This window comes from Sander lucioperca, chromosome 12 (assembly GCF_008315115.2).
Source record: "Sander lucioperca isolate FBNREF2018 chromosome 12, SLUC_FBN_1.2, whole genome shotgun sequence".
Classification (NCBI taxonomy): Eukaryota; Metazoa; Chordata; class Actinopteri; order Perciformes; family Percidae; genus Sander; species Sander lucioperca.
This window is the reverse complement of record NC_050184.1, coordinates 445,147-517,235: the sequence shown is the minus strand read 5'-3', so window position 1 is coordinate 517,235 and position 72,089 is coordinate 445,147. Positions and strand designations below refer to the sequence as shown.

Here is a 72,089-nt window from a genome sequence, read left to right as displayed (position 1 = left end):
ACGGACCTGCTGAGATGTCAGTTATTGGTGATTGCTAGCTAGCTCTTAACAGCATTTATGAACAGCAAACATTGTTTTAGTTGATTGATTTTTTTTTTGTTGATTGATTTTTGACCTCAAATAAGACATTTAGTAACGTTAACGTTATAACAGTTTTTTTGAACACGTCGTTAATATTACCCCTACATTGACTGCTGCGGCTGATTTCACTCAATCTGTGTTAAGTTTTCAATTAAATTAAAGTTAACGACAAGTACTCTTCTCTACTCCTAAATCTCATTTTATAATATCTCAAGGCAAATCCGGCAAATGTAACGTTACACATAGAGTAACGTTACGTTACACAAATCAACATTAGCCACATCCAGCAACACGGAGCCCTAACCGACCAGCCGCACTTAACGTTACATTTTCACCAGCTAACGTTAGCTCCCCAAACATTAGCCATGTTGAATCCTGCTGTCACTCATCATATATTAACATCTATTGTTGTCAGCTTACCTCATGCCTTTACACGATTTTCCTTTCAGTAAAGCAAATTAAAACTTAATAATCCATGTCTTGATGAGGTAAAGTAACTTCAATCCAGAAAGGATTCCTACTTCAGCAGCAAAGTCTCCGCATTACTATCGTAAATGTAATTTCCATAACGTTAGCGCAATGAAAATTGCGACAAGTCCATCAGCAGTTCTGCTGAAGTCATATAGTCTTTATCAACAAAAACTCATTGAAGCTAGCGAGGCTCTTCAACTACTCCGCTCATCGTCACAACCATAGACTGTATATAAGAATGGACCAACAGATCCCGTTGCTCTGGACGGAGACCAGTGAAGGCCTTTAGAAGCACTTTTCTGGTGAGCGCTGAGTGTTACTGCGCAGCCTCCAACTGAGAGAGACGACGTAAATGTGACGTGAGCAAACTGTCTGAAAGTTGTAAGTCTTCTGGTAGCTGTGCCAAGAGAAATCTCAATCATTCCGAATCTTGCAGAGACGGAGAGCGTAGGTATATGTAAGGAGATAACATGGACACAGGCTAATTATTGCTAACTAAAATGCTAGTTAACATTAGTAATTACACTTAAACAGCTAATGTGAGACGAAACTGCCTGCAAGCTTCTCCTGTACTATACGGTAATTCCTCTACTGTGCGACAGTAAGTCGCGTGGTTATGACACAATCGTTAGCCTATTTTTACAAAAACGCCTGCTACAGAGCCATAACGTGAGGTACAAGGTAATGGAGCCTTTTATACATTGTCGTGTTTCTTTAGAACTAAACAATGGACAAATAAAGTCTTTAAACGCTTCAGATGTAAAGTTATTCGCGGTCAAAGTGACGTCAAAATGAATGGCAGTCAATGGAATGCTAACGTCGGGTGATCGCTTTGTAGCATCAAAATGGCGCCATAGGAGATTCGAGCTCTGAGGCGAAGCTTACCCCCTTGGTCACAACAAACTCCATGCCGGCCGGTTGACAGGAAGAAAACAAACGCTAAACAGGAAGTAGCGGGGTTGATGGGAAACGTGGTCTTATAGTTGAGAAAAATCTACACACATAAATAAATGTATTAATAAATTACAGTTGGATGTTTCTCTCATGTGTCTTATCGTAACTACCGCTCTATAGACCATAATACTGAATCTGTTTAGGAATTCTACGTTAAAAAATATTGTTTAATGTATATTAGCCATTCAGAATACCAAAGACAGTTTTTACATATTATGTTCAGGCAACATTGAAAAAATAAAATTATTATCTGCAGTATAAATGCAAAATTATGAGATTATCTTTATAATTGAACAAATTACTTGTTCTCTTGGAGCTATATCAATCAAAATTCCACCCAAATCTCTATTTTTTGTTTCTTTCTAGAAAGGCACAGAATTAAAACCACTATTGATGTATTGGTAGAAAAATATAAGGATTATAAAGGCAACATGAGCCTCTTTCCCCATTGGTTCCAATTGAAGAAATTCTAAAACTTAACCCTGGTAAGATGGCCGCCAAGTGGTTCCATCCTGGAATGGCAAATATGAATTACATGTCATATCTATTGTTCTATATCTATGGGTACAAGACTGTGTACATAAATGACATAAATGTACTGCTGTACTGTAGGTTTACGTATCAGGCTTGCATTTGTCTGTAAAATCTTCAATTTAACTTTTTCACACCCCTGAGAGTTAAGGCATATTCACTGTAAGTGTATTATGTTGCCCTTTTAAAACCAGAATCAGCCCATATTCTGAAGCATTGCAGGTAACCAAATGTTAGTTTGTTAACGGCTCTCTAATCGCCACCACAGCAGTGACTCTGGCAGGTCTCCTCTCTGGTTGGATGCAGCTACTTTGCCCACTGAGTCACCACATACGCTTCAGCCCAACTCCATTAGTGCTGCTTGCCTCCACCCACTCCTTTCATCTCTTCCAGACTAGTCTGAAATTTCTTCCTGTACCATTTACTTCCATCCCTCCTCCTACTTCTCTTTTTGCATCACCCTGGCTTCCAGATGGAGGAAGATGACTAGAAAGATGACAAGAAAGCAGCAGGGACAGTCTGAGTGGCCAAATGGGAACGCCTCGGCATCTCTCTGTCTGTCTGTCTTTCAACTCCATCCTTTTTAACTCATATGATTAATTTTGATGTCAAGAGCAACCACACCTCTGTTTCCTTACTTTGTGTATCCCACTCACACACATACATTTTACATTGCAAAGAAAAGAGAAAAACAATTAGGAATAAATCACACATGTAAAACATTGCCTTAAGAGTGTGTGGCTTGAGATGATTTTACGCTTGACATTTTACTTTGTCCTCCAAAGGGGCAATAATTTAGCCTGGTCCTACCAGACTCGTACATTTCATTTGTACAGAGAGTCTGGCCTCTCTCCATTGACAAGTGTTAACTTCCTTGAAGGCGGGTACTCTGTTAAAGTTTAAAACTATTGGATCTGCCCAGAGCCACTCTGGATCTACCATAACCAATCGCTAACGTTTGGTCGTGACGTATGTCATGCGCATGTGCAACAAAAGGGGAGACTGACAACAACTATCGGCTTATATTTAGCATTAGCATCGCTAGCGTTAGCCTTAGCCAACTCATTCACCACTAACGGAGCAAGCTGGAAAATCAAACTCTTCCCGAACCCCGTGGGGAGGAGGGCCACAACATCATGGCCAGCAACAAAACTCAGCAAAGATTGTTCTTGCTCGGGCTTTAACTTCTGGATATTCGGCAGCGTTGCTGCCACAACGGACCGAATGGCTTCATTCGCATCTTTCCAGTGCACGTCCTCAACGTCATCGTTCTCAGCCACTCCCTCTGTTCACTGATTGGACCTAAACATATTTGACTGGAGAAAACCTAAGAATATACTGCAAACCCAGACGGAGTACTGAAGGGAAATGAAAATTGAGCAGAAGTAAGTAGGAGGGCGGAGCCAGGCTAGCAATAATTGCCTCCACGAGAGAAAAAGCACTTCCATGTTTTTGACTTCTGATCCCACCACATTGACATATTATTGGCAGTGACAGGTATCTTGACATTGCTAGGCAACCACATAACAAGCTGACAATCATTTGTGAAGCTTCTTTAGCGATAAATGAAGAGCTACAGTGATGTGGCCATCCAAAGTATTATTTAAAGAGGTTGACAATTCATGCTTGATGTTGGAAATCGGTCGCTTGTTTCAAAACGTTTTAACCGTGCTCTCATCAGCAGATTGAGTTTGTCTTTTGTCATGGAACTGTTGGACTGGAAGTCCACTACTTTGGTCCGGACTGAAATATCTCAACAAATATTGGATGGACATTTTGTAAAGGCTTTCATGATCTCCAGGAGATGAATTCTAATTACCTTGATGGACCTCTGACTTTTTGGCTTTGAGTGTAATGCATGGACAACTGTCAGATAAATTGCTGTGAAATGATGAAAAATCTGTCTCCTCTGGCACCACCTACAGCCTGTAGTGCGATTTGCAAAAATCCACAGCTCCTTGTTCAGATGCACCAATCAGGGCCAGGGGGGGGGTGTCTAACTGTGTGTCAATCACTGCTCATGCACATGCATTCATTCTCCCTTGTGGGGGCTTAGGAGACAGTTTTGGGCTTTAGTGGAATGGGGGGAGGGACTGAGAAGTTGTTGATGTAAAATATTTTTGGCTAAGTCCTGGATCTTCACAATCCTACCTACAGCACCTTTAACTGATCTTGTGAGCCCTATGAAGTCTTGTCTCCAGCCCCCTGGACATTTTACCAATGTCTATGCTGAAACTTTTCATCAGTTCAGTAGGCCCTGTTTGGTCTCCGTTGTCAATTGCTCACTGGAATCTGGTCGTGTTCCCTCTTATTTTAAGCAGGCTGTTGTCTCCTTAAAAAAACTGAACCAAGAGCCATCCCTACTCAACAATTACAGACCTATGTCAAAGCTCCCCTTTATATCCAAACTTTTAGAAAAGGTTGTTTCAAATTAGCTTACCCAAGCTCTCAACAACCACAATATACTTGATAAATTCCAGTCAGGTTTTCGTCAGAAGCACTACACAGAGACCGCTCTCCTCAAAATTTCAAATGACATCATTATGTCCTCTGATGCTCAAAATGATTCTGTCCTGGTGCTGCTTGATCTCACCATCAGCATTCAGATACTGTTGATCATCGCATCATGATAGACAGGCTCAGAGACTGGGTGGGCATCTCTGGGAGAGCCCTTGATTGGTTTTCTTCGTATTTGTTAGGTAGGAGTTTTTCAATGGCTGCTGGCCCTTATATGTCTGAGTTCGCTGTCTTATCATGTGGGGTGCCCCAGGGTTTGGTTCTGGGACCAATTTTATTGTCCCTTTATATGTTTCCTCTTGGGCACATTATCAGTCAATTTAAAGGTACATGACCAGATTGATAATTTAAATGTTTTACAAGTATGCTTCCTCTTGGGCACATTATCAGTCAATTTATAGGTACATGACCAGATTGATAATTTAAATGTTTTACAAGTGTCTGTCTGCTATAAAGGACTGGATGGCCAGTAACTCTCTTCAGTTAAATGCTGATAAAACTGAGGTTCTGATTGTTGCTGCGGACAGCATTGTTTCTAAGGCCGGCTACACACTGGCTGCGTGGCCTGAGCGTGTCAGCTGCGTGGCGTGTCCGTTTTTATTTCGGCTCCCATGTTAACAGGTTAGAGCTTGCACACTGCCTGTGTGACACGCACGTCTCAAAAAAAACCGCGAAAACGCGTGCATGCTAGAAATAGGACCGACGCCTATTTCTCACACGACACGTTGGAAGCGTTTCCAGGCAAAATGAATACGAAAAGATGTTTATATGTCATTTTGACACAAATACATTTAATAAATGACATTTTGATGTTTGAAAGTCTCTAGGTTTTGACATAAATGCAGATATAAATGTAATTTCAAAAAATAATAATAAATAATTATCGATTTTCAAATATTGCACCTGTCAATACAGAACGAAATATTCTGTAGCCTATTTTGCCGTCAATACTGCTATCGTTGTCTTCGCTGTAATCAAATCAGCATACAGTATATTTATGTTTAACATGAATTATACTACTGCTTGGGTGCATTTTATCAATGGGAAACATACATGTGTACAGACAAGGCTAGCAGCAGCAGTCAGACATGTTTCTGGTGTGCAAAGACAGAAAACGCCACGCAGCCGCCACACAACTGACACGCAACAGAAACGCCACGCTCACGCCACGCAGCCAGTGTAGCCAGCCTAAGGTGGCTAGCTGCGTTCGAGCCTGAGAAATTTTGGTGTGACTTTAGATCAGACTATGAGCCTTGACAAACATGTTGACAAACATGTCAAGTCCCTAACCCACACTTGTTTTTTCCATCTTAGAATGGATTACTGTAATTCTCTTTTTATTTGCCTCAGTAAATCATCTGTAGATCGTTTACAATTGGTCCAGAATGCTGCTGCTAGGCTGCTGACAAGATCAGGGAGGTCATGTCATATTACCCCTATGTTGGCCATATTGCACTGGCTGCCTGCTCAATTCAGGATCCAGTTTAAGATTCTTGTAATTACACACCGAGCCATCAATGGTCAGGCACCGGCCTACATTAGTGATCTGTTGCACCCTTATGTTGTCGTTGAGGTCCTCAGATCAGGGCTCACTGGCTGTTCCCTGTACTAAGCTGAAAACTAAAGGTGATAGAGCTTTTGAAACAGTTGCTCCTAGACTGTGGAACACTTTGCCTAATGGAGCTCAGCGAAAATTCTGACAGGAAGACTTCTAACTAATCATGTTCTCTCTCTTCTAAACTGAACAGATGTTAGAGACGCCCACTTTAGCTAACCAATCAGAAGAGGCCCTGAAATTCTCAAGCTAATCACAGCACAACACCACTGTTTTAAACCTGTCTCTCTCTCCGCTGTTCAGTTGTCATTTCAGGCTAAGAACAACCCTCCTCCTCCCCTTGCTCCTCCGGCCTTCATCCCTCACGGCTCCTGGTTCCTCCTCCGACCAGACGGCATCGGCTCATTGGTTCAACATTAGGGTTCCTCACACCGCCATCAGTGTCTAGACTCCATTGGGGGATCAGCTTTTGGCCTTCTAACCCCCTAATTATTATCATTTAATAATGATGGAGTCTAATCTCCAAAGACTGTACACGTCATATCATGTTTGCGTACAATAAATATTTGCATATCTGCAACGAAGTCTCTCCTGATTGAAATTTTTTAAGAGTGACTGCCTCTGCCGACATTTTTTAAAAGCAGCTAAAGACGCATCTTTTTAGTCAGGTGTTCGTTTAACCACATTGTTGACTGTATTCCTAAGTATTTTATGCCTTTGTGTTTTACTATGATTTACTGTGATGTATTGTGCTTTTTATGATTATCTATTTGTTATGATGTATTTCTTTATTTGGCCTGTGAAGCACTTTGTGTCTCTGTCTGTGATAAGTGCTATATAAATAAACGTCACTTACTTATTTACTTACTTACAAGTCCTGCAAATGAAAAATGATTAATTCATTCAAACCCTTACACTTAAGGTTTGGTTTGGATTATGCACAAATAACTTGTTTAAGGTGAGGGAATCATCCTGGTTTGGATTGAAATGACTGCGGTAAGGTTAGGCAGATGTTAAATTACGGGCACAAACCACCGATAAGGCGCATTACTGCCACCTAGACTGAGGTCACTGATCTGCTAGGTAGCTTTTACAGAAAGCCATTGACCGAAAAAAGGAAACCCTTTGAAAGTTCTGATGTTCGCAAGTTCTTACTCATTTAGGACTATGTTCTCTATAGCTACGAAGAAAACGTGTGAGAAAAGTGTAAAAAATATATACATTGTTGATAGGGCTGGCACCAAACTGTTTTGCTGCCGACCAAATTGCCTCCTTAGTTTTGAGTATCGAAAAAAGTCTCGTCATTTAACAAATTTAATACCTAAGGAGTAAATCTCATCGATATCCAGCCCTAATTGTGGAAGAATTGCTGAGTTAAGAAGAGCCTAGGTCCCAAAACCTTAATGTAACCATGATAAATGAATACTCAACAACTACATGGTTATGTAATAACTCCTCTCATGCATGATAATCTGGTAAGACACACAAGAGCAAAAACCCCAGGACATAATTCACGCAACCCTCTGTATTCACATAAAAAAATTAGGGCTGTCAAAATAACGCGTTAATTTCGATAAAATTAATCTGAGAAAAAATAACGCGTTAAAAAAAATAACGCAGATTAATCCATTCCATATTGACGTTTGGTGGTTGTTTTGTCGTTCAACAGCAATTTACTAGTGAAATAAGTTATTGTTATACTAATGTATAACAATAACTTATTTCACTAGTAAATTGCTGTTGAACTTTATTTAATAATAATTTATTAAATCATTTAATTTTGACCATATGGCCTTAGCAATAAACAAGCCGTTCTTTAATGTCACCAACTGTTGTTTAGTACACTTTTTTTTTTCTTTTCTTTTTTTACTTTCTTAAAAAGTATTGGTTCAGGCACCATTAATTATGTATGCAATTAATTTCGATTAATTAATCACAGAGTATGTAATTAATTAGATTACATTTTTTAATCGATTGACAGCCCTAAAAGAAATACATGTGTTTTTGTTTTGGCCGGCTTCACTACACAGTTTTCCTTCAATTTCTGTACTTCAGGGGCCGAGAACACTCATCCAAGAACACCAATCTCACACTCAGTCAGCACTCAAATGAGTGTGTCAATATCAACCTGACAAAAGAGCTGAGTGTCTCATTTACACTCTGTGCTCTTCTGTCTGTACAAACCAACTTGCTTTTCCGAAGCATAAAATTGACTTGTGACTATTTATATTTGCCTGTATTTATTCACAATGTACACCTATTATTTAGGAAAGCTCCACCATGTATATGTATTGTATTGTATACTGTATTTTTTTTAACTAAACCCCTGTAGTCTTCTGCTGAGGAGAGCAGCTATTCATCGTGGATTCACTGCAGTTACAGCAGATCCAGTGACAACAGAAAACAGCAAAGACACAATACCATATAACTAAAGGGGGCTTTCACACCTGCCTCATTTTAATCAGGAGAGACTTCGTTGCAGATATGCAAAGATTTATTGTACGAATGCATGGCACTAGAGTTGGTTGTCCCCCTTGGTGTGGTTCGTTTGGGCAGGTGTGAACGCAGCAATCAAACTCAGATGCACATCAAAAGCGGCCCAAACAAGCGTACTGAGACCTGCTTGATGATGTCGTCTCGGTACGTTTTCAATCCAACACTGGAGCGCTTCGTTTGTGGTGAGAACCTGATCCGACTATATATAATCCTTCAGTCTGAGCTAATGTCTCCTGTAGTCAGGTGTGCTTAGCAATATGCGATGCAGCAGAGCAGCGAATTGTAGCAGCTTGCAATGTTTCTCTCCCAGAAACAGACTGCAGTCAAGCTCGCCGTCCGTCACTCGCATCTCAGTGGTCAAACCAGCCGGCGCTAAAGTTGGAGACAGACACCGGCACAGTAGAGGGAAGTCTCAGTGACAATGTCTGATTATTTAAATGAAATGAGCTGGTTTGACCATGGAGATGGAAGAAATATGCACTAGTAGACACAGGACCTTCTTCCTGTATTTACTTTCTTGCTCCAGCCCCAGACACAGCCGACCAATAAGAGGAGTGGACGTTGTTGCATGGTTTGTAATGACGCATTTTGGTACACATGGAGGCGTACTGTCAGGAGCAGTGTGCAGCACATTGCAGATGCTAACTGGGTCAATAAACAAATGGCAATACACATTTTGTTTTGCTGTAAGAAGTGTCTCACTATGAAGGTTTACCTTGGAATGTGTTCCCTTATAAAAATACAAATTTGCCACTGCTGTTGCCACTTGAGCAAATTATAGATATGTTTTGTCTAAATGCTTTTTTGAAAATCCTATTACCCTCTTCATTATATCCAATAATAGTACTTGCATTTGGCATTAATTAAGACCATATGCCTGCTTATGATCTTATTAGCGGCAAAGCAGCTTACAGACACTCATATATCTCTCCTGGCATTCACTTCACATCTTTGGAATATATAAGTGACTCTCACTGTCATCTTTTTTCTTGTTCTGTAATTCTTTCTATTTATTAACCAACCATACACACACACACACACACACACACACTCACTGTGTAATGCCAGTTGACATCCGAAATAATGTCACTACAAACAGGTTGTTCTCCCTCCTGATTAAAACTAATTAACTTGTTCTCAGAAGCCAAACAATGTTGATGAGTGTGTGGTTTGTTAAGTGCATGTGTGCGCACACCATCAGAAGTGGAGAATGACAAAGAATGGGTCCATTCGAAAAGCTTTAAAAGTAATTCATTTTATTTAGGCCAACCAAAAGGTTCACATGACTGCTGAAATTAATTGTACTCTGACATTTCATATGTGTTGTCAGCTGTTTCTGTCCTGGTGGTATTTGAAAAGAAAGCAACTGCTCAGGCTTGGATAATTACAATAATTTGTTTCCCTCCTTGTTATTTATCTCTGAAATCCTAGTGGAGATCCCAACGTTTCCAAAGACAGCAAAGATGTTGGACTGAAATGTAAAAGAAATGTGTAAAACATTATGTCATAATGCAGGCAAAAAAGACATCTTTGAATACCGTATTTCACTGAAGTTTGAATCAACTAATGGAACTAACATGTTATAAAGATGTACATGTGTGCCATTCTGTGTATTTCCTAACATTGAATGGATTTGTAGAAATGAAAAATAATTAAATTAAATTAAATTTGTCAAATCATTTGAATTTTGATTTTTATTGCTGAGATCTGGTGATATGGAACATCACTACACACAATTTTAAGAGTCTAGCGATAGATAGATAGATAGATAGATAGATAGACAGATGGGTACACACAATTTTAAGAGTCTAGCGATAGATAGATAGATAGATAGATGGATAGATGGACGGACGGACGGACGGACGTATGGATGGATGGATGGATGGATGGACTGACGGATGAACAGACAGATGTTTGCTTTATTGTAACTGGAGAATGTCATCTTGACATTCTCCAGTGTTACAATAAAACAAATCCCAAAAGGGACGATGACCAAAACTCTTAGTTCACTCGTACAATGCAATATATGTGTTGCATCAGATATGGCTTTGTGTCTGTGGTCTCTTGACTGGGAGTTACCACTGCTGCTGTAGAAAAACTCTAGCCATAAACTCAACATAGCACAGCAATTATCAGCCACACATCTGCAACAACAACAACAACAAAAAACATTTGAAAGAAACATTATGATACCAAGATGACTAAAGCCTAAGAAATCTCAGCTCAATGATTCTTCTTTAAGACCTTTTCCTTTTAGAAACAAATCTAAGTTATTGGACTAATCCTCAGAAAACATTACAGAGCTGACCTCCATCCTCACCATGGCAACCTTTTTTCATTCTTTGTGTGTTCCTCAGCTGTATGTCGTCTTAATTGCACTCTATTCAATTGCAGAAATCGACCCTCTGAGTTATTTTTTTCTCCCCTAATAGCCATGATTCATGTGAAAGACAGAAGGCCTATTATCCGCTCCTGATTTATTTGTGACCCTGTTATGTTTTTTAAATTTATTATAACTTTTGTCACAAAAATAATTCATCTGATAAAACGGCCTTTCATGAAAAAGAAGCACTCTGTATTAATCATTCCAACACATATTGATCAAGAATTTTTTTTAAATCTGCAGCGCATCTTTGTTTTCTCGCTCCCTGTTATTTAGTGTTCACAGAGCTGGCGGTACTTTGCAGACAACTTACACCTATTCAAATGAAATGAATGAAGCACAAAATGAATATTAGATGGTGTTATGTGCTAGGTTGGCAGCATTAATCTTTGGCTGCAAACTTTAAAGAAGGATCCTTAGAGAAAGAAAACGTGTTTCAACATTTGAGTAAGTAAGAAAAAATAAATTGAACTGCCTTCTTCCATCTCTTTCAGTCTGACATTGATGTCAGGAATAAAACAACATTGCTGCAATCAAAGTCTAGTGCTTCAGCTCACCTTTTTGACATTTACATGCTTGTGTAAATTCTTCAATCGTTGTTTCCCACTGAGCTGTGAAAAATAAGTTAACATTCTTTTATATTCTACTACATTTTCAATTTCTATAGAACATTCAAGGTCGTTTACTTCAATATTTCAGCAGTGAGATGACTCCTATTCAGAGTGAGTCATTGTGAGTGAGCTTTACTTATTTGATCAGTAACATGGCAGCCAAAGGGAGAAGCTGCTCACTGCAGTGCCATTTGGCTGGTCCAGCTCGACCTCTAGGTCCAGCTAACATCCCTGCTAAGGTCCAGCTCATAGGTGTAGATCTTTAGAAGAGGTAGATCTGTCCCCCTCAAAAACATGACAGACAACTCACTCCCCAAAAGAGGTATAAATAACTTTGGATCGCCTGATACTGGTTTTTAAAGGCTTTTTAAAGGCCGATACCGATTATTAGTAGTTAATGAAACCGATAACCGATATTTGGAACCGATATGCATTTACAGTGAAAATGAAAATGAAAATTAAAAAAACAATTAAGATTTTGGAATGTTACAAACTCCAACACAAAACTTTGTTTAAATGATTTAAGCAATTATTTAATAAATTAGAAACTTTCAACATAATACCCAATAACAGAGAGTCAGATAGTGTTGTGGGCGGGACATTAAGGGACCCCCTGCAGTAGCACCATGGACCCCCGGTTGAAGATCACTGTAGTAGAATAATAATTTCCTTTATATTAAGACATTTAAGCAATAAATTAATGCAGAAAAATGCACCAGAATGCAGGAAATGAAGTGTTTGACACTCAAATGTTTCTGTGTGTCCCCCCCAATAGAGAGCTGAAGTCACGCCCTTCTACTTCCGGTCCATGGGACCTATCTTTCGAAAAAATATGAACGGGAGTGAATGGGGAAAGACAAATTATTTTTTTATCCTGTTTGAATTGAGCCATGAATTACACATATGATGTTCATCAGTTTAATAGATAATTTCACAAGTCAAGAAAGTCTCAGTTTATTGTTAAACTGTTGAAGTATAAGACTGTGAAAATATGTAATTAGAAAGACTACACACTTCAAAGTGTGAAGAAGTGACGTCTTATTCAAATGAGCAGCGGATCTTGCTTGTTCTTTTGCTTATCTGCTGAAAACACTTCACTGGATAAAACACATCAGGTAAGATAACGTTACATGTGTTGTAGAACAGAGCTAAGCTAGCTAGCTAGTGAGCAAGTTGAGCATCAAGCTAACGTAAATTGTGTGAGTTGTGTAGTTCACTGAGCGGTTTCACACAAAACTAAGTGGTCATATGACAAACCTACGGCTAACTGAGACTTTCTTCGGTTGAAAAATTATCTTTTAAATTGACGAACATCATATTTGAAATCCATGGCTCAATTCAGACGGGATCAAAAAATAATTTGACTCTTCCCGTTCACTACCATTCATATTTTTTTCTGAATTAAGGTCCCATGAGGTCCACCGGAAGGGGAGGGACTTTACCTCTCTATGTGGAAACAAAATCTATGCCCTTGGTCCAGTCCTACCCCCCTCTAAGGCACAAGCGCAAGTTCAGAGTGAAAGATCATGGGAGAGACCAGACACAAACCATGCATGGATAATGGAATTTTTTTTCTTCTTCGTAAAGAAAGTAAGGAACCAGTTACTTATAAACCGAAATTTTGACGTGTAGGCTATAACAAGTTTTTATAGCCATGTCTCCCCGACATGAACGTTAGCTAACGTTAAAGTATGCTAAGGGACTTTTGTGAGTCCGGAGTGTTACTCCAGGATAATGTTAGCATTAATGAAATGAGACACAACATGAATATGGATACTTTATGTTACCGTGAAGCATTAAAGTCTAGTCTCAGCCAATGTTAACTCTTTCTATGTAAACCAGTTCATACAACAATTTGTAACTTTGTGCAGTATCTAGAAGTGGCAACACTACGATGCTACCGTTAAATAGCTATTGCAGCATCGTAACGTTAGCGTTACCACTTTTACATACTGTCCTCTAAAAAAACAAAAAATGTTTGGGAGGGAAAGTTTGCTTTCTCTGCTGCTTTATCTAAAAAAAGAAAAATGACTATGAACTACACTGACAGAAGCCGACAGCCAAAAGTGACAGGGGTGGTACATATTTACAGGGTAACAGCGGGCTCCACCAATTAGACGTCGCTGCAACACTCTAGGATTGTGGGTAGTGTTTCAATAAGCCTTTGTTTATGCTTATAATGATGACAAACACTGTTGTGAACTCAAGTACTTTACTTGCCAATCTTCATGCAATCACATACATGTACTCAGTGCCAACCATAGACTGTATATAAGAATGGACCAACAGATCCCGCTGCTCTGGACGGAGACCAGTGAAGGCCATTTTCCTTTCAGTAAAGCAAATTAAAACTTAATAATCCATGTCTTGATGAGGTAAAGTAACTTCAATCCAGAAAGGATTCCTACTTCAGCAGCAAAGTCTCCGCATTACTATCGTAAATGTAATTTCCATAACGTTAGCGCAATGAAAATTGCGAAAAGTCCATCAGCAGTTCTGCTGAAGTCATACAATATCAACAAAAACTCATTGAAGCTAGCGAGGCTCTTCAACTACTCCGCTCATCGTCACAACCATAGACTGTATATAAGAATGGACCAACAGATCCAGTTGCTCTGGACGGAGACCAGTGAAGGCCTTTAGAAGCACTTTTCTGGTGAGCGCTGAGCGTTACTGCGCAGCCTCCAACTGAGAGAGACGACGTAAATGTGACGTGAGCAAACTGTCTGAAAGTTGTAAGTCTTCTGGTAGCTGTGCCAAGAGAAATCTCAATCATTCCGAATCTTGCAGAGACGGAGAGCGTAGGTATATGTAAGGAGATAACATGGACACAGGCTAATTATTGCTAACTAAAATGCTAGTTAACATTAGTAATTACACTTAAACAGCTAATGTGAGACGAAACTGCCTGCAAGCTTCTCCTGTACTATACGGTAATTCCTCTACTGTGCGACAGTAAGTCGCACAGTAGGTTATGACACAATCGTTAGCCTATTTTTACAAAAACGCCTGCTACAGAGCCATAACGTGAGGTACAAGGTAATGGAGCCTTTTATACATTGCCGTGTTTCTTTAGAACTAAACAATGGACAAATAGAGTCTTTAAACGCTTCAGATGTAAAGTTATTCGCTGTCAAAGTGGCGCCAAAATGAATGGCAGTCAATGGAATGCTAACGGGAGGTGATGGCTTGGTAGCATCAAAATGGCGCCATAGGAGGTTTGCGGTCCGAGGAGAAGCTTACCCCCTTGATAAAACCTTCGGACACACCATTTTCTATTGTCTTCCACTGGTGGCTCACGCTGCTGAAGGAAGCACACAAGCGCTTGTGCTAAAAACTTCCATTTCTGAACAAAGTGGATTTAATTAAGGGGATCCTGGAAACACACGTCGTGTTTCAATGCTGCAGAGAGAACAATGACGTTCTCTAGAAGAAAATCGGACACGGACACTGTTGTTTCTTCAAAGTCGACTCTGGCTTGTTCCCCGCTGCCCTGGGGACCAGAAAGTTTCTCCGTTGCTGCTGACGAGCAACACTTTCGGCCATTCTGTTTTTGCTTGAATTCACCGTTCCCTTTGTTCCTTTAGAATGTACCAGATAAATTAATCAAATTCATTCAGATCGGTATTTTAAAGGGAACACCCCGAAATGAGACTGTTTCACAGTTTGATTATTGGTCCCTGAGTTCCAGGGTGGTGCCCCGTTTTGATTGTTTGTTGATTTGATAAAGTTATTAACCATATTCATACATTTATTAATATTGATAAAACATCTTTGATAATTTGCCAATAATTGGATCTGTACACCTACGAATTCCCAACAAACTTACAAACTACTATGAAAAACTACATTGTAAAATCGAAGTTCATAAGAACTACTCAGCATGCCGACACTGGTCGGAACAACTAAAGTTATGCTTTTTACTCTTAACCCAAACACCTCAAAATCAGTTCACAACATCACACGATTTCTATAACTGCTGATACAAGCGTATGAGAATACAATATACAATACAATATGAAAAAGTGAGTTTTTCAGTACCTGTGAATCAATAGATAGAGAGCACAATGTTAGCGTGTTGCTCACGGCAAAGCTAGTTTATTTCTGAGCTGCGCATGAGCAGAGCTAAGAGCTACGGTCGGAAGTTCAAATATTGGGGGGTGTCTGTTTAAACAAAAACTAAACATATAGCCTTTTCGACCTACTACAGACGCACCCGGGGGAAAATAGCGGTGAGAGCCTACTTCTGTTGACTCTCTGTTGGCTTTAACAGTGTCTCACTCATAAGCAGAAGTGTTTTGGTTCGCCTCCCCATTAGCATCATTGCTTGGCTGCTGTCAGTAAACTGCATTGTAGTGTTCCTGTGGCATGGCTAAACCCGGGTCAGTGCCTGCTCGTTAACAGCCACCGGACTTAGTGATCACTAAATTTGTAGTTAAGAAAATCCAAGATCAATGTTAATTTTGTTGTTCTCTTTGGCAAGGCATTTTACCCAAAACCTTCACAGGGGTGCTATATAAAAAATGCTGTGCACAAGTAAATTAATCAATTGTGCTCTTTCCACATTTCAGATTTTGTCATAATCAAGTGTGGTCAAAGCTGCAGAACGACCCCTCATTTCCATTGCTGCTACTACACTGAAACCATTATCAGAAGGGATGGTCTTGTTAAACATTCAACATTCTGTCAATTTTTTTTTAAATAGACCTCCATCCCTAGCAAAAAGTAATCTGCAAAATGGATGAATGCAACACAAATGTCCCACATCAACCTTCATCCTTAGCAACCCCACTTCCGAACCCAGCAACACCAAATCCCCTTCCATCTACAGCAGGAGGACCTTCATCCACACTAAAATTATGTGTCCATAAGCAAGTCAGGGTAATTTGTAGACACTGTGATATTCAGCGAAACAAAAGGAACTTGTTTGTTCACATAAAAAGAAAACAGACAAAGAGCAAGTGATATTTCAGCAAAACGGCACCTGCCATCTCAATGCATTGATGCAAAAATGGCATTAATCAATCTTCAAGCTATGCTCTCCTTTATATGTTGTGAAAAAACATAGGGTGTATGGAGGATATTTTTTATTTATAATTCAAATTTGAAAGTCCAAAGAGAATACGAAAAGAGATCAAATTAAAAGTATTATTATTTTACTACGCTACTAGGAATAATGATGCCATAATTCAATTTAAAAAAGAAAAAGGAAACTCAAAAGTTTAAGTTTAAATGTAAAATGATAATTTGAAAATGCAAAGTGAAATTATCATTTTACATTTCAACTTTGCTTTTTCAGTTTCCATCACTAAATTCACTTCTGAGATTTTTTATGCGAGAAATCAACTGTGTAGTGTTCGAATATGGGCAGTTTTACAAAAATTGATGGCTAATTGCAAATTTGCTCTGATGTTGTCAGAGTTTAGAAGCTCCACAGTCTGATGTGACAGCCAGCTGGTTGGAGCTCTCTCAGGAGACTAGCGGACAAGATGTGTTTATTTCCCCGATCGTTTGTTTGAATAACACAACACAAATATCCATTATAAGATTAACGTGAACCTGTGGTTATCTGCCTTTTTAGAGTTAAAAAGCTCCACAAGTGATTGTGGGCGTAACGTTAACAAGCTCGCTGACCGGGCTGTCACTCACACACATAGGCCACAGAGCAGGCAGAGGTGAGGGTAGTGTCTGACAGGACAGAGAAATACCTGTCTCTCTTTTACAGACTTGTAATTAAATTTTAATGTGATAACCATTAACTTTTAATATTTCAGTTCATAGTTATTGGTTGTTGTATTTGCTTATTTCACATAACTATGTAGACTTAACTGTTTTTTTTATGTAACTGAAAAGGTTTGAGCAAATGTTAGTAGTTTAAGTGGGAGAGCTAAACCATGCAGCATCTTATAAAGTAAACAAACATTGGTCGTAGACAAATTCAAAGCTCAATAAGTGGTGTGAGTTCATTTTTTTGTCCAGAGCTTTAAGAGCTTCTTCTAAAGGCTCAGCCTGACCTAGTATACTGCAGAATAAATCATTTAACCGTTTCATACTGCATACTACTCACAGGCGGCAGGTGAGGTGGAGGTTTTGGTAGACTAATGTGGGAGGGAGGTAGTTTCGGATAGCCTATTAACCGCATAACATTACACATGATAGGGGTAAAACTGCTCTGAGGAAGCGCTAACTAGCTAGGATATGATCCGTAACGTTGCATGACGGCCTTATGTTTTGATCCGACAGCTGTTTAGAGATCTCAGGATTATAATCACCATCTTAAAAAAAACACGTATTTCAACTTCCTATCTAAGACGGCACTGAACTTACTAGTGATGGTCAAATGAAGCTTCGCGAACCACTGTCTTTATTTTCTATGCTCACTAGATGGTAGTGATGGTCAAATGAAGCTTCGCGAACCACTGTCTTTATTTTCTGAGCTCACTAGATGGCGCTCTCTGTTCAAAGAAAAAGGTTAAAGGAATGGCAATTCAGTGTGTTTTCAACCCTTTGTTGAACAGAGAGGGCCATCTGGTGAGCTCAGAAAATAAAGACAGTGGTTCTCGAAGCTTCATTTGACCATCACTAGCACTTACTACAATACACAGTCAATGGCAATACAAGTCAGAATTCAACACTTCTGCTTTACCCTTCACAATAAAAAGCTCTATGACCTATGAGTATTTCACTGAGAGGTTACACAATAAAATACCTTACAATATTAATTATATTTTTCACACATGGCACTGTCATTTTAAAAACTTACCAAGTCTTGCCTTAAAGGGTAACTACCGTTTTTTTCAACCTGGACCCTATTTTCCTATATGTTTTTGTGTCTAATGACTGATGGGAACAACAATCTTTGAAATTGGTCCAGTATTAAGCAAGATCGCTGCAGTCGGCAGCGGCGAAACAAGCTACAAAGTAAGTTAATAGGGCAATTGTCCAGCTTGTATTTACCTTCACAAAAGTGCCTGAAAACATTATGGAAAGGATCCCTACAGAGATAGACATTTAAAACCTCTTTGAGACCTTTTTTGTTTAACCAGAAACAGCTCTGAGGTCGCTAGCGCTAAACCCACCAGACTCCATTTAAAAAAGCAATACTTTTAGCGTGTAAAGAGCCAACATATTTTCACATGTAAATCAGTACACTATGTGTAACCAAAACTGGAGTTGTGATGGTTGGAAGAGTGGAAAGACGACACAAAACGGCTTTTAATAGTTTTATTTTGTTTCTGTTGACTTTGATTGATTGTATTTTACGATCCTAAAATTACTGTTTATTTACATGGAGTCTGGTGGCTTTAGCGAACGCGATTTCGCGGATGTTTTTATGTTTAAAAAAAGGATCTTACTCTTTAACAGAAAGCTCGACCTCCTTAGAAATCCTTTACATAATGTTGTCAGACACTTTGAATATTAATCTGATGTGTAGCAGGCTTAGTGTTGACAAATATAATTTACGTCATTGTAATCAAAATATTTTTTGTATCTGATTATTTTTTAGTCCACTCCCGAAGCACCAATTCCCCTTTTCCCGACACTGCTTTGATTGCCATGACAACCAAACCAAACAGACGCCACACTGCTCAGAGGCACATTCAAAAAAACTTAAATTAGCACAAAAGCAGTAGGCTAATATGGGGAATACACGGAAGACATAGGGGTTTGTATTCTTTAACTTTAGCATAGTTGTGTGCACCGTAACGGCCGACAGGACGCCATTGTGCTCTGCGCTAAAGCACTGCAAAGGCTCATGGGACTGTGTTCTGAACAGTTCCTTTCTTCGTCCAGGTATGTTTTAATGATTCTCCGTTAATGTTTTGGGTGTGCATTTATGTAACCTGGGTTTTGGTGTTGTGTGGTTAATTTTGTGTTCAGGTTTATCTACATGTATTGGTGTAACCATGACCAAGATTCCGAGTGGGGATTGATGGCTTCTGGGCAGTATTTAATGGCTATTAGGTAATTTGGGAATTTTCCCGCTGATTGTCACAATGCAATACTAAGGATAGCTGTCTGTCCGCATCTTTAGGAAGGAATTTGGGTAGGCTTAAGCCTACCCGAGCCTATATTACCCGCCACCCCTATTACTACTAATGAACACAGTATGCAGGTAGGTACTGCATACTGCATTCGTCTAGTAGGCGATTTCAAAAACGGCGTCTAGCTAGCTGTCTGGATCTACCCTGCAGAGATCTGAGGAGCAGTTAACCATAATCCTCATAAATCCACCGGAGTTCCAACACAAAGAAAAAGGAACCTTCCTTTGGGAACGGACATTGTAATAATAATAATAAATTGAATTTGTATAGCACTTTTCATGGACTCAAAGTCGCTTTACAGGGCAGGGTACAAAAACAAAACAAAACGAAGCAAAACAAAACAAAACAAAATAAGATTCAGGCACAGATGAAAAGGGAGGGGGGCGTGGGGCTACAGATGCAAAGGTGAAGAGATGGGTCTTAAGGCGGGACTGGAAGATGGTGAGGGTCTCAGAGGTGTAGGTCTCTTGGGGAAGGGAGTTCCAGAGCCTGGGAGCTGCCCTGGAGAAGGCTCTATCCCCATAACTGCAGAGGTTGGACTTGTGGATGGAGAGGTGCCCGGCTGAGGTGGATCTGAGGCTTCCGTGAGGGTTGGTAGGGGGAAAGAAGGTCGATTGTGCTGAAAAGAATGACAGGCGGAATTTCAGGCGGCACCCGAGCAGTCCCGGAAGTGGAAGGTCGTGGATGTAGACTAGGGTGAGAGTGATGCAGTTCAGCTGTACTACAATGTCCTCAGTGACCATGTATACAGACAATGATGCTTTTATTCTTCTGGTTATTTTCTGTTTGCTTGTTCCCATCTTTCCTGTTGTCTGCCTTCATTCATCAATGCACAGCTTCTGTCAGCAGGGTGGATGTCAAATGTCAGGGTGGATGTCAGATGTTGGAAGAGAGACAGGAGTAATCACATCGGCCAGCATTTAAAGCCCTAGGGCACAGGCAAGCTTAATCAGCTGACGAGCCTCCACTGTCAACCTTATTGCTAATTAATGCGCAGCAGAACAGCTAACGTGCATATGTGAAATGTGTCCAATAGAAAATCTATATTTATCCAACTCTGACTTGGGTTTAAAATGAGCTTTCCTTTTAGGGACATACCAATGAATTTGTATAGCGCTTTTCATGGACTCAAAATCGCTTTACAGGGCAGGGTACAAAAACAAAACGAAGCAGAACAAAACAAAACAAGATTCAGGCACAGATGAAAAGGGAGGGGTACTATAATTAGTACCTAATTACAGCTCTATACGGTGAGTAATTAGGCAATTAGGGAGCATCTGTATGGAATGCAGTTTTATTCAATATTAAATAAATGAATAAATACATAAATAAATGAATAAATACATGAATAAATAAATAAATATGCCTTTGAAATACATGAAATAAATAAATGAATGGCAATAAATACATACATAATTAAATAAATGTAAATATTCATATAACAATGAATCAATTAGTTAAATAAATATATTATAAATATATATATAAGTATTTCAAGTCTACATTTATTTATTTCAAGAGACTTCTATTTCATAAGTCCACATTTATTTATTTCAAGAAACTTTTATTTCATGAGTCCACATTTATTTATTTCCGTGGACTTTTATTTCCTAATGCCACATTTATTTATTTCCATTTCTTATATGCAAATCCTGTGAATGAATGAACATCACGCAGTACAGCAAAGCAAACAATCCCTTTTTTCCTTTTGAGTCTGACCATCTCAGCGCAACCTTTCCCTTTTATCTTTTGGCTTTTCATCATTAGACCCTCACTGATTCCCTAGACATGGATGTGACCTGCACTTCCTTAGTGCTTTCTGATTAGCCTGTGTTTGTATTGAAATAAGAGGTTGCTGCGGCCCGCCGTACAAGTTGAGCAGAGGCTGCACAGTTTGACCAGCGGACAGCGGCCGCACACCAGGCTGCCAGATGGTGTTGCTAAGAACTTGCAATGTATAACTATTAGCCGCTTTCTGACCAAGTAGTTACAGGAATGTAGTGGCCATAGGGACTGGTAGGAGGGGTAAGGGAGTGATGCAAGCACGGCAACGGTCTTTATAGTGTTAAAATCATAATTTAAACAAGTCTCCCGAAGAGAAACGGGTATCTCTCTCTCTCCCCCGCCTCTGCTGCGCTCTGTGTGTGTGTGTGTGTGTGTGTGTGTGACTGTGTGTGTGTGTGTGTGTGTGACGGCCGGCCAGCGAGGTTGTCAAGCCCGCAGGACATGCTTGTGGAGTTTAACTCCAAAAAGACAGTTAACCACAGGTTCCCATTAATCTTATGATGGACATGTGTTGTGATATTTAAACAAACGAAACGTCAACGGCAAAATAAAAGCCTCGGTAACACTTTATAATAACCATCATTAATAGATGGTAAATTGATAGTTAATTAATCGTTAATTAATTGTCATTTAACTGTTAGCAAACAGTCTTTTTACTGTTAACAAACAATGAAATTATAATAAATAATGTTTACTAATTATTAGTAGTGCTGTAAATTAATAGTTTATTGTAAAACACATTATATCCGTCATATAATATATTAGGTATCGGGTAATGATTAAAAAATGTTTGTAAACCTTTAAGAAACCATTTTTAAAACAGATATTCCTAACACTTTGTTAAGAGTTACTAGTTGGTTTGTAAACTGTCTATAAACATTATCTGGATGGTTATTATAAAGTTGCGACAGATGACTATAATACCTTGTTAAATAGTTAATAAATACTTTGTAAACCATCTACAAACATTATCTGGATGCTATTATAAAGTTGTGACTTATGTTTTTCATAGTTATTGGTTAGTAAGTGCTTGGTAAAGCAATGAGAAATGTTTTGCCCTTCATTAAATTATATACAAAAAAAAGGAGAGATAGATAAGTTCAAACACATTCATGAAAAATGCACCTGCAAGTCAGGGTGGGATATAAAAAAAGATTGGATATTAAAAAACACAACAGATTACTAATAAAACCTTTATTACAAAATGACATGCAGAATTTTACAAACAAGTACAAGTACCAGCATTGGTTATCAGCCCAGTACCAGTAAAAAATGTGGGCTGTCCTGATACTGTACTTCAAAATGTAACAGTGTAAAAATTGCCACACAGAATAAAGTAACTGTTCAAGATCCATTGGGTAACTTATAAAAATAATATCATATTTGCATAAACTGTCACTACCGTATATCCCGACACTAGCACATTAGACAGATGAGCTATGAAAAAAATCATGTTCCTCTGCCTCCTGGTGCTCCTAATGGCATAAAAAAAACAACCAATCAGAGCTGAGGTGTCTAACAGTGTCAATGAGAGCTTGTGATTCTCAAACTGTCAAACTAGGCATCACTAATCAATTATGAATCAAGATCCTGTTACTGTATTGCCTATTGCTTGCCTCAAATGTTTTCAGAAACATATTTGTCATAGAAGTACTGTTTAGCTTTAAAATGAGAGTCACCACTACAGTATGTTTCTGAAAAAATAAGAGACAAGAAATAGGCAATACACTAATGGAAACCATTGATTCAAATTTGATCAGCACTGCCTAGTTTGACAGTTTGATCGCAGTTCATGAGCTCTCATTGACACTGCGTTGAGACTCAGCTACAATTGGTTCTTTTCTTCGGGCCCGGTGGAAACTTGCTATGCCATTAGGAGCACTAGGGGGAGAATGTGAAATAGGATTTCTTCACAGATTATCGGTCTCATTTTCTGCTGTCAGGATAAAGTGACTAGGGTAAGTTTCAGCAAATATATAAAAAAATATAATCAAAGTTACTTACTGAAACTTTAAATTTTTTAAACATCAAGTAAAGTGCGATTCGTAAGTTTTCCATGCTTGTGTTGATAAAAAGTGGTATTGGTGCACCTCTAATTCTACGGTGTGGTCTAAAATTTAAAAAGAACAATGACCATACATGAACAATAAATGGACATGCTCAAACCTTTACATTGCACAGTCCTTTCTGAACATTACAATTTCAACATCACTCCAGTCAGCTGCCCAACTGATTACTTCTGCTCCCTCTTATTGTAGGGTATGAGCTTACCCACCGCTTTATTTTTAGCTATATTGGCCCTTACTTGTGGATCGTTGTTAATGATGTCTTCACATCTGCTGAGGAAGTCAGCTATCTTATGTCTTTTGTTGTATCCTGCCTTTAGTTCTTCAAACTTATGTGGGCAAGATATGGCAAGCTCTGGAATCGCCGCTTTAGACTTCACTGTCAGCTCTGTCACTCCAGCAATTTCATGCCATGGTTGTATGCCCTCAACACCCTCTTGTATCTGTTGATGATCTCTATTGGGCTACTGGCTGCAAAAGTAGAGAAAAGTTCATAAAGATAAACTTGTCAATCATTTGACAACTACTTAAAATACGCATACAGCATAAATAGGGGTATGTATCCCTATGAGACTAAACAAAAAACAAACAGTTAACCCTGTAGAAATTTGATAGGATTAAACTATAAAACCTAAATAATGGCACAAACTATAAAACATAAATAATGGCACAACTAATAATTTGCCATATCCAATTCTCCTTCCACAGATGTGACTGATGTCTTTAACCATCTTAAGTATTTGTAGTTCACTTTTAAAATAAAATAAAACTATATATATATATATATATATATATATATATATATATCTCCTGGTTAGGCTTCTTTGGGTGTAGTTTAGGTAAAAGTGATGTGCTTCAAGGGGAAGCTTACTCAAAATATAAAAAAAAATAAAGCTCCTTTTATCCAGAGTGCTATATATCCATCCAGATAATTTTGGTGTACTCTCGCATTGCCAGACCTATCTCCACAGCGCAGTTTCAGCACTCTAGTAAGGTCTGGCTATACTGTTTTATCCTGGATGTAGCAGTGGTGGGGGAGGGACATCTTCATCGTGAGAGACATGCCGGATGTCAGGCTTTAACCTAGCAAGGTACATCTGTTGAGCCAGCATAGTTTCGGTGTGATTTGCAGAGGTTTGGAGATATCGGCTTTAATACAATGTTGCTCAATGCACCAAGAATAACATTTGAAATTTCCACACCTTTTTCAGAAAGCATGACATAATAACTAACAATCCATAGACCTCGTTGTGAACAGTTTAATGGAAAACTATTATGGCAGGGTACTTTGTTGGAAAATAGTTCCCAATAAAACTGCTCACAACCAGATCTGAAGATTATCCTGTGTAACCATGTCATGATTTCTGGAAAGAAACATTGCTGTTGAGTTTTTCCAATATATTTTTTGACGCAACAAACCCAATGTCATTCCTCTACGGTTTATATCTCCAAACCTCACCAAATCACACTGATACAATCTGGATGGATTAATAGCACTCCGGGAAAGAGTAAAAACATGTTATTGTTTTTTTGCTTTTGGTGAACTTTCCTTTAAATTTTATATTTGTGATGAGTAAAACCACTTTGGTCATGAAATGGTTTGCATTCCAATCTAAAATTCAAACCTAAGTAGAAATGTTTCAGATTTCTAATTTTAACTACAATAAAAAAAAAAAAAATTAATAGGACTTTAATTCACCTCTCCTTTTACCACCTTCTTCTTTTGTCTTCTTTTCTTTTTGTCCTTTTGGATGTATCTCTTTTTTGTGTGCTTTTTGAGATGCTTCTTTTTGTGCCGTTTTTTCTTCTTCTCGTCCTCTGAAGATGAGGAGGAGGAGTCAGATGAAGAGGAGGTGGTGGAGGATGAGAAGGATGCAGATGACGATGTAGTTTGGTTAGACTCCGTCCCTACAGCAGTGTTCTTGGCTAAAACAATAGGAAATAGTATCAATAAAATAATAGTGTTAATATTAACATCAAATAGCGTACCCACACTTTAAAAAAAATTTCAATCACGGCTTAACTAGGGTTAACTACAAAATACCCATTCTAGTAGTGCAAATTTCATTATAAATTTGAAGGAAAGTGAAAATGCTATTGTGAGATCACGTGTATTTTAATTTAGTCTGCCAAATGCTTCCAAAGTTTAATACTTCAAAAAATATAATCTAGTTAGCGTGCAATTACTCACAACAGCAAAATATAATATGCAGCATAGGAAGAAAAACACCTGCTAATTGTTGGTGAAGGGAGTCCACGTCCTTTTTCAACTGCTTGACTTGTCTTTTCAGCAAGCCTTCTTTTATCCTTGCCTTTTGGAGCAGCACTGACGCTGTTGGAGACATATCGATGGCTGGAAATAAAAGAAATAAACTTAAGTGCATCTAAAATCATAAACATTAAATATACTTACTATATGTGAACTGCTGGTTAATAGCGAACCTGGTGATTTTAAACCAGCTCTGTGTGATTACGAATGTTCCAACAAGATTTCCACTGAAAAATTCCTAAATTTTAAACTTCTGAGTAGATTATTTTAGACCATATTTGACATCTGAGTATACTAGTCTGCCCTCAGAAAAATAGCATTGACTTATTGTGACCAGTCTACACGATTACGCAGATATAAATTTATGCTTTCCTTACAGAAAACGGTCTGTTTAATTGTAAAACTACATCACTGCATAACTCAGACAATATCAATATTTGGTATTTGGTTATTTGTGATTCAATTCAATTCAATTCAATTTTATTTATAGTATCAAATCATAACAGGAGTTATCTCAGGACACTTTACAGATAGAGTATGTCTAGACTCTAGACAACACTCTACAATTGCTATGATGTTATGTATATAGAAAACTAACAATATTTGCCACATTTCTTTCACACTTATTTAGTTTTGGATGTCTGGATTTGGTACAGGTATAAGTTATTGGAGCAGAACTGTGACAAACAGGCATGGAGCCAGCTCTGCGTAGGAGTGTGTGTTAGGTCGCAATCGCTTCTTGCCTTGCCCTACGCACTCTCTAAGTAGTAACTTTACCAATGGAAATTTAGCAGAACTATCTAACTTGCCATGAACTGTGCTTAACGTTAGCTATATGATCCCAGAATATGGGAAATAGCCTGGAAGCACAAATATTGTTAGATGCTATCCAGACCTGTAAATTACTAAAATCAAATTCTAAACTTTTCCATAACGTTACTGTTTAGAAATCTTAGTGAGCAGCCAGGGCTATCTAAAATTAAAGTAGCTAACCTACGTAGGCTACATGCCAACAGGTTAACGTTACCAAACTTACCTGTACTCAAAGATTGCTCATCACAGTCTGTGTCATCGCTGGTATCAAATAAAATACAGAATTTATCCCTCTCAAAACCTTGACGCTTCTTGTTTGCGGGGTAATCATCGTCGCTGGTAACTTTGGCATTAATGTTTTTGGTAACGGCGGTGTTCTCCAGGTTTTGCTGTCCACGTGCACCTTCACCAATATTAGCATCATCCATGCTGCTAATGGTAACGTCAGGTGCTACCGTTTCTTTCGTCGATGCTGATGGCGTTAGTGTCCCTAATTTCTTATCCATTTTGAATCCTTTGGCAGATCTTGTAAAATGTCTTTTCTTTCCCAACATGGTGAAGTTAAAAATATTAGCTAGCACAGATACTCTGTAGGTAGCCAGGTTCGAAAACTTCTGTGATTTCAGCAATATTGCTAACGCTCCCTGGTTATGTTTAGACCCGCCCTACTCTGCCTCTGATTGGCTAGTAGTCGTTACCTTAGGTTGGGTATGTCGGTACACGATCCGTTCTGCCTGCACGATCCGTTCTGCACATGCGCAAGATAATACTGTTTTACGTATCCATACGACCTGCACGATCTGTTCCACGCTAGCCTATGGCTAGCCTCCACCGGGAAGCTAACGTTAGTTTAGCTAACAGCTAATTCGGCTAACCGCTAGCTGACAGCTAGATTCAGTCTAAAATAACGTTAACTCAAACGTAATGGGAAAAGCAGGCTACAGCTAAATTAAGACTTCACAGTAATAACAATAAAGACAAGTATTGAGTGATTGTATTTTAAATGAGCACAAGTAAAGTAGAACTGACGTAACAGCTGTTATATATGTCAACGTTTATTTTCAAGTTTTATTTTGAGGGTCTTTTAAAGTTATTACATGCTGTCTCAGCTAGCAGTTAGCCGAATTAGCTGTTAGCTAAACTAACGTTAGCTTGGCTGTCGACCGGAAGCGTCGAACAGATCGTGCAGTGTCGTAAATCCTCGTACAACCGCGCATGCGCGAACATTTTGCGCATGTGCAGAACGGATCGTGCAGGCAGAACGGATCGTGTACCGACAGGGTATGTTCAGAGTCGGATATGCATGAGGAAGGAATGGTTGGGTAGGGTTAGAGCCAATCAGAAGCAGAGTAGGGGCGGGTTCCAGCTTAGGGAACAAACTCGCGGACCAGTGGCGGGCGGGCCGTGGGCATTTAGGCGTACTTTTGGCTCCAACAGGTCTGGTTTGAATAACTTCTCTGTGTGTAGCCCATTTAATGGAAAATGCCTGGTTTAGCAAGTGAACTAAGGGAGTTAATTGAAGGTAGCCGATTGAAAAGAAAACACCACAAGGAACTAATAAAATGGCTAAAGAAAAGAAAACTTCTGAAACAGAAGATGGAATGCGACATTTGCCACAACAAAATGAAGATGAAGCACTGCAGTCGTGGAGACCTCTATGAATGGTAGGTAACTAATATGGGGATATATGGCCTAAATGTCTATATTACTTAAGAATTAATATATCTCTTTTTAGTAGTTTAGTAGTTTTCTTCTTTTTAGGCTATAGGCCTACTATATATATAGCTTGTTTTACTGTTTACTTAGCTAGGTATCTATTACATTTCTTTACTGATGCTGACCGGCCACTTTTCTAAACAGCTCCGTAAGTGATTTTTCCTATTTAATTTACTCCATTAAGGTTTCAGTAAATCCTTAGCCTATCCACCTGTTTCCGGGGGGCACTAATGTAAAAAAGAATGTGGGTGAAACTTCCGGTGAGACAGCGGAAGTAGCATTCCAACGGTTGTGAGTCAGCTAATTAGCAAAGAGGCTAAGTATATTTTAGGTGTTTTCGGATCGTTTTCTATTATTGTAAAGCGGTTGAGATGTCGTTAAGGAGCTCAGGGACAACATGTGCTGTTCGGGGTTGTACAAATAACCGCACAAAATTAAGTCAGTGGCTTAAACGTGAGTGTTATGAACACAAGCCAAAACTAAAGCCGAGTGTCCATGCCAACGGTGGTACAGTTTTCATCGCCTCCCACAAGAAGATGAACCAAAACGAACATGGCTTAAGAACTTAAACCTAAAAGAGCCCCCCAAACATCTGTTTGTGTGCTCGTTTCACTTCATTGACAAGAAGCCAACACAGGATAACCCGTACCCAACGCTTTTTCTCGGTTACGAGAAGCCACCGGAGAAGAGACGCCGACCCAGGACTCGACATGTCACAGGTAGGTCCACTAACGTTAGCTTGTTAGTTTTCCGTATACAGTTTTTTTAAATACCTTAACTGTTCTTGAAATGCTTAAAATTAATATAAGAAAAACTGTCTGCCATGGTGGTAGACAGATGGCCTGATATTTTAACCTAGCACAAAGTTTTATCCTGCACTTGGCACACTGTGGCAGGTGTTAATTTCGTTCCCTCTTTTAGTTAACATTTACAGAATATCTGTTTTGAGATTATTAAACGCACTCTATGTGTCTAGATGTCACTAAGCCAGAGTGCTTATTTTGCAGTGGAAAAAAGTCTGAGAACAGCAACAAATAAGGCACAGACACGTTAATGTTTTTAAAAGTAGTAACGTTAGTAGTACTTCACAAAGAATATCACAATCTAAACATGAATATCAATTTATTTAAATACTGTGGTTCAAATTTGTACATTTAATTTAAGTCAATCCTTATGTACTTTCCATATACCTGAACTGATACTACTGCAGTTATAAATCTCATGTTGTAACATAAATATGTAATTAATGTATTCCCTGCAGATGAGCCTGATGTGATGGAGGTTTCTGGGGAGCCAGGCCCTACTTCACAGACCTTCCATGATGCCCAAACACAGTGGTCAGACCCAGCAATGGAGGACCACATCTACTCCAAAGGACCTATGTGGTGTGACAACTGCCCCGTCTTCTGATTTGCTGCCTGTTGCAGAGTTAACATTGAAAGATGATGCAGACTGTTTGCTGTACACAGGGATTCCGCTACTTGAATTTAAAACACTTGTGTCTTGCTTGCAACATTTTGCCCCCAAATCATCAACATTGCCAGCAGAGGACCAAATCCTGTTGACATTGATGAAGCTTAGACAGAACTTTGTTATTGCGGATTTAGCAAAACGCTTCAAAATGTCACCTGGTCAAGTCAGTAAAACACTGAAATTCTGGATAGATGTGATTGCTGAGCACACCCAGGATCTCATTCCATGGCTGCCTCGTGAAACATGGACAGTTTTCCAAACACAACCTGCATAATTGACTGCACAGAAAGTGTCCTTCAGAAGGCTAAAAATCTAGAATCACGAACTGATTCTTACAGTCACTACTATGCTAGCAATACTGTCAAGTACCTAGTAGCAACTGCTCCATCTGGAATTGTTATGTACATTTCAGAAGCTTATGGTGGCAAATGTAGCGATAGATTCATCACACAGAACTCTGGGTTTCTCGACCATCTGCGTGCTGGAGATGAGGTGATGGGGGACCGTGGCTTCACCATCAGGGATTTGCTGGAGGAACGGAATGTTCGTTTGATCACACCAGCCTTTACGCGTAAGAAAAGCCAGCTGACAAATGAGCAGGTCACTCGCACAAGGCGCATTGCTAATGTCCGCATACACATTGAGCGAGCTATCAGGCGTCTTAAGGTGTACAAGATCCTCTCACAAACTGTGCCTATTCATTTTGTCACTAAAATTGACAAAATACTAAAGATCTGTGCAGCACTTGTAAATCTGCGAGGGGAGCTTATTTCAAGCAAATAGACACAATAACAATAATTTTGCGGAGCATACTGAATGTTCATATTCTTTTTGAATGCAGGAATTTTTATGGGTGGCATGTTTGAGCCACCCAAATTATAATCGGTGAATCTAGCTGCTACTATGAGATATGAGTGTTTTATGGTTTGTTTGTTGGAAAAACACTTTTTTCGTCAGTACACTGCTAATGTGTAATAACCACTTACTGAAAACGGTCTCGTATTTTATGAAGATAGTTCACCAAAACATGTTTCTGACAACATTTTAAGAGAGAAATAGGCCATGCAGTTGCTGAATCTGTCTGTTTTTTGATCGACAAAGGTCAGTTTAAAAGATTTTGAGAGCTGCCGAGCCGACTGCTCCTCAAGTGGAGTGCATGGCTGTATTAAGAGAACGGTGGAGTGTGGAGTGCTTAATATTAACAGTCTGTGGGAGTGCTGCAGGTCACGTCATGTGTAGAAACGCTAAGTGGAAGAGAAAAATTCAAATGACACATTAATGTATTCTTATAATTAACTAACATGTACAAGTTATTTCATATAATTGAGTTAATTTACAAAAATGTATTTACAATGTTTATACAGGTAACTATTTGTTAACTTTAATATATTTAATTGTTTTGTCAGCTCAAACAACTGGCTTTCACCTTAAAACTTTCAATAAAAGTGGAACTGTCAATGAACTGAAAAATTCTTTTGTTTTCTATTTAAACTAGTGAAACAGCATTACACTGTCTTTGTGTAGGTATATTTCTTCAGCATATACAACCAATAAAACTGATTATACAGTGTAAACCCTGCCTCAACTACTCATTAAAGATCTGCAGGTATGTTGGGCAGAGATTTATCTTCTTGTCAGCAAAATCATCAGCCAATCTAGGTAGCATGTGTGAAATGTAGAAATTCTGCAGTTGTTGAACTTGTGCATCTGTGTAGTTTTTGTCAAATGGAATGTCCATTTCAATGTCCTCACTTGGTGTCCAGATGACCAGCTTGCAGCTCTGTAGGCCCAGACACATCATGGTCAATTGTGTCTGAAATAAGGATTGTTAGTGCATGTTGGTGAAAAAAACAAACATTGAAATAGATATAAAAAAAACATTGTTTGGCTAATAATAGAGCTAATCTACTTGAAAACTTTTTATTTACCTGCAGGTAGTATCCATCCTTTCCTTTGGGAAGGATCAGGTACTGTTCATCACCTAATCTTTTGATGTCACCATTTGGCCGTCCCAGAAATTCTGTCAGTGACATGCAACTCTTGAAGGGGCACTTGATCTCAAGGAGCTGTGTTGAATCAAGGATCCCATCTGGACTAGCTCCCAACCAAGGATAGTCAGGGTGCACAACCAGGCCTCTCTTCTCCACAGTATGCCCTCTGCTCTCCATGAGTGTGATGACCTTGATCTCATTTTCTTTGCCATGCTGCGTTGCTGTATTGCCGGTGAAAGTTGGGTACAGATGCTCATTTAGAAATTTTCTGGGATCAGTGGTGCTCCTTTTTGGGACTTTTTTTGCTGTGCTGGCTGTTATACGCAGCTTTCTAGCATCATGCCATAACTGTGAAGAACTTTGCATCCTGGTTTCTTCCATCAGTGTATCTGCTTGTACATGGGACACTTTGATGCAGTCCTCATAAAACTTGGTGCACTTTGGACAGGTGAGGGTTGTGCTGTGTTCAGTATGACAGAGTGTGTTATTGTGGGCTGGATCATGTTTGCTGAGGCCTGCCTTGCTGCTGTCTACATCTGCTCTGTAACTCAACTGAAGAAGACCATTTGTCTGGAGCTTAAACAGTGGGGCCATCACGGATGAATTGCTGTGGGCTATGAACTCTCTATGGTTCTTAAAAAGTTGTGGGGAGGTTGTTAATTCTTGCATTGAACGTAGTGATGGGCCTGGATATATGTGGCTAGGTCTGTGATGGTTAAAATTAATGTGCTTAACCTTCTTCAGACCTACATTCTTCTTTACACCAGAATTCCACTTTCTTTGCACATCAGTGCTTGCCATCCCTGTCTTGCCCTGCCTCACTGCATTTTCGACCTAAATCCAATGAAATTAAATCTCATCATCCTACAATCTTAGACTCAAGAATTTGACTGAAGGCTACAGTGAAACAACATGCAGAACATGAATGACACAGTAAACATTTCAGTTTAGTAACGTAACATTTATTATTAATATCACAATACAATAAACAATGTCTGTGCCCCTAATAGTCCATACTTTACTGACCTTCCACAAAAGTGCTGCTGCATGACTACAAGATCGTCCTGGCCCTGCAATACATGAGCAACCTGCTGTCTGTACTTCACCTGTCACTGATGTTAGCACCCAAGCCTTATGATGTGCTACGTGTAGGCTCTGGCTCGGTTCAATGTCCGCTTTAAGATAAACCAGGTCGTTTCCGACATCTTTAAACAACACCCGACCGACTTTATCACTGTGAAGATATTGATACGCCTCTGAGCTTTTCAAATTGCTCATCGCTGTACCATCACAGGCTACTGAAGCAACAAAATAGCTAAAAATGCTACCGTGAGTGATACGAGGCCACTTCTTCACGTCATCCTCCCAACCATCTACCGCGGAGGGTAAAGGTACTGATGTTTCACCCTTTTTAAGCTCGTTATGGTTGTGTTCCCACATCATTAGCAAGTTTCATCGGTATTTCTTAAATGAATGAATGAGTAACACTTCCCGCTTGTTTACTTCCGTCTATCGAAGCGGAAGTCGCGCCCACTTTTGACGCAAAGCATCATGGGACGTTGGAAACTTGTGGATATAAATAGTTTTAAGCCTGGAACCAAGTCAACCAACTACAAGATGAATAGTAACCATAAGACATTTGATTTGGCGCAAAAATGTTGTAAATCGAAAAATGGCAAAGATAACGTTACAAGACTGTATCCTAACTCTGGCAGACTTCAGTGGTAGCATTTGGGTGAATATAATAATAATAAAAGCATTCTTCATTTTACTTGTTACCCCCATGAAGGACCCCGAGGGTCCCAGTCCATGCTTTAGGAAGCACTGACTTTTTAAAAAAACAATGAAAATACAAATGTTGTTTGCCATTTCTGCAATCTCAAGTCTCCTACTTAAACATTTTTTATTCTTAAAAAAATGGTCTTGCATTGAAGCAAAACAATTTAAACAGAGATTATAACAATTATGGTATATCTTTGAATTGCATTGGATCTCAAGTTGTGGCGTGTTCCATAGGGTATGTCAACAGAGGGCCAAACACAGAGCTATTGTCAGAAAATCCATCCGACAAGAGTCAATATTTAGCCAATCCAAGATGTCCCTTTTCAACTGGATGCAATTTGTGCACAGGTATGGAAATCAAACTTAAGTTCAAGAATAACATGCTATACACCTACATGAATAGAAATAATCAAAGTGCCTGTAATTTAGATAATCTATTACACTAAAACCAGTGGTGGGCTACAGTATACAGAAAGTCAATATCAATAATGTTACTGATGCAATATTCTAAAGGCAAGTGAAATCTCCTTGACAATCACAGTGAATTGCTGCACCCAAAGAGATACTGGCACTGTTCATATTCATTGAATACATTTAACACACCTTCTGGGTCCCATTAATGTAAGCTACTTTAGTTTATAGTACATATGGTAACAGCTTTCACTTTTTAAAGTGAAAAGTAGTGGCAAATGGCAAAGCACATGTTAATTGTTTTTTTAGGCAGTGGATGGACAATACGTCTAATTTTTACTAGTATTACTCCCATTATATATATCTTGAATCATGCCCAAAAGAATGCTCTGCCAGGTGTAATTACTGAAGTATTGTTTGCATAAGGCCACAACATTTTCACCATTAATGTTGTGTATTTCCAGGTTTGCACAAGGCCTACGATTAAGACAAATCGACATGATGACAGATGACATTGCTGCAAGCACAACTACACTGTCAAAGATGGCAAAAAAGCTGCGAGATGTCTGTGTTGAGGCAATGGAGAGAAGAAAAAGAAGAAAAGAACAGAGGCTGGGAGGGCAGAACGAGTTTGTGGTTATTGATGAAAGCCACTTCAGACACAAAAGAAAGGTTAGTGCAAACACCATACAGCTAAAAATTCTCTGGGAATTCCCACAACAAGCCCAATGCTTTTCGGCCATTCTATTTAAGTGACAGAAAATAATGCACAAGTAAATCCACAATGAAAATAATCGTTAGTCGCAACTCTAGCGGTTTCAAGGTATGTCAGAGTATTTGTTTTTTCTTTTGCTTGACTTGGCTTTGATATAGGTTTAAATAGTGACTTAACAGTATTCTACTATCAGGAGGAGGATTTTTCGGGAGGACTATGTCCTCTGGTATATACTGAAGGCTTTGATTACTATAGGGTTTGCTTTGACCCACAAAGTTATAACAATATGTTGAAACAGTTGCAGAACATAAACAATTACATGCTAGCTAGCAGCTGTAAGGTTACTCAGCATTCCGTCTGGCGTTATAAATGTACTACATGTAAATGTAAATTATTAGTTTTATACTTTTTTCATTAGTCACAAATTGTGTGCCATGGTGTTATAACTGTATAATTACCAACATTTTGATTTTATAGTAACTCATTTAATTACATTTTTTTTTCTGTAACTGTAATGGATTAGAGATAGACAGTTAACAGTCTACAGTAAAAGGAGAAATGGACAACATTTAAAAAAAAAATTGAAATACCAGAAAATTCTAAATTTCCAGACTAGGTCATTATGACAAATGTATTGTCCATATATAGATTTATTTTTAGGTTTCGTCACTGCATGGCTGTAAGGAGATGCAGTAATTGCCACCACAATGAAAAATTATTCCTCAAGGGGTCACATCAAATTATAAAAGATTGTATTGAAATCTGTTCAATACGGTAAGCATCTGTGGACGCAGTGGTGGGGGTGAATGTTTCTTATGGGGATATAATCATTTTATAACTCAGGAAAGTTAATCAATTGGCAGCATTCTATGTTTTAATGGTCAACTAATTACAGTAAATATTAGTTATACATCACCATGTGAATAATTACCATTTCTAATATGTGTCCAATTCTAATATTTTGACAGTACGGACGTGGAAGAATGGCTGGTGGGTGGAAAAGGAAGAAGTGGGTGTTTGGGATGCTTGGCGTGAAGCATAGAGGACAGAGGACCATGCCTGTTCTCCGCCTGGTGGAAAGACAGACCAGACGAGAGCTGGTCCCACTGATTATCCACCACGTTCGTACTGGATCCACAATATTAAGTGATGAGTGGCGGGCTTACCGTCAGGCTCTGCCTGCATTTGGATACAGGCATTACACAGTTAACCACAGTGTGACATATGTCAATGCTGAAACGGGCTGCCACACTCAACACATTGAGAGGGCCTGGAGGAGCTACAAGGAGACAATCAGTAGACTCAGAGAGAATCGCACAGAGGATCTGCTCAGAGACCATCTGATTGTGATCGAGTGGAATGAATGGTTGGGTAAAAAACACCATAATGGTCCACTAGGACGCCTGCTCCACGATATTGCTAAGCAATATAAATAGAAATAAATGTAAAGTTTCTGGAGCTTGTGATGTTAATCACTTTGGGTCTTTTGGTGTTTATTGGGGCCTCTAAAGTACCCCTACCCCTGTATTTAGATTATTGTATTTGTATCATTAATTTAATTTAAAAATTAAGGTGACATTGTTAGTTTTTGTAGGGCTGCCACCTCTTAGTCAATTAGTCGACTAATCGGTCGTTTTGGTCTTAGTCGACTAAGATTTCTTTAGTTGATGATGCATTTTTTATGCTTATTCATACTTAATCTCTCATTTCCAAGAAACTTATGAGCACATTTCTGGTAAACACAAGATTTAAAGTGGTGCTTTTGCAGGATTAATTGTGGAGAAACTCAGTTTTACAGATGGTTAATTAACTACATTTATATTGTGCTTTTCTAGTCTTAACCACCCCTCAAAGAGCACAGCTCTGTCGATTACATCAACTAATCGATTAATCGACAAAATCATATAAGTGTTAGTCGACTAAGAATTCCTTTAGTCGAGGACAGCCCTAAGTTTTTGTATTAACTTTGTTTTAGTAATCCCTTTGTTCTCGTCTCCCACTGTGCTCATTGTTGCATGACAATGACTTTCTTCACAAATGGATTCAATTTACTGATCGAACTATATTATCAGTGCACAAATAATCACTGTTTTATGGACCACTAATAAAAGATTTAAGTGTACCAAATACAGTAACTTGATTCTTTATAGACCACTTATTTATAATTATCCATCCATCTTCTTCCGCTTACCCGGTAACGGGTCGCGGGGGTAGCAGCTCCAGCAGGGGACCCCAAACTTCCCTTTCCCGAGCCACATTAACCAGCTCCGACTGGGGGATCCCGAGGCGTTCCCAGGCCAGGTTGGAGATATAATCCCTCCACCTAGTCCTGGGTCTTCCCCGAGGCCTCCTCCCAGCTGGACGTGCCTGGAACACCTCCCTAGGGAGGCGCCCAGGGGGCATCCTTACCAGATGCCCGAACCACCTCAACTGGCTCCTTTCCGAGCTCCTCACGGATGACTGAGCTTCTCACCCTATCTCTAAGGGAGACGCCAGCCACCCTCCTGAGGAAACCCATTTCGGCCGCTTGTACCCTGGATCTCGTTCTTTCGGTCATGACCCAGCCTTCATGACCATAGGTGAGGGTAGGAACGAAAACTGACCGGTAGATTGAGAGCTTTGCCTTCTGGCTCAGCTCTCTTTTCGTCACAACGGTGTGATAAATTGAGTGTAATACCGCACCCGCTGCGCCGATTCTCCGACCAATCTCCCGCTCCATTGTCCCCTCACTCGCGAACAATACCCTAAGGTACTTGAACTCCTTCACTTGGGGTAAAGACTCATTCCCTACCTGGAGAAGGCACTCCATCGGTTTCCTGCTGAGAACCATGGCCTCAGATTTAGAGGTGCTGATCCTCATCCCAGCCGCTTCACACTCGGCTGCGAACCGATCCAGTGAGTGCTGAAGGTCACAGGCCGACGATGCCATCAGGACCACATCATCCGCAAAAAGCAGCGATGAGATCCCCAGCTCACCAAACTGCAACCCCTCTCCACCCCGACTACGCCTCGATATCCTGTCCATAAATACTACAAACAGGATTGGTGACAAAGCGCAGCCCTGGCGGAGGCCAACTCTCACCTGAAACGAGTCCGACTTACTGCCGAGAACCCGGACACAGCTCTCGCTTTGGTCGTGCAGAGATTGGATGGCCCTGAGAAGGGACCCCCTCACCCCATACTCCCGCAGCACCTCCCACAGTATCTCCCGGGGGACCCGGTCATACGCCTTCTCCAGATCCACAAAGCACATGTAGACCGGTTGGGCATACTCCCAGGCTCCCTCCAGGATCCTTGCGAGAGTAAAGATCTGGTCCGTTGTTCCACGACCAAGACGGAATCTGCATTGTTCCTCTTCAACCTGAGGTTCGACTATCGACCGAACCCTCCTTTCCAGCACCTTGGAGTAGACTTTACCGGGGAGGCTGAGAAGTGTGATACCCCTGTAATTGGCACACACCCTCTGGTCCCCCTTTTTGAAAAGGGGAACCACCACCCCGGTCTGCCACTCCTTAGGCACCGTCCCCGACTTCCACGCAATGTTGAAGAGGCGTGTCAACCAAGACAACCCCTCGACACCCAGAGCTTTAAGCATTTCTGGACGGATCTCATCAATCCCTGGGGCTTTGCCACTGTGGAGTTGTTTAACTACCTCAGCAACTTCCACCAGGGAAATTGACGACAATCCCCCATCATCCTCCAGCTCTGCCTCTACCATAGAGGGCGTAGTCGGATTTAGGAGTTCCTCAAAGTGCTCCTTCCACCGCCCTATTACCTCCTCAGTTGAGGTCAACAGCGTCCCATCCTTACTGTACACAGCTTGGATGGTTCCCCGCTTCCCCCTCCTGAGGTGGCGAACGGTTTTCCAGAAGCACCTTGGTGCCGACCGAAAGTCCTTCTCCATGTCTTCTCCGAACTTCTCCCACACCCGCTGCTTTGCCTCTTTCACGGCAGAGGCTGCAGCCCTTCGGGCCCTTCGGTACCTTGCAACTGCCTCCGGAGTCCTCTGGGATAACATATCCCGGAAAGACTCCTTCAGTCAGACGGCTTCCCTGACCACCGGTGTCCACCACGGTGTTCGTGGGTTACCGCCCCTTGAGGCACCTAAGACCCTAAGACCACAGCTCCCCGCCGCAGCTTCAGCAATGGAAACTTTGAACATTGTCCATTCGGGTTCAATGCCCCCAGCCTCCACAGGGATGCACGAAAAGCTCCGCCGGAGGTGTGAGTTGAAAGTCTTTCGGACAGGGGCCTCCTCCAGACGTTCCCAATTTACCCGCACTACCCGTTTGGGCTTACCAGGTCTGTCCAGAGTCTTCCCACACCCTCTGACCCAACTCACCACCAGATGGTGATCAGTTGACAGCTCTGCCCCTCTCTTCACCCGAGTGTCCAAAACATACGGCCTCAGATCAGATGAAACGATTATAAAATCGATCATTGACCTTTGGCCTAGGGTGCTCTGGTACCAAGTACACTTATGAGCATCCCTATGTTCGAACATGGTGTTCGTTATAGACAATCCATGACTAGCACAGAAGTCCAACAACAAACAACCACTCTGGTTTAGATCAGGGAGGCCGTTCCTCCCAATCACGCCTCTCCATGTGTCTCCATCATTTCCCACGTGCGCGTTAAGTCCCCCAGCAGAACTATGGAGTCCCCCACTGGAGCCCCATACAGGACTCCATTCAAGGTCTCCAAGAAGGCCGAATACTCCGAGCTCTTGTTTGGTGCATACGCACAAACAACAGTCAGAGTTTTCCCCCCCACAACCCGCAGGCGTAGGGAGGCGACCCTCTCGTCCACCGGGGTAAACTCCAACGTAGCGGCGCTCAGCCGGGGGCTTGTGAGTATCCCCACACCCGCCCGGCGCCTCACACCCTGGGCAACTCCTGAGAAGAAAAGAGTCCAACCCCTATCCAGGAGTATGGTTCCAGAACCGAGACTGTGCGTAGAGGTAAGCCCCACCAGATCCAACTGGTAGCGCTCCACCTCCCGCACAAGTTCCGGCTCCTTCCCCCACAGAGAGGTGACGTTCCACGTCCCCAGAGCCAGCGTCTGCTGCCCGGGTCTGGTCCGTCGAGGCCCCTGACCTTCACTGCCACCCATGTGTTTATAATTAAGTAATTATTATAAACTACCCATCAGTTTCAACTTTATAATAGGCATTCCAATTGTTCTTATAGATGGTTTACAAAGTATTTATTAACTAATTAAAAAGGTATTATAGTAATCTGTTGCAACTTTATAATAACCATCCAGATAATGTTTATAGACAGTTTACAAACCAACTAGTAACCCTTAACAAAGTGTTAGGAATATCTGGTCCATCTATCTATGTAATGTTTATAGATGTTTTAAAAATGGTTTCTTAAAGGTTTACAAACATTTTTTAATCATTACCCGATACCTAATATATGACGGATATAATGTGTGTTACAATAAACTGTTAATTTACAGCACTACTAATAATTAGTAAACATTATTTATTATAATTTCATTGTTTGTTAACAGTAAAAAGACTGTTTGCTAACAGTTAAATGACAATTAATTAACGATTAATTAACTATCAATTTACCATCTATTAATGATGGTTATTATAAAGTGTTACCAAAGCCTCTTATTTACGAGACCGGTCTGAGAGACCTCCAGCTTACAGCGGGGTCTCTGAGCATGACTGGCTGAGCGACGAGGGCCGGGGCAGGCGCCTGCTGGCTGTCGCCTGCTGGCTGTCGCCTCACTTCATGGAGCTTCTCAACTCCGAAAACTGTGAAGCAAAAACGTCAGAAGTGAATTTAGTGATGAATAAGATGGCAAAAATTGTTAAAATTGTCCCGTTGCTGGTCTGTCTGTACTGGAAACCCGACCCTCGTTGACCTAGGTTCCTATGCTGAAAAGGGAACAGCGAAAAGACCCTGCCCTGAAGTAGGAGCTGAAAGAGTTACAGGAACTGCGGACGGAGGAACTTAAAAATCCCCAAATTGGTCCAGTTGGAACACAAGAAAAAAAGGATTCTAGGAATTTTACAGGGCTGGGTACAGAGCACCGCGAACTGCCAGTGGTGTTGCTCTGTCAGGGTACAGAGCACAGCTCTGTTCTGAATGTGAGAGATAGCCAAGCCCCCTGATTTGCATATAAGAAATGGAAATAAATAAATGTGGCATTAGGAAATAAAAGTCCATGGAAATAAATAAATGTGGACTTATGAAATAAAAGTCTCTTGAAATAAATGCATGTGCATTTATGAAATAAAAGTACCATGAAATAATTAAAAGTAAAACCTTTTTATATATTTATTTAACTAATTGATTCATTTCTATATGAATATTTACATTTATTTAATTATTTATGTATTTATTGCCTCATTTATTTATTTCATGATGTATTTCAAAGGCATATTTATTTATTTATTCATGTATTTATGTATTTATTCATTTATTTAATACTGAATAAAACGGCATTCCATACATCTGTAGCATGTGTCTTTCGGGAGATTAAATCTCATGCATGTTTTGAAATAATAAAAACTGAATTATAGTTGCATTAGGGTGTTTAAAGAGTCAAACGCCTTCCAGTTGTAAGTATTTTATACATATTTAATTTTGAAATTGTAAAAATATAAAAATTGGGAAAACATTTCTGTGCAACTACCGTATGAGTGTAATTGCATATTTTAAAACAGTTAATTAGCATGGACTTATGTTGCCGTGAATTAATTATTGGTAAATCACTGTAAACTGCCTGTGAAGTGACTATATTCACATTCCAAAAGATATTTGTACCAATGATATGATTTTCCATTTTAGCATCAAACACAATCAAGTGCTTCCAAATTGGGCTGTAGACTCAAGTCAAATATGATCTTAAAGATCCTGAGTTAATGATCACAGTATTCATTATTCAATGAAGCATTTTTCATGCAAACTTCATTAAGTATTTACAATAACCCAGATAAGGCTGCTTGCACACTGCTCTCTTTCACTGTGATGTGTGTCTAAACATGAACTGCTACATCTCTCTGAACATGTATCAGACTTCAGTTACTGGAGGAATCTGTCAAAAGACAAAACGTCAAAGCTGGGAGCTTCTTTTCTGTAGCTTTAAATTAGTAGCTGTTGATTTATTTATTCTAATCTCATGTCTTTCTCTTTGTCTGTTTTATCAGAAGCCAGAATAAAAAATTAAACAAACACGTTGGATTAGAACACTTTATGATTTTTAACAAAGACTAGAGACCACACGATAAAATCGATAATTCATTTTTACATTAACTTGATATAGCAGTAGTTGTAGATGCTGCAGCATGAGTTTGGTGCCAATTCCCTTAAAGGTTATCTTCAATTTTCAACCTTTCCCCCATTTTCCTATGTTTTTGTGTGTAAGCATCTGATGTAAACAACATTCTTTGAAATTGGTCACTTATTGAGTGAGAACGCTGTGGCCCCGCAGCTGCGAACAGGGCTGCAATGTCTATCCTATAGGGCAAATGTGCATCATCAATTCATCACCCAAAAGTGCTGTTTTTGCCACTGACAGGCTCAGATTGTGAAGAAGTGTCTGACAACATTATGCAAAGGCTCCCTACAGAGATAGACATTTTTTTTAAGAGTAAGATCCTCTTTATTTAAACCAGAAACAGCTCTGAGATCGATGTCAGGGATGTTTTTATGTTTAACCCTTGTGTTGTCCTCGGGGGTCACGGGGACCGGTTCAGTGTATTTGATTAGATTTTGGCCTCTCCTCGCGCTTCGGGTCCCTGAGACCCCATTGCTCGTCACGCTCCGGGTCTACTACACAAGCCTAGTCCCTGTCGGGGTCCCGGAGACCCCGCGCTTTGCCGGCGGCGTTCGGTTTGTACCACACAAGCCTCGTCCCTCTCGGGTCCCGGAGACCCCCGCCCGTCGCTTGTTCATCAACGCACCGTTTGTACTACACGAGCCTTAGCCCTTGTGTTGTCCTTGGGGGTCACGGGGACCGGTTCAGTGTATTTGAGTAAATTTTGGCCTCTCCTCTCCTCGCGCTTCGGGTCCCTGAGACCCCCGCCCGCTGCTTGTTCATCAACGCACCGTTTGTACTAGACAAGCCTTAGCCCTTGTGTTGTCCTTGGGGGTCATGGGGACCGGTTCAGTGTATTTGAGAAGATTTTGGCCTCTCCTCTCCTCTCCTCTCCTCGCGCTTCGGGTCCCTGAGACCCCATTGCTCGTCAGGCTCCGGTTCTACTACACAAGCCTAGTCCCTGTCAGGGTCCCGGAGACCCCGCGCTTTGCCAACGGCGTTCGGTTTTCTACCACACGAGCCTAGTGTCCCTCTCGGGTCCCGGAGACCCCACTGCTCATCATGCACGTGAGCCTAGTGTCCCTCTCGGGCCCCGAAGACCCTGCCGCGCTTTGCTCACGGCGTTCGGTTTCTACCACACGAGCCTTAGTGTCCCTCTCGGGTCCCGGAGACCCCCGCCCGTTGCTTGTTCATCAACGCACCGTTTCTACTACACGAGCCTTAGTGTCCCTCTCGGGTCCCGGAGACCCCCGCCCGTTGCTTGTTCATCAACGCACCGTTTCTACTACACGAGCCTTAGTGTCCCTCTCGGGTCCCGGAGACCCCACCCCCGCTGCTGAGGGTGTTCGGTTTCTACCACACGAGCCTAGTCCCTCTCGGGTCCCGGAGACCCCCGCGTTGCTCACGGCGTCTGGTTTCTACTACACAAGCACTGATTCCACTACACGAGCCCGGTCCCTTCGGGTCCCGGAGACCCCCCCCCGCGTTGCTTATCGCGCACCGTTTCTACTACACAAAGCCCGGTCCCTTCGGGTCCTGGAGACCCCCCGCGTTGCTCGCGGCGTCTGGTTTCTACTACACAAGCACCGGTTCCGCTACACGACAACAACAACGGAAAGGGCAAGAGCAAGGGCAAGGGCAAGGGAAAGGGAAAGGGAATGTCCTGGCTTGACCTCGGCATACTAAACACTTTTATTATATGCACACACACATACTGTACACATTTGTCTTCTTGTTTTTTGTTTTTGTTTTTGTCGTTGGTGTCCGATTTTTTTATTCTTGTGGACATTTGATCCTCAATTTAGCAGCCAGGTGCAAAGCCAGCATGGCCCGCTGTGTGACTCTAGATGGGAACCTGCGGTGGCTACTCACCGGCACCGTACGCAATGTTCAAGAAGAAGAAGAAGAAGAAGAAGAAGAAGAACGTGACTCTGACGAGGACCAAGAATGCGAATCTTGCGGTTGCGCGTCAGATGACGAGACAAGCCAAGACGAGGACATTGAACAAGGACGACGACAAGAAGAAGAAGAAGAAGAACAAGAAGAAGAACAAGAACAAGAACAAGAAGAACAAGACAACGGGGGGGTAGCAGCAGCAGCAGTAGTAGTAGTAGTAGAACAAGAAGAGGAATCGTTTGTGTCAAGAGACGGTAAAATCGAGTGGTCCTCGAAAACGTATCATCCCGGTGGCCCTCGACCTCGTCGCTGTGGCAGCGAAAACGAAAATGAAGACCAACAACAACACGAGCACACACGCTCTGCTACTGCTTCTGCCTCTGCTGCTGCTGCTTCTACTTCTGCTGCTTCTGCTGTTTCTGCTGCTTCTGCTGCTGCTTCTGCTGTTTCTGCTTCTGCTGCTACCGCCGCTACTGCTGCCGCCGCCGCCGCCACTCCCCAGACCCCGGGACCCACAGAGTACGCGGCGGCCCACGTGCACGACATAGTCTCCGCGTTCAAGCTGTTTGTCACGCGGGACGTGGAGGAGATCGTAGTGGCGGCAACGAACCTCGAGGGCCTGAGGAAATGCGGCCACGACTCGGGCTGCTGATCCTCTCGGGCGTGTACAGGTCCCGCAACGAGGCCGCGGAGAGCCTGTGGCACGAGGAGAGCGGCAGGCCCATATTCCGCGCCACGATGCCGGTCAAACGGTTCCACGCGTACTCGAGACTGCTGCGATTCGACGACCGCGAGTCGAGAGCCGCCAGACGAGCCTCGGACAAACTGGCGGCCGTGCGGGACGTGTTTGACGCGTGGGCGCCTCTACAACCCGGGCCCCGACGTGACCGTGGACGAGCAGCTGGTCCCCTTTCGCGGTTGGTCATCGTCGTCGTCATCATCATTTCTTGTTTTGTTTTGTTTTTTGTGTACCTAACTCTTTCTTCTTATTCTTCTTATTCATCATCTTCTTCTTATTCTTCTTCTTCTTCTTCTTCTTGTGCCTCACGTCCAAGGTCGATGCCCGTTCCGCCAGTACATGCCCAGCAAGCCCGCGAGGTACGGCGTCAAGTTGTGGGTGGCCTGCGACGCCAAGTCCAGCTACGTGTGGAACGTGCAGGTCTACACGGGCAAGTCCGCATGCGGCGCGTCCGAGAGGAACCAGGGCACCCGGGTGGTGCTGGACCTGACCGAGGGGCTCGCGGGCCCTCGCAACATCACGTGCGACAACTTCTTCACCTCCTACGACCTGGCGCGGCGGCTCCTGCGCGAGAGGCGCCTCACCCTGGTGGGCACGATGCGCAAAAACAAGCCCGAGCTGCCGGCCGCATTGCTCGACACCAGGGGCCGCGCGGTCGCCTCGTCCAGGTTCGCCTTCACGCCCGTCGCCGCTCTGGTGTCCTACGTGCCCAAGAGGAACAAGAACGTGCTGCTGCTGAGCACGCTGCACGCGGGGGACGCGCGGCTCGTCGTGTCCGGCGGCCGCGCGGCCAAACCTGAGATCGTGCTCCACTACAACGCCACCAAGGGCGGCGTGGACAACCTGGACAAGCTCGTGGCCACGTACAGCTGCCGTAGGAAGACCGCGCGCTGGCCCCTCGCCGTGTTCCACAACGTCCTCGACGTGTCCGCCTACAATGCCTTCGTGATCTGGCGAGAGCTCAGGCCCGCGGATGGATGCGCGGCAAGCTCAACAGGAGGAGGGCGTTCCGCGAGCAGCTGGGACGGGCGCTCGTCGCGCCGCTCATGGAGAGGAGGAGGCGCCTCCCTCGCACGGAGGCGTCCGCCGCGCTCGTCAGAGCCGCGACAAGAGGGCCCGCCGAGGGCCCGCGACGACCAGAGGGCGAGCGGGAACCGCCCGCGCCGAGAGCGGCCGGCGAGAGGAAGAGGTGTCAGCTCTGTCCCAGGAGCAACGACCGCAAAACGAACGCCGTCTGCGCCGGCTGCCGGAGGTACGTCTGCGGGAGCTGCGTGCGGGCCTATTGCGCGGAATGTGTGAGCCCGTAGCCTTCTCTGCTGCTCGTCTGAGGGCGGACTTCCGGGGTGCGTCGGTCGTAAAAACAAACAAACAAACAAATAAACAAATAAATAAAACATTAAGCATGACTCTGCATTACTCTGCATTTTACCCATGCCTCGATCCTTCGGGTCTCTGGGACCCTCCCTTCATTTCATTTCATTTCATTGCATTTCATTTCACATGGACCGCCTCGCCTCGTCCTAGGGGTCGCAGAGACCCCTGTGTATGTCATTGTGTCGCATGCACGCACCTAACTCGCACAAGGCCGAAGGACCACACAAAGGTTAACAGAAATGTCCTCTGTAGGGATCATTTCTATAATGTTGTCTTGAAATAATAATCTGAGCATTTCAGTGGCAAAACAAGCACTTTTGTGAACGTAACACAAGCTGCAGGATGCCCTATTAACTTACATTGTAGCTTGTTTTGCTGACTGCCGACTGCAGCGATCTCACTTCATGCTGGACCAATGTCAAAGATGGTTGTTTCCATCAGTCACTCGTGGCTGTAGTCATTATTGTGAGAGCAAACAAGAAAGAGAGCTGACAAAGTATCAAAGCACCAAATTCCATGTGAGGAGGTAGGTTGGGGTGGTGGTATGCTATATCCACGACATTCCACTTCCGGGATTGCACCGTTGCTGCCAGAAATTCCACCGGATGTCCCTCTTTTTGGCCGGATGTCCTTCACCTTCCACTTTCTTTGTGTTGGCATTGTAAACTCCGGTGGATTTATGAGGACTATGGTTAACTGCTCCTCAGATCTCTGCAGGGTAAATCCACATGTTCCACCAAAACAAGTTCCTTCCCGAGGCTATTTTGCAGGGTCCGGTGCCACCCATGATGATTGTGATTGGTTAAAAGACATGCCAATAAACCAGAGTATGTTTTTTCTCCCATCCAGGAATAGATCTCAACAGTCTCGCCCACAGCCGACTCCGGAAGTAAAAATCCCATTGATTTTCTCCATAAGGATTTAGAATATCAGTCATGATGTCTAAACCACATGTGTCAAACTCAAGGCCCGCGGGCCAAATCCGGCCCCTCACACATTCTGATCCGGCCCTCATATCAATTAAGGTTAACAATAAATTTTGAACCACCTAGTTGTGCGCCAAACCAAAAACATGGGAAAACTGTTTTTCAACTTGCAATTACGCGACACTCAAAGCAGAATTTGGCAAATTTGCTGACTTTGAGACTCAGAAATTCCCACAGAAGCAGAAAGTTTGCATTTTCAGGCTGTGAAAGAGGTTTTTGTAAGTCGGCTGTGTAGTAGCCTACTTAGAAAATGTAATCATTGTTTTGCTCGATCTGCTAAATTCTAGAAAGGCTTTGGAACTTTTTTGCTCACTTTTTCAGGGCTTTATGTGGACCAAGCTGTAAGTGAGAAGACTATATGAGACATGCAATAACTGAGTCAAAGATATTTTACTTTTTCGATGAAATAAAAGCATGTCAATAAACTATACATGTCTGGCCCTTGGCGTGATTCTCTTTTTCCAGTGTGGCCCTTAGTGAAATTGAGTTTGACACCCCTGGTCTAAACCATCTGAGGTAGACTGACCCCGAGCTACGTGGTTGTGAAACGAAGGTTTCTGCCCCTGTGGAAGCTATAAGTCGGTATGAAATCAACCTTGTTTTAAGAAACACGTTTTATCCGCGATTTAATGAAGAAAAACTACACTACCCACAATCCTAAGCGTAACAGCAACATCTCTGATTGGTCCAACTCGCTGTTACCATAGAAACGTTTACCGTACCCGCGAAATCGCGAATTGCTAGAGCGAGCTTCTACGGCTTCTACCATTGAAGTCTATGATAGTTTCTGTACACGGTCTTGTACCTTAGCCTTTTTTGCCGTTTTCAAAATGTTTTTTTTCGCCGAATCAAATGTGTTATGCTCACTATTCATGTCGTAGCTGGTTGGTTTGGTTCCAGACCTAAAACTCTATATATAAGCAATTTTCAAAACGTCAATGAAACAATTGAATGGGGAAAAACACTTCCGGAGACAGAGCCGAAAAAAGTGGGCGGTCACTGTTGAGCTCTATGCTGTGTGTACTAGCCAGACCCTCCTCCGCAGCGCTGTTGAGGAAGGTCTGGCAATGCGAGACTAGGGTGGTGGTTGAGTCAAATGAACACAGGACTTTTACTCAGGAGGCCAGGGTTTGTGTGCTGTGTGAAACCAAATGTCAGCTGTCATTTCGCAATAACCAAATTTTACGGACCTTAGTCAGCAGCAGTGAACTGTGGCGTCACGTTGTGTCATTATTTTTGTAGTTTTACGTGACTAATTTTAAGCAAATCCCCTAATAATTTTACTAACCCTAACTAAGTATTTTTGTTGCCTAAACTTAACTAGTTAACCCTTGTGTTGTCTTCCATTGGACCATGCACCTGTCGTCCTCCCGGGTTGAAAATCAACACTTTTTCTGACGTTTTTGTCTCTTTTTTACGAGACTTTTGGCATTTTTTTTTTTTACATTTAGCGCTTCTTTTTACTACTATGTATAAACACCAGTAACACCAACTTATTACCACTAGTTTTACACTTATTTTTGAAATTCATGGTCAATAAACCTAATTTATAGGAAATTATACCTTATTCTTGAGTTAAAAAAGCAGAAATTATGAATTATTTTGAATAATATTAAAGGAAGATAATCACAGACTGGTATGTCAACGTTCAGTTAGGATACTGTTTTGAAACATTTAAAAAAAAATTCAAATGCAAAAAAATTGAATAAAACACCCAAAATCCAATGAAAGTAGAGATCTGGTGATTTGTTTTACTTGCGACAACCTGATCTCACAGAATTCCGTGAAATGAACACAGCCCCTCAAAATCTGTGGCAGTTTCACGGAATTGCAAAACATTCCGTGATGGGCCCACGGAAGAATTCCGTGAAATGAACACGGATCGCCGAAAATTCCATGATCGGCCCACGGAAGAATTACGTTAAATAAACACGGCCCCTTAAGTTAAGGAAAAGGTCATGGGTGGGCTTACGGTTCCGTGACACGCGGGAAGAACGGGACGGTTGGGTTAAGGAAAAGGTCGTGGGTGGGCTTACGGTTCTGTGACAGGTGGGAAGAACGGGACAGAAAAGAAGAAAGCAACTTTAGAAAACTTGACATGGAGGACATGAACCCCGGTCTTCTGGGTGAAAGTCCTGTGTTTGACCCATCCACCACCCCAACTAATGTCCTTACGCGGAATTTCTGCCTTACATACTCACTACCGTAGTCGCTCTTAAAGGGGTGGTTCAGAATTTTGGACATAGGACCTCATTTCCAAGTTAGTGTTAGTGTGTTATTTATCAGTGGAGACAGGTTTTAACACTTTTCATCCAGTCCTTCCAGTTGCAGGAACTGTTGGTGCTAGGCTAGCGCAAGTCAACAGTATCTGCTAGCCTGCCATTAAAAGCAGTCTTACACACTCCACAGTACACCCAAGGCAAATAAATTATAATGCCAGACTATCGATGTAAATGTCTGTTGATAAAATAATGTTAGAAATAAAACTACCCTTGCATCTCAATGATCGCATTACATTTTGAGGGACTAGTTTCTCAGCAGCGGCGGAATTTTACTTAGCTCCGGTTAGTAGTACTGCGCCATAAAGTAAACAGTGAAGCGCACTCCAGTCAGGAAACCTAGTAGCTGCTGGCTTGGACATCAAGATACCGGCGGAGACCCTACTCAACTGGCAAATGTGTGTGATCATTTTAGACCAGACAACTTTGAAAAACCCTGCAATCTGAAGGACCACAAGTCACTGACAACGAATGCACCAACAGCTACTGATGAACAGGTAATAACTTTCGGTAGGCTACTCTAGCTAATAAAGCTAGCCCCTTTCACAACGTTAGCCTAGCTGCTACTGATAGGTTGGGACAGACAACGTTAGTGGAACGTTACTGTTCAATGCATTGTGGAGAGTGACAACGTTAGCTAATGGTATAACTACACTCTTGGTAGATACCTGGCTGGGCTAACTGCTAACTTTAGGTAATTGTAACATTTTACATGCAAATTGCTAGCCCGTTTGCTTTCATGTACCGGTAACGTTATGTGAGTTATAGCCTGGCAGAGTGGATTTAGTTGGAGCTCACAGCGGCAGGTAAATAAACTTGTGTGATAGTCATATAAACCGGCTTTCTCGGTAGCCTAGGTAATATCACTCCGCCGCTGCTGCTGCGGTAATTTTAATTCTAACATTATTCTATCAACAGACATTTACATCGATAGTCTGGCGTTATAATTTATTTGCCTCGGGTGTACTGTGGAGTGTGTAAGACTGCTTTTAATGGCAGGCTAGCAGATACTTGCGCTAGCCTAGCACCAGCGAACTCTGCAACTGAAAGGACTGGATGAAAAGTGTTAAAAACTGTCTCCACTGATAAATAACACACTGGCTAACTTGGAAATGAGGTCCTATGTCCAAAATTCTGAACCACCCCTTTAATGCTACGTCATCTTCTCATTTACTTTATATTGGCATTCTTTTCCGTGGTGGCCACACAGATTTTTCTCACATTCCGTGCCACCACCACGTAATGCGCTGTTAACAATTTGTGATCATTTCATGGAATTCTGTGCAAAGGCTGACTTGCGAAGCGTGTTGTATGGAATCCTCCATGTTATTCAAATTGGGTAGTCAAAAAGAAACCCATATTTCCGATATAGAAATTTTGAAAACGGGTCAAATTTGACCCTAAGACAACACAAGGGTTAAATAGAACACATGATTAAAATTTCCACGACGGTGACAAGTTGCGGTCACGTTTAAAATGGTCATATCTGTCGGTTTGAGAGTCATTGTTGGGTTGTCCGTCTTCCTGTCACTGTCCATGGTCTGAGCATCAGCACACTCTTTGATGCTCTGTGATTCCCTCCCTCTATTAATTTCTTCCATCTCTCTCACTTCTTCCATCTATCTAGTCGTTTCTATCCCTCCCTTTGGCAGGTTTGGCAGTGATGCAGAGAACCCTGTGGGTTCTGCTAATGCATTTCTCTGGCTGGGTTTTGGATCTAATAAGGAGGGATTTTACAGACAGGACAGCCTCAGTGGGGCGGCCCATTTTTTCATAATGAGCGAGCAAAGAAAGAGAAAACATGACATCCTACTAGGGACAGATCTGGACAGAGACAAAAAAGAGAAGAAATGCACAAAAGGGAAATCATAAGCGCAGAGGTTTTAAAATTAAATAAAACAGCAGCACATTAATTATGACATTAATGTGTAATTAATTAGATAGGCAGCAAGTTGAATTGAATTTGGAGGAAGACATTGTAAAATGCACTGTTCTCTGCTGTGAAATAGAGTTGAGGGTAAAATGGAAATGCAAAATCGACAGGCAGATTGACGCAGGTATTGCGACTGGTTCGCATAAATGTGGGCATAGCTGCGAAGCAGTCGATTTGAGTTCCAACCCTCACCAATCACAATGGTTCATTCAGTTTTTTTTCCTTTGCAGGGTGGCTGTCAGGTGATTAGGCACGTCCAACTGAGAAGACACTTTTTTAAACATGTTCTGTTTAGGATTATGATTGGCATCAGATCAAAAGATTTATTCATGCAAATATGAAGCTTCAAGTAATTAAAAAAGATAGCGGGGCAACACATTTACATGCACACAAGAAACCAGGTTACTGTGAGAAATCACGCTGGAACAAGAAAACAGAGAATGTGTTTACATGCAGATCATAGCGAATCAGTGGAAAAGAGGAATGTCTGTGTGTTACAATAAGGCTGCATTGCATGCAGACATGAAATATGCTGTTGGGTTTCTGGTCTGCTGAGAGACACACTGAAACCAATAAGGGAAATGAATAAACAACTGGGGAACAAGGAGGAAGATTAATACAATGTGGATTTCTCATACTGCCGGGAACAAGATCACACAGAAGCAATGGGTATAGAGGAGGAGGTGTGGTCTGGGGACCAACCACTGGAGGGAAGACAGGGGTGATGAAATGGGAGGAGAAGGAGGGAAGGAGACGCTGACAGAAGCTAAAACAAAAAGTTTGGTACAGGAGAGTATGAGGCGGGAACAAAAAGTTATGCAAAAGAATGAAAGGAGTCGGAAAGGGGAGAGTTAAAGGAAGGAAAGTTATGGGGTGACAGAAAGGATAGAGATGGGTGGAGGATTTGAAAGACAAATAGGACAGCAGGATGGATAGAAGCAAGGAAGGATGAAAGAAATTGGGTCTTGGAGAAATACCATTAGTGAAGAAAGTAAGAGGCGGTAGGGAGAAAGAGACACCAATAATGCATCATTTGTGCCACATCGGAAACGTCATTACAACGTTTATTTGAGTACAGAGTGATAATGATTGTACTCATAACTGTAGATCATTTTGTTGTTGCCAAAATGTTGTTACTTAAATTATATTTAAATTTTAAAACTGAATTATGAGTCTGTTCTAAATTATAGTAATTGAAGTCGTTCATTTTATGATGAATTTACTGCATTCATTCTGGTGATATAGGCTACCTTAGTGCTGGGCGGAATACCGGTTCTTACCATATACCGGTATTAATTTCCCGTATGATCGCGGAGAGCACTGCGGCCAAAGTAATCTGCCAGTAATTGAGAATGGGACCCCTGTTAACTGCGTATCATTCTCACTCACAGTAGTAACTTTATCACACAGGATTAATAACACACAACTAACTCTCTTTAACAGGACAAAAGACCATAGCACCCAACAATTTGTGCCATAAACAATTTGTAACATTAATAATTGTACATTTACAAATTTACACCGCCGAACGGCATGCTGGGTAACATTATAGCTGCTAGCTAGCCAGGTAGCACAACAGTTTATTAAACTGGGAGAAGCTCCGTTCGCTACTGCACATTCACGAACAGAGAAGAATGATAGAGGATGAAGAAAGACCAGAGATACACCAGAACATGTGCTCAAGATAGAAGCCATCTGCTGTTCCAAAGTTTTTTGTTTGAAAAAAAATCCAACATAATTTAGCCACTGTTGTTGCCTGTCGTGCTAACCTTACTCTCGGCCATGCTAAATGTTACTCGTCCATGCTAACATTAAAGACATTTTACCTCAAGCATGCAGCGGAACAACATTGTGAACGCAAAAACAATCCACATATGGTCCCGCTACAGACTGTCAAGAAAGATGGGTTCAAGCAGTGATTAAAGGACAATTACGGCGCAAAATGAACCTAGGGGTTAATAACAGATGTGTACCCTCTCGATCGTTCTCTGGGACATGTTTTCATGCTAATCGAATGTGTTTGTAGCTTGAAAGAAGCTAGCGCGGATCGCTGATTAGCTTACAACGCTAGTATTCAGGGCACAGGGAAAGTAAAAACAAATCGCTATTTTGTACCACTAAAAAGGCTCAAAATATCACCAAACTTCAACGGTAGCATAATGAGGCTCCCTAAATGTTAACCGAAGCATTGAGAACTTTGTAAGTGTAGATTTTAATACAGATTTTTTTTAGCCCAAGTAATGTATCGATATCATTCAAATATGCGTTCCCAAATCCCAAACTGACATTTTTTATATTATTTGTATCATTATTAGGGCAAAAGAACACAGTTTATGTCCATCATCAACACAGTTTCCAATGATCAATTCTGCTGCGTGATCAAGTGAGCTGCGTGCGTGACATCTGCTGCAGTGCTAATTATGAAATGCCAGGTGGAATGTCTGTGACTTGTCTTCTGAAAATCTGTATTTGCAAGAAATGTTTTCATACGTTGGAGTGAAAGACTCTTCCTCACACAAAAAGAACATTCTGTTTCTGTTTTTCTCTTTGTTGATGTCAGTTCTCTCAAAATATGCAGTGTTTTGTTGTTTAACTTTTCTTTTAAACGTTTCAATTCTTCCTGGAAAGTCCTAAAAAAGACTTTGAATTTGATGTTTAAGAAAGTGTGGAAACCCTGAAGATTATGCTTTTAGGAAGCCACAATAAAGTCCATAATCAAAGTTAATTTTACGTTTACTTACTAGAAAATTACTGATAAGTAAATAATTACTATAACTTCTACCAAAGTAATTTTCTTTAGTTGTACTTTTACTCAAGTATTGCTTTCAAGTACTTTAAGACTGCTCCTGTGCTAGACAAAGGAAGAGTGTAATGACAAAGGTTGCCTCCTCCCAGTTAATCATGCGTCCAATTGTCTTTCAAAGGGTAGGATCGGAGGAGATAGGAGATGTGGGAAAACAGCGTAAAATACCAACAATTAAAGTTTTTGCCAACTGAAAGAGGAACCCTAATCCCTTAGAGTTATTGTTTATATCCTGTCAGGTTCCATACTGAGTCCACTGAAATTGCATGGATCACCATGTGTTTAGCACGAATAAAGCGCGAGCTGTTCTGCAGCCTTTGCAGACCGCTGAAACACCTCCTATGTAGACAGAGTGCAATTGGAGGTTTGTCTGGTAAAATAAAAACAACTCTACTTTTTTGTGCACTTTAACTCCTTTCACTGTTTGCAGTTTAATTCACAGTCAACTCCTCAGTGATTACCCTTAACGCTTCAACTGCTTTCAGAGCTTACACAAAACTTCTGGTCATTAGAATGCTTAAAAGCCAAAAGCCCATTCAACTCCATCCATTGCTTGCATTTAATTTAACTACTGTAAGTATTGATAAGCAATGCACTTCATCTCCCAACTATTCAAGCAATGCATGTCAGAAAATGTCTTTTCTAGTTTAAGTAAAGTCCTTGTACAACACTGAAGATAAGACGGACTGTGGTTTGGAAAGAGTCAGAGGAGGCATTAGGATAAAAGAAGAAGAGAAAGGGTAAGGGGAGCGTGATTGAATTTTGCAATGGTTGAGAGAGGATAAAACACAAACCTAAGGAGCTGGAGGAAGGTAGTGAGATGAAAGACAAAAATAAAAATAAAGTTGTAAAAGAATTCTTGACGTTTTCAGTGTGTGGTAAAAGTCATATTTAGTCTCAACCTCAGAGATGAGCTCATTAAAACACATCAATACCAGGACGCAGACAGAGTATCTGAGGTCTCTTACCCTCAGAGTGAGGCTCATTAAACATACAGGCACTCCAGTGAGGCGAAGACTGAACAGACAAGTTTGTAGCCCGATTTCAGGTGCTAAAGCAAACGTGAACACCAACTGGCAGACAGAGATCAGAGGGGAGCATCAGATGGAAGGTTTTCTGCTATGCAGAGAGAAGAGATGCTAGCAGGAGACTACAGACTGAAGGGCAGAGAGAACAAACATAGCTATTCTTTAGAGTGTAAATAAAAAAAGAAACCATAAAACTCTTCTCTATTCAAGGGGTCATTACAAGAGTGGCATCCAAAATGTGCGAAACGGCCAATTATATTTGATGGATAATTGAGAAAAGTTAAAATACACACAAACAAATAAATCCTGGACAGATTACAATAAATGTGCACAATGGCAAATGAAAAGGCACAACATTTTCTAATTCCCCTACACTGAAACCGCTTTTGAAGGTTAAGGTAAATGGAAATAAAAGGGAATGCAGAAATAATGAAAAGCATAAATTTTAGTTATTGAAATTAATTAAAACTTACACTAACTTGCAGGTAGAGAGTCAGTGTCCCATCAAATTGATCCATTTGGCTGTCACCAGCCACCTCTCTGGTTATGTTAAGGCAACTAAGACAACTTGTTAAAGGTTTAGGAAAGACAGTGATCATAGTTGAAAGAAACAAACGTGTGTTGGTAGGCGACGGAATGCAAACTGCGGTCTTTACTGTCGAAACACACTTTGTACACTACCCCTTCCTAAGAGGTACACAGGTCATGCTACTTCAGCCTTTGCTTGAGTGAGAGGAATTTTTCACACAATTGCAAGATGATATTTGTAACGAAAATGTAAACATAATTCCAAGCATCGAAGCAACCATACAACCCTTTCGCCAGCCGATACTTGAAGACAGCGTTTTTTTAATGTCAATTTCCAATGTTTTTAATACTCCACTGCATGGTTAAAATCATGGCAAACGTACTTGGTTAATAGGAAAAAATCATGGTTACTTATAATTCAAAGTAAAAGTTAATTACAGGTATGTAAAGGCATACTATGCAGTTTCTGTTTTTGTCAAACAGCTACCCCTAGAGTCGCTTTGGAGTACTTGTATTTAATGTTACTGTCGTAAATACCACTCACGCAGAGCTGTCTCTGCACTCACGGCCTGATCCCCTCCCCCTTGTAGGACTGGTTTTATAATCAACAATGGATGAATCAACAACTTCGTAAATTAGATTAGATTAGATTCAACTTTCTTTTTTTTTTTTGGGATGGGCAAGTACATACACCAGCATAAGCAACATTAGTAGAAATAAAAACGCATGTCCTTCCAGTTTTGTTTGTTTTGAGTCCAGAAAAAGTGCTTCCAGGCATACGGGGCCAAAGGAAGTATAGTCATGGATTGTGGATCAGATTACGTTCATCCGTTGTATTGCCCACTCTCCTCTATTAACTTAAATTTCACAGCAATTGTGATAGAATAACATCAGTAGGTACTCATTATCCTCTTAAGGACAGTACTGACAGTTAGCCTGGGATGAACAGAGCCAGATGAGGTCCACATGTTCACTTAGAGAGTACTCTGATACAACTTAAGTATAGATAGAACAGGTTACATTAAACTATGTACAGGAACCAGGGTGGCCGCCTGCTGCTGCTGTCATAGAAATAATCATCAAAAACCAGTCAGAAATTAAATAAGTAAATTACAAAACAATATTACCAGTGATATCAAATAAAGTCTGTTCTCGTGGCTATGAATGAAATCCAGTTGTTCCAAATTTGGTAAAATTTATCCTTTTGGATTCTTAATTGGTAGGTCAATTTTTCCATCCTAAATATCTCTAGAGTAGTTCCTCATAATTGTTTTCTTACTTGCCACCAAGAGTAATTGCAGCAACTTTATCTAGATTAGATTCAACTTTATTGTCATTGTGCAGGGTACAAGTACAAAGACAACGAAATGCAGTTTGCGTCTAACCAGAAGTGCAAAAAAAGCAGAAAAGTGCAATGTGATACAAAGTATAGGCAGGTGGTGGTAAAAACTGACATACAACAAGCAAGCGCAACAACATACAACATAGAACGTAAGCAAGTTTACTTGACATGTTGATAAAATGTTGGAAGTACAGTCTTCAAGTTGGCCTTATTAAAGTCTCCTGCGATTATGTAAACACCATTGCGTTGGGCCCGCTGCTGTTCGTTTATGGTGTCCAGCAGGAGAGAGAGCGCCGTGTTTACATTGGCGTCGGGTGGAATATACACAGCCGTAACGATCACTACTGTTAACTCTCTAGGTAGAAAAAAAGGCCAGCATCTTACAGACGTGTACTCGGGGTCAGGGGAACAGTGTTTATCTATAATTGTCCCGTTATTACACCAGTTCTCGTACACGTACATACACAGCCCCCTCCTCTGCTCTTACAGTCCTCAGTCCTGTCCCAGCGGAACAGAGTGCGGCCTGCTAGCTGCATGCTAGCATCGGGTATCCCCGGGTGAAGCCAGGTTTCAGTGATAATCAAAACACAGCAGTCACGAACATAGCGATTTCCAGCAAGTTCTAATTCTAAGTTGTCCGCCTCTTGAGCAGAGATGTCTACACCCAGGAACCGCCGCCCAAACGGGCTCCACTCTGGCCGCACTTTACGGAAGTTCGGCCGTTCGTGGAGGAAGCTCTCTTCCAGCCCGGGAAACTGAAGGCTTCGGTCTCTCGCTATGTCCCCTTCACCCGGGTTCAAGGCAACACAGAGGCAGGCTTCCCTTCGGTCCCTCCCCTTGAACAGAGCCTGGTATCCATCCTGCTTCCAAGGGCTACGTTTTTCGGCCAACCGGAAGCCAACGCCCCCGTCCCCCCAGGATCAGGTCTGCGCCCAAGTCACTGACCAGTCACACCAGTGTGCGGCCCAAGGCCTTGCGGCGCAGAACAATATAGCTTTGCTAGCCTCTGCTGTCTCCGCCATGGCCACCACTCCAGGAGCTCTTCCCCCAGAGCTAGCTACGGAGATTGGCAAAGCAATGACCGCCACCCTCACGGCGTCCACGGTGGCATTCGAGGATTCAGGCGTGGCAGACTGTGACCCAGCGAAACATCTGGCTCCACATGTCGCAGCTACCCACGAAGGTCAGACGCGAGCTTCTGTACGGCCCCATAGCTCCCGATGGACTATTTGGACCCCGCCTACAGCCGTTGCGGAAAAAAGGCATCAGAGTCCTGTTTTATCTGGACGATCTGCTCATTCTGGCCTCCTCTCTGGAAAAGGCAGCACTGCAAACTATGGAAGTTTTGCGACATCTGCAGACACTGGGCTTCGCCATAAACTGGCAACAAAGTTCACTGGTCCCCGCACAATCGATAGTTTATCTGGGCGTGGACATAAACTCGATTGTGATTGTGATGAGGGCCAGGCTCCAAGACGAGACACACTGATCTCTCTGATGCCGCGCACCACGCCACACGCAACAGTGTCAGCGCTGTCTGTGATGCATCTCCTGGGCATGATGTCTGCGGGTCACGTAGTAGTCCCCCTGGGTCTCCTCCACATGAGGAAAATCCAGAGGTGATTTCATCGCCAGCACCTTGACCCCATACGCCACAAGTGGGGAATACTGACCATCCCTCCTTCTCTTCAGTCAGACCTGGCATACTGGGGAAACCCCCGGACCCTGTCAACCAGGGTTTCCCAGGGCAAGGTGACGTCATACTTGACAGTGTACACAGACGCGTCCCTTACTGGCTGGGGAGGGATGTGCAAGTCACAGGTGGTGGGAGGAGAATGGCCACCTCCCCCACATAAACTGCCTAGAGCTGTCCACGGTTCTGAAGGTTTTAAAACACTTCACCCCAGTGGTAGCGGGGAGACATGTTGTCATGCGGACAGACAACGTTACAGCAGCGGCGTTCATAAACCGTCAGGGTGGCGTGCGCTCGGCCCGGCTATTGGAAATAGCCAGGAGCCTCCTGCTGTGGGCCCACAGTCATCTGTTGTCCCTCAAAGCAGTCTACATCCCCGGGGTTCTGAACTGGGCGGCGGACCTAATGTCGAGGGGAGGGCCCTCTCACAACGAGTGGAAATTGAATCCCTCTATTGTTCAGAAGCTATGGAGCAGGTTCAGGAAAGTACAGGTGGATCTGTTTGCCTCACAAGAGAACACACAGTGCGCACTGTGGTTTTCCTTGAGCACACGGGACAATCCACCACTCGGCGTAGACGCTTTCTCTCACCACACCTGGCCCAGAACCTTCCTATACGCTTTTCTCCCGGTCCCTATGATCCCTCACCTCCTGGAACACATCCAGGAGGAGAATCTGTCAGTCATCTTAGTGGCACCGGAGTGCACAAGCACATCCTGGTTCCCGACTCTGGTTCAGTTGCTGGCGGACCCTCCCTGGCAACTACCATGGCACGAGGACGCTCTGTCACACCTGAATATTTCACCCTCCGGTGATAACCTGTGGCAGCGTGTTACCCAGGGCGTTGGTCTGCTTTCCACCGCTGGTGTATGGGTATCATGTCCCCTGCCTCTCGTGTTAACTTATCTCCAAACATTAGTGGATAATGATTTGGCTCTGTCTACAGTCAAAGACTACGCGGCAGCCATCTCGTCCTGCCACGAAGGCTATAGAGAGAGGACGGTTTTTGCGCACCCCCTGGTGAAACGCTTTCTGAAGGGGGTCAGGCGACAGAAACCCGCCGTGCGCTCTCTCACACCCCAATGGGATCTAGCCCTGGTGCTTCAAGCTCTGGGGAAGTCTCTTTCGAGCCTCTGGCACAAGCCTCTCTCAGGTTGCTGTCACTAAAAACTGCGCTCCTCCTTGCCCTGACGTCAGCCAAGAGAGTGAGCGACTTATGTGCGCTGTCAGTCTCGCCGTCCTGCCTCTTCATTAGAGGGGACGGGAGTGCAGTTTTACGCACGGCGGACATAAAGCAGACACATGCTGTTTGTACACTATAGGGAACACTCCCAAGGAGCGGCCCTTTCAAAACAGTGTCTGTCTCAATGGCTGTGCAAGGCTATCACCCAGGCTTATAACGCCGAGGGGGCGGAACCCCCCCAGGGCATCCGAGCACATTCTACAAGGGCACTGTCGGCGTCCGCGGCCTTATTCAGAGGCATGACAGTAGCCGACATCTGCGCAGCGGCCTCCTGGGCATCCCCATGCCCATTCATTCATTTCTATCTGCGTGACATGTCTGAGCCCTCCATGACCCACTCGGTCCTATCCACACTCAACGACGAATGATGCGCCATTGTATGTGTGTTCCACCTGCTGTCCTCTCACCCCCCTTCTTGCTCTGGGTGCTGGGAAGAGAGCGGGTGTCACATGTATATGTATATATATATATATATATATATATATTGTCACTCATGTTACATTTTTTTCACTGATCATGCCGAAAAATTTGCCGTTGCATGTGTGTTTCTCCCTGCTGTCCTAACCCCACCTGCACTGGGTGCTGGGTGGAACGCGGGTGTCCCCATAATTTATCATTCATGTACATTTTCTCACTAATCATGCACGCCTACATTCATGGCTTGGGCCTTGCAGCCAGTTAGGCCAAGTCATTACCATGGCAGGCTCTCTTATCAGAATAACGGTCTATCTGATACAATCTCCGTCAGTGCATTGGAGAAAAAAGTTAGTCTATGTTCTGTTTGTGGGCTCTTTGTCGCAGGTGGCATTGACTACATCAGCTTCGCCCTAACCCTATTGGGCATAGCCTTATAGGGCAAAACCTATATGAAATAGAACGATAGTTACGTATTGTAACTCCAGATTCTATGAGTATAGGTGCAGCCCTCTAAGATTCGGGGCACCTGCTCCTGTAACATTAGCTGAAGAAAAAGCTGATGTTGGGAGATGAACAACGGACGTAGTTGAAGTTGAAGGATAAACCCAATAACATAGCCTTAGAGGGCTGCGCCTATACTCATAGAATCTGGAGTTACAATACGTAACTATCGGTCTGAGCCTATAAAACTTTGTGACACACAGAAACCTGTCTTTTCCACTAGTGATTCGTTACTGAAAGGATGACACTTCGCAGTGCTGCCGAGAAATCCACAGCCTCACCTCGCCGGTCGAGTTTGAGCTGAATAGTATCTTCGTGATACTAAAGGGGTTCATGGTGAAGGAGATTTTTCGTCTCACCGAATCTGCAGAGGGTAGTTTACCCTGTTTTCCAAGGAAAGGAGGACGTTGCTTCGTTAAATCACGGGCCCGTATTTTTAACTTGCTTTCTGTTCATCGCGGAGGATCCGCCGAACAAACTAAGTGAAGTACACATCCAAAAGTAAGAGGTTTGATAGTATGCTTATATGCAAGATTTATCCACTTGATGTCCATAATTTATCAATTTTCCGTCATTTTTGCCGCTAGCTCGATGCTAGCTGCCATTTTGAATATCCCATGATGCTTTGCGAGATTGTGTTGACGTCTTTCAACCAATGGGAAGGCAGGTCCGTCATACAAAGACTGTGTAGTGGACAAAGATAGATCGCTCCAGCGAATCTGAGCGAGAACAAAGACTATAGAGTGAAAGATGGATCACTCCAGTTTATTACCGTTCTACAGAGAAGATTGTTTTGAGATGTGGCATAAATTTGGGGCTTTTTTGAAGAAATGTAAATAGTTTGTCCTTTTACATGAGTTATAATGTGCATTATGTTTATTTTTGCACTGCATGACTCCAAATATATAGGATAACTGTTTTAGAACATTGCTGTGTGTGTGATTTCAATAAATATGACATTATTATTTGATTATTGGCATAAGTGAATGTCATGAGTGCAAAAGCGTCTGGACTTTTTTTGAAAAAATGTATATATTTAGTCAACTGTATAAGTTATAATGTTTATTTCTTTACAGTGTGACTCCTAATACATATGGGAACTGATTTAGACAGGAGGTTGGCTTCGCTTTTATTGATCTGTCTGTGATATCAATATATATCAGATATATATATATATATATTATATTAGATATATAATATATATGTGAGATTCATGTTCCGTTTTATTTATTTATTTGTCTTTAAGGTCATACAACCTTTTTTTACATTCAAGTCACCTCACTGCAGCACAAATATTCTAATAGCCCAGTTTTTCCTGAAAAAAATGTTCATAAATTGACTGTAGACAACAGGGTTGATGTTTTACAAGCTTTTTTATAAAATAAAACCAGACGGACAATGAACTGTAAAAATGACCTTAGGGCTGGTAGGATTAATGAGTAATTTGCTATTGTTGCTATTTGTGTTGCCATTAAGTGATCTGATTAACATTGCTGCATGCTTTGATTATTAATCTGTTTGGCTGTGAATGTATCTCTGATCCAGATATTGTTGAAGTTGTGTTGAAACTGTGTTGAACCGTAGCTTTTACTTCCCGCCGTGGAGAAGTTTAATTACTGTACAAGTGGAGCCATAATCCTGCCTTCCGTCAGTCAACTATGACTGTGATATGTCATGTCATATATATAACGGTGATATAAAAGACGTTATATCATCGACCCGTGGAACGGCTGAGGGCGTGATTATTGTTACCGCGGAGTCAGCTGTGTGCTCGCAGAAAGGAGCGGAGAATAGCACTCTCTCTCGTTAAACAAAACCTCAGATTCTGCTGTAACTTCATGTTAAGTGAGAATCTCGAGTAAACGAAGAGAGTGATTATTTTCAACCCCACAGAGATCAAGATTTCCAAGTGTTTTCTTTCTTTCAATCGTGTTTTCCCTCCATTTCTCTCTCTCTCCCTCTCTACATACACACACACACACACACACACACACACACGCACACGCACATGCACACACACGCATACATGTGCATGAATAGCTAAACAGCTAGCCCATAGCGAAGTAGCTAGTGTGTCTCTTTTGTCTGTGCAGCTAAATCCACGATTTGCCATCTAGGATCGTATTGATCGTGTTGCCTAGCAACCACCCGGTTTCGTCACACCCCCCTCCCACACACAGACCCACAGACACAGAGAGACATGATCACCACATGTCTTGGTTGTTTGCTTTTGGTTGTAGTTTGTAAAAAGTATATAGGTTTGGATGATTGAAGAATTATTGATTGGCCATTGATAATTTTGAAGTTAAATGCATTATATTATAGTTTAAATAGCAGTGTTTGTGTTATTTTGTGTATTTGTTGTAATAATTGCTGGGTGAGCACAGGTCGGTGCTCGAAATCACCCTTTCTGTTCTTTTAAAGAATACCAGATAGATTAACCAAGTCAATTAAGATCTGTAATTTTAAAGGGAACACCACCTAATGAGACTGTTTCCCAGTTCGGTTTTTGGCCCCTGAGTTCAGGGTGGTGGCCCGTTTTGATTGTTTGTCAATTTTGCAAAGTTATGAATACCCATATTCATAACTTTATTAATATTAATAAAACATCTTTGATAATTTGCCAATAATTGAATCTGTACACCCACAAATACCCAACAGATGTGATGAGCACACCTGTAGAAACTACAATGCAAAACATTTTTTCATTCACAGCATTGTACATTATGTACAACTGAACACATGAAGTCACGATGGATATGTAAGTGTGCACTGAAACTTGTGTGCTTATAAGCGTGGTATATGGGAGAATGAAAATCTTTTTTCTGTTCAAAATACTATCTACTTTGGCTCCTAAAATAAATTGTTCACCTAATTGGAACCATGCTTCACAATGGCGGTGGGTGAACTGGTTAAATCCTGTTAATGCAATTAATAGTGCACCTGCCCCTCTCAAGTGTTGTGCTGTGATTACTTCCCCATCAACAACCTTCATCCAATTTTAAATTGCAGTTTAAAAGCACACCTGATTTATTTTTCTGACAACCTCTAATAGGTTTTTACTATAATTACCAGTCATTTTAAATTTGTGGCTTTGTTCACATCAATGTTGGACACTCATGTTGTTGTAACAAGCAGTCATTTTGGATTCCATTAATTGTTGCAAATGTGTTATTGAGAGAAGGCTCGAGTGATTATACTTGTTTGAGTTTTTAATTCACTTCTTGACTGAAAGTAAAACTTTGACATTAGGTGATGACTTATTTTCCTCTCTCTGACATTAAATTTGAGATATTGTTTTAATTTAGCCCTTTGGACCCCCTTGAGACAAACATGATTACTAATGGGTGGATCCAGCTTTTCAAAGTCACTTCCACAATTTATCTACTGGCGCTGTTGCAGTAGCGTAGACGAAAATCACAGTGTGGATGGAACCAGAGAAAATAAGGTTGACCTTGCCAAGACCAATTATACAGATTCTGATACACATGTTAACCTTAATAGGTAATTACAACTATACTTGCTTAAATGCACCAGTTTATTCAGGCCTGTATATACAGATCACTCTTGCTCTCTCTCTCTCTTTCTCCCGTGAGGAGACACACATATAGCTGATATATATAGACAGACACAACGGCATCATTAACCAAGCTTTAGATATAGGGAAAAAGGCACCAGCATGCAACAGTAACGTTAAAAATGACACCTGAACCACATAAACCACGCACAAACAGGGACCATGTGGCCTAGTAAAATAGGCTACGATTCATATTTATTTTGGATCACCTAACGTATTTTTATTAAGATTTTCTGAGTGTATGGGTGCAGTACCTGCATGCTTAGAGGGGAGGATATCTTCATTGGAGAAGCAAGTGCTGTCGACGGGGAAAACGGCTGGAATAACAGCCATGCAAAGTTAAATTCTCTTCAGAGTCTTTGGCCCTCATTTATCAACCTAACGTAGAAACCAGTGCAGATATGAGCGCAGAAATCATCTTACGACAGGCTTCACGTGTGATTCATGAAACTTTCGTATCACACCAATCAGAGCGTAAGAATGGTCGTACATTGATCGTAATTTAAATATCACGCCCCAATATATTCTCGGTTTTGAGGCATCGCCCCTACAATTTACGACATGGCGAGACGTAATCCGGCTGAGAAGCGGCACTTTTCAGAGGTGGAGATTGAAACCCTGATATCTCAGGTTCATTTGCACCAACGTGTGTACTATTTGGCAGCCTGAAATTAAATTATATTTAAGGCTGTAGAAAGAATGCGGAATGGAAAGAGATCACTGATAGTCAACAGTGTTGCCGTAGTAAATCGGACTCCAGCTTAAGTTTATTTAATTTATACATCCTTAACATATGTATAGTTCTAATAGTAATATACAGGCTTATGTTGCAATCTCTTATGGTGTATCTATATTTAAATAAACAATAAAAACAGTAGCGGAGTTTATGCAGTGTCTTTTATTTTACTCGTGTTTTTTTCATGAGTCAGAACCAGGCAACAGCTGCGAGGGAGAGCGTGTGTCCTCCGCCACCCGTGCTGAACCACCACCTCGACCCTGTCACCTGACAGCAGAGGGTCTGGAAAAACAAGCCGAAATAACTCGGTCAATGGCAGAAATAAATCGTTCATTTGTGGCCATTAACGACACTTTAAAAGAGAAACGAAAACCTGAAGAATAAATAAAAATCTTGTGCATCGTCATGTTTCCTGTATTGAATATAATTGCCAAACATAACACTATACCTTTTAAAAGCGAGGAATAATATCATGTCTCCTTCGTATAGCCCCCAGTTGGGGCTGTGCTGGACACTGTTCTCTGGGCATTGAGTCATCTGGCTCCATCACTACATTTATGGCACCCTGTTTTCCTGTGCGATGTTGTGCAGAACCCCACAAGCTAAAACAATGTAGCAGACTTGTTCTGCCGTGTATAGTAGGGACCCCCCCTCCACGGTGGTCCATGCGTGTACGTGTGCACTGTTGTACCGGCGCATAGAGGTCTTCTAAAAGAGCCAGATCTGCCATTGCTGATAAGTGATCAACTGATGACTTCTCCTTCTCTTTTTAAACTGATTATATGCTGCACCGCAAGTCCACACTGACTCGAAAACTTGCGTACACAAGTTCAGACCAGACGTGAGATTTTATCGCAGCCTACACTCACGTTCAAATTGATAAATGCCTTGCTTTGCGTAGGAATCGGCATACGCCCGTCCTACACCTGTTTTAGGTCGTACGCACGTTTCATAAATGAGGGCCTATGTCTTTATATATAGTCTATGGTCGTTACTTATTTGGCACTTGTTGAGGAGAACTAGCGCAGGAGGAGGTGTCTGTATTGTGAATGATGGCTGAATTTGAGCTGAATTCTCTCTTCCTCCTGTTATAACGTATTTTTGTTGCTTTGTTTTACCATGTGCGGAAAGTAGGCTTCTTTGTCTGTGCAATGCACAGGCTGAACTCTGTTTGAAAGAATGGGACTGCTTGCAATTTGGCATTTGTGAAATACACTGCCGCTTGAAAAATCTTACCTACCATCATCATGATATGGTCAGGGTTGGGTCAGATTACTTTGAAATGTAATCCATTACTGACTACAAATTACATGGCAATTTTTTTAATCAGTAACGTAATCAATTGGATTACCCAAAAAACATGTAATGTAATCTGATTACTTTAGGATTACTCTTAGATCACTTCAATAAATATGCACCTTAAGTAAAAGACACCGCCACAGAATTGATCAATGAATTCTTACTTTATTTTTCTCTTTATTATTTCATTACATGCATTCCTGTATGAACTAACTAAAAACGTTATTAACTAAAAACATTATATTTATTACTAAGTACTTTCTTTACTCTGAACATATCCGTAAATGGTGAAATAACTGAAACCATTAGTTTATCATCATTGATCACCTGATAGCTAGCAATGTTTGAACGATGCTGAGCATGTTCCTGTAATGTTAATGTTAACATTCAACTTACCTCCAAGTGTTTCTTCAGATTTGAAGTAGATGTTAGCGCCGTTGACAATACTTGCACTTTTGGTTTGCACAACTTGCACACAACATACACATTATTATTTTCCACTGTCTTTAAATCGAAGTTGTGGCGATACTGCCAACTAGTAAACAAATTTTTCCCAACTGAAACGGGTCTGTCTTTCGACGTTGACGGCTCCTCCATCTTGCGTTTTGATTTGAACCTTTTTTTGTCAAGAACAACACAGGCAATTGGATGATAGTGACATCTAGTGGACAAACAAATGAACTGCTTGTCAAATTAAAACAGGCTATCATAAAATAGTTGCATTGTTTGCATGATAAAATGTAATCAGGTAATCCTCAACAATGTAACTGTAATCTGATTACACATTTTTTTTATTGTAATCTGGGCTGATTATAGTTACTTAATTTTTGTAATCTGATTACGTAATCCAGATTACATGTAATCCGTTACTACCCAACCCTGGATATGGTGAACAAAATGCAAGAAGGAAGCCTTCTTATTGCTACAGCTACGTGGCTGCGCTTCTGCTCTCTTCGGTATCATTTTCTTTTCTGCTCAGCTTGCTCGCTAGCTACCTAGTTTAGCTATGTTCCACAACCCATGTAACGTTATCTTACATGTGTGTTTTATACAGCCTCATTTTATCAGACAGGAAGCAAAGAACTTTTCCGAAGTTCCAAAAGAACTAGCAAGATCCAATAGGCTATAAAACACACGGACATTGTAATTTAAGCGAGACGTCACTTATGCGACTTTGGGGTGAGTAGTCTTTCTAATTACATATTTTTACAGTCTTTCAACTTTCTTGACTGGCAAAATTGTTTTTTAAATTGACTAACCTTATATGTGTAATTCATGGGTCAATTCAAACAGGATCAAATAATTATTTGTCCCTCTTTCTTTTATAAGAATAAACTGTTATTAGATGTCTTTGGTATGAATGCTTTTTTCCATATTTGCAAATTTGGAGTGACACAGTGAGTTTCTTATGATGCAAAGCAGTAAACAGCACAACGCAAAGCTCAAGGAAATTAAAGCTGAGACTAGCTGAACCTTTATATTAGATTGCATTGCAGCTTTCGGCAGCACATTATGATCAAGTGTGAAGGTGTTATTTTGGACATTAATGCCATGCTTTTAGCCTTAGCAACAAACACATCCACAACAACAAACACCAGTCCGTTATTTTGACTAGTCTCAATTTAACACAATCAATCTAACCCTAACCATGTAGGAGCTGTAGATGGATATTTGTGCGGTTTATTATGTCCCCCTCGTCTCTTAAGTTGGTGTTTCTTTAATACAGAAATTGTGTTTAATGACTGCACCTCAAAAGGGGTTTCATAAGCCTCTTTCCAACCAAGTAGTTACAGGAACGTAGTTATAGGAACAGTCCACTTCTAAACAGTTCTACTAACTACACTCCCCCAAAACCAGTTTTGCCATTTGCATTCGCACTGGCCAAGTGGCCATAGGACCTGGTAGGTGGGGTAAGGGAGTGACACAAGCATGGCAACGGTCTTTATAGCGTCGTCACTTATGTCACAATATGTACTGTTTGTGTTTCAGATGTTGCTAGGTCACTAAGGGTTCCTATGCAGAAAAGGGAAAAGACCCTGTCCTGAAGTAGGAGCTGAAAGAGTTACAGGAACTGCGGTCAGAGGAACTTAATAATCCCCAAATTGGTCCAGTTGGAACACAAGAAAAAAAAGGTTCTAGGAACGTTATGTTCTAGGAACTGCAAAAAATCCCTCCGGTCGGAAAGGGACTATAAAGCACAGGCAAGAATATTAAAGCAATGCAGTGTTTTCTTCGAGGACTTGTTAAGCGTCTCTACAGTACAATACAAATGCTGTTATTAGTTTCGAATGAACACTTTGGTTATAATAAAAAAGAAAAATATATATTTCTACATCAATTCCCAGTGTGGATTAGAACATAGCACAGCAAATAAGACATAATGCAATTACACACAGACACTGAGGAGTGCCACGCACAAAAAAACAGCAGACAGAGCGAAATGTGCAATTACTTACGCTAAGTAATTGGAAACGGGTGTCACAATACTAGTCAAAATGTAGGTAAAGCATATCAACTAACGTTACAACACTGGCACCGTAGCATTGATCTAACGTTACAGTTTAGCTAGTAGCTACAATCAATTTAGTGAGGTAATTTATAACTATTACAGTTTTTTTTTACTGGCAGCTAGCTATTACTTAACATGAGTTTGTTACCTGAAACAAAGTGGGTGCTACAGATCCTTGAACTCTTGCCTGGCTGCCAAGCTTTTCTTCACACAGCGGTGGTCCATGCTTGCCGTCTCCCCTCTTCTTTAGGAAACCAAAACTTTTTTATTTTGTAGATTGCGTTTGTTCCTGAGGTCAGGTTGAACCCCACAGTGCAACAACCTGGACCCAACTTCACTCTGCTCATCAGTCTCACTTTCACTGCATTTGTAGTCTGTGCCATATTCTCAGGTAAAACCTAGCTAAACAATAATAGTAAACAAATGCAGCTAGACTGGAAGTTAACTTTGGGCCAGACGCATCACCATGGCAACCGCGAGCATTCACTGAATCCGTCTATACAAATGCTTTATGTGTTATGATTATTGTTATAAAACATTATGAATATTCATGAGTGCTTATAAATATACTTATAGAGCACTATAAGCAGATTATAACGCATTATAAATGTTTATATGCATTATAGACACAGGCTTCATAGAAAGTGTTAACCGATTTTTCAGATGTAAATTTACTCTTGTTAAAATCTTAATAAAAATTAAGGTATGTTAAAATCTCAGTAGTGCTGGAAAGTAACTAAGTACATTTACTCAAGTACTGTAATTGAGTACAATTTTAAATGTACTTGCACTTTATTTGAGTATTTTCATTTTCTGCCACTTCATACTTTTACTCTACTACAATTCAGAGGCCAAGATTGTAATTTTTACTGCATGTTACTGTATGTAAGGTGAACAGATTTCTGAGACAAAATCCGGGGACATTTTCGGCTCAGAAGCATAAATACCTCCAAAACAGGTAATGTTTGTATCTTTGTAAAAATTAAAATGCGGACACTGCCCCAAGGGTGTCGCTAGACCTAGAGCTGCACTGGGGCACAAGCTCCCCTAGGGGGGTCTATGGGCATGCTCCCCTGTAAGACAATTTTGTCTATTTTAATGTTTAAATGCATCAATCTGGTGCACTTTGAAAAGAAATCCAGAGGTTAGACTTGATTATTCTTATCTATGGATGGAAAAATTTGTGCTGTAGCCTGAACTATTTTGCACTTGAGAATTTTAACCATGCACACACAGGTGGAACAGTTTTTTCTTCATATTTTTGCATTAATGACACTAGAAAGCATACCAGTTGAAATATATATTCATATGTGTAAGTGGGATATATATATATATATATATATATATATATATATAAGTAAGTGGGATTGTTTGGAATCTGGCAATATAATAACCATTATGGTGGGATACACTGGCTAAGCAATTTACAAAAATGCCTATGCTGACATAAATAGTTTACATGAGAATTAGTGCTGTCAGTTAAACGCGTTATTAACGGCGTTAATGCAAACCCATTTTAACGCAACAACTAGGAACGTTAGAAAAACTACAACACCACACCGGATCTAGCTAGACCGGAAACACACTTGTTTGGGCCTGCGAGCCGGCCAAAGAGTAGTACTGCAAACTAGTCGCTTTTCGTCGAAAATCGCCGTTTTGAATGGGGTCCGAGACCCGGTGCCTTAACGACCGTTATCTACCGGACCAAATAGCAACGCGTATTTCGGTGCATTATTTAGGTGCCACTTAAATGCTTACGCTTCTTTTTGATGCTCCGAAAACGGACATTAGAGAGAACTGAAACATCGCCGCACGGGATGCTAGTCAACACTACACTTAGCAGCAGGTAACGTTAGCCTACCGTTAGCTAGCAGCTGGAGTAAACACAGTTAAAATGCTGACAGCTAAACAATGTAAAAGTGTGACTATTTCACTGGAGAGGTTTCTAACACCACACTGTAGCTGTCATTGTCTGAAAAACACACTCAGCCTCGCCTCGCCAGCCTCGTGGTGCATTCAAAGTTATTGTTTTCCCATCCAGTGGTTGTTTTCGACGTTTTGTGCTCCTTTTTTTTTAGATCAACATTTTATTGTTTTATATATATATAAATAAATCTTTCGGTTCAGGCACCGTTTTAAAAGTATCGTATCATGTTGATAAGAGCATTAAAATGAGAAAAAATAATGGGACAAAAAGAAATCAAGGGACATTTAGAATAGATAAAAATGTGCGTGAGTTAACTATGACATTAATGCGATTAATCGCGATTAAATATTTTAATCATTTGACAGCACTAATAAGAATACATTATAATTTTGGCCCAAAGTTGGAGACCATGTAGAAAATTGTTGCAATTTCAAAACCGGATTACCCTGGAACCGCTTGTTGTACCGATGCATGTATTTAATGAAGAGTTTGTGAGATATTTCACGGAGAGTAATGGGTTTGCAGAGAAATGCAGAATGCAAATATGATAACATTTCATGTAAGTTCAATGTTAATTTTCTCGCAAACCATTTGTCACAGCAACTGGCACTAATATCATTGGAAAGCTTAGATTCTGGTTGAGATGGTTGTGCCAGACTCACGCCTTTGGCTGCTCTATCTGTCAGAGGGAGAGCAGTAGTGCGGTTGTGAAGAAGTTGGTAATTTCATGGTTTTTTGATTAACACTTTTGCATGCACTATATTCGTGTCACATTCTCATTAGGGGCTGAGCCCCCCTAAAGGTCTGATCCTAGAATCGCCCCTGCTGCTACTTCATACTTGTATTCCAATACAACTCAGAGGGAAATGTTGTAAAGTTTACTGCACTACATTTATCTGACAGCTTTTGCTTTATTGCTTCACGCTGGGCTTGTTTCTGCAACAGCTCATTGAGTATCGGATATAATAAAAACTATTGAGGAAATATTTTCATTTGACATTGGTCCAGTATTAAATGAGATCGCTGCAGTCGGCAATGGTGAAACAAGCTACAATGTAAGTTAATATGACAATTGTCCAGCTTGTATTTATGTTCATAAAAGTGCTCGTTTTGCCACTGACAGGCTCAGATTAATATTCTAAGTGTCTGACAACATTATGGAAAGGATTTCTAAGGAGGTCGACCTTTATTAAAGAGTAAGATCCTTTTTTTAAACATAAAAAAGTCAGCGAAATTGCATTCGCTAAACCCACCAGACTCCATGTAAATAAAGAGTAATTTTACCATCGTAAAATGGGCATTCTAGAACTACTCTGAGCTCTGAGCAGAGCTTGCT

At 41.4% G+C, this 72,089-nt stretch overlaps 2 protein-coding genes and 2 pseudogenes across 2 annotated transcripts; all 4 read left to right on the top strand.

Annotated features, from left to right (window-relative positions):
- Positions 1–28,234: 28,234 nt before the first annotated feature.
- On the top strand, positions 28,235–29,673 carry si:ch211-113p18.3 (the record flags this gene model as incomplete). Its single annotated transcript, XM_036008045.1, has 3 exons — positions 28,235–28,241; positions 28,767–29,012; positions 29,555–29,673. Coding segments are annotated over exons 1-3 (372 nt in total), but the record flags the coding sequence as incomplete, so codon positions are not given.
- Position 29,674: 1 nt separating this feature from the next.
- On the top strand, positions 29,675–30,560 carry LOC116059822 (annotated as a pseudogene).
- Positions 30,561–34,405: 3,845 nt separating this feature from the next.
- LOC118496479 lies at positions 34,406–36,143 on the top strand. The gene is made up of 2 exons (XM_036008352.1): positions 34,406–34,622; positions 35,634–36,143. Exons 1-2 carry the CDS (start codon positions 34,449–34,451, stop codon positions 36,099–36,101), a joined length of 642 nt encoding a protein of 213 aa, XP_035864245.1. The 5' UTR covers positions 34,406–34,448; the 3' UTR covers positions 36,102–36,143.
- A 7,647-nt stretch (positions 36,144–43,790) lies between these two features.
- Positions 43,791–45,885, top strand: LOC118496423 (annotated as a pseudogene).
- The last annotated feature ends 26,204 nt before the right edge of the window (positions 45,886–72,089 follow it).

Bases quoted from the DNA above. Each gene is read 5' to 3' on its own strand.
- LOC118496479 (XM_036008352.1), top strand. From the start codon at position 34,449: ATGATGACAGATGACATTGCTGCAAGCACAACTACACTGTCAAAGATG. The intron at 34,623-35,633 runs GTTAGTGCAAAC...ATATTTTGACAG, and splicing joins ACTTCAGACACAAAAGAAAG to TACGGACGTGGAAGAATGGC.